At 39.6% G+C, this 72,089-nt stretch overlaps 1 protein-coding gene across 1 annotated transcript; it reads right to left on the minus strand.

The window, feature by feature from the left end:
* Positions 1-2,993: 2,993 nt before the first annotated feature.
* Positions 2,994-45,830, minus strand: HNRNPLL (heterogeneous nuclear ribonucleoprotein L like; the record flags this gene model as incomplete). The annotated part of the gene is made up of 13 exons (XM_080711816.1): positions 2,994-3,049; positions 5,315-5,413; positions 5,538-5,595; positions 6,452-6,653; positions 8,243-8,364; positions 14,807-15,024; positions 20,625-20,696; positions 24,916-24,988; positions 25,075-25,176; positions 27,042-27,122; positions 31,290-31,527; positions 35,496-35,614; positions 45,648-45,830. The coding sequence occupies 13 exons, from the start codon at positions 45,828-45,830 to the stop codon at positions 2,994-2,996; spliced, it is 1,623 nt and encodes a 540-aa protein (XP_080567942.1).
* Positions 45,831-72,089: the final 26,259 nt, after the last annotated feature.

Here is a 72,089-nt window from a genome sequence, read left to right on the forward strand (position 1 = left end):
TGACAAAGGGGATATTATCAAAGTAAACTCAATTCACAGCAGGGATGCCAGCGTAAACTGTGGAAACATTAGGGAAACATTAGGGAAACACAGCAGCAGTACAGGGCTTACACATCGGCTCATCCATCAAGAGCAAGGTCGATCCTATCAACTAGTTTACTATGGGAAAATTCACTTGTCAACCAGGCAGGATGGTATACATCTGTAATCCCAGTTCTTGGAAGGCTAGGAGGCTCAAAAGTTCACAGCTGGCATGGGAACCTAGTGAGACTCTATATCAAAATAAAAAATTAAAAAGAGCTGGGATGGGAGGAATGGGGGGGTTGTAACTCAGAAGTAAAGTATCCATGAATGCTATTTATTTTTATGGTACTGAGGACTGAACCCAGGAGCATTTTACCTAAAGCCACACACCCCCACCCCTTTTTTTAGTCTTTTCATCTTTTGAAACAGGGTCTCACTGAGTTGTGAAGGGACTAAGTAGCTGAGGCTGTCTAAAAACCGTGATCCTCTGGTCTCTGCCTCCTGAATACTGGGATTACAAGCATGCTCCACCACACCCAACCTTTATTCTTTATTTTGAAACAGGGTCTAAGTTGCAGAGGAACTCCCTAAGCAGCTGAGACTGGCCAAATACCTACAATCCTTCTGTTTCAGTTTCCCAAGTACTGGGATAACAAGTGTGCACCACCATGCCTGGCAGAGAACCCATGGATTCAATCCCTGGTGTTTCTGTCTCTGTCTGTCACACACACACAACTTACTTATCATTCTGGTAGGGAGAGAGTATTATAGAGATCATATCTAAAAGTCAAAGCCGGGTGTGGTGGTGCACACTTGTAATCCTAGCATTCCGGAAGCTTAGTACGGTGGATTGAGGTTCGCCGACAGCCTCAACTACTTAGTGAGACCCTGTATCAAAATAAAGAATAAAAAATAGGGCAGGGGGTGTAGCTCGGAGGTTGAATGCTTCTGGGTTCCATCCCCAGACCCACAAAAAAAAAAAAAAAAAAAAAAATCAATACCAAGCAAAGCAAATCTAAGTTAAATTATCCCTGCCAATCTCCACAGTTTTAGTTCCTAAAATCTTAGGGGCGCGCGCGCACACACACACACAATCTGTAACACGGACAATCCCTATTAGTTTTCAAAAAGAGACTACTATTCTATAAGCTTACATATTACCTTTTAAAATTAAGGTGGGCAATGACAGCACATGCTTGTAATCCCAGTACTTGGGAAGTTGAGACAGGAGGATTACAGGTTCAAAGCCAATCTCAGCAACTTAGCGAGGCTCTCAACAACTCAATGAAACCCTTTTCCCAAATAAGAAATAAAAATGATGCTGGTGGGGGGGGGGTATATCTTGGGTTAGAATGTCTCTGGGACCAATTCATAATATCAAAGAAAAATTAAGACATTTCAATTTTACAACAAAAGCAAATAGTATTTAAGGAGGAAAAAATGATTTATTAGAATATTAGATAAACTTAGGTATTAAATTAGCAATGAAAGAGGAATTCTTGGCCTAATTTACTGGGTTCCATGATAAGGGTCTAAAATACTTCTAGGCTGAATTTATATTTTTGAGATCTTTAGAGGGCTAAAGACACCAATCCACTGCCATCAAACTTTAAGGAAAAATAAATGTGAATGTGTAGTTTCCATCTAAATTTTCTATTCCAAGCCTTTTAAGTTTTTTAAACCTCTTCCTCATTTCTAAAGGATTAATTATATATATATAATTTTTTTTGGTGGTACTGGGGTTCCTGGAATCCCTTCTACCTACGGGCCTATTTTATATTTTATTTGGAAACAGGGTCTCTTAAGCCAGCGCGTGTGGCTGGCTTCGAACCTGTGTGATCCTCCTGTCTCTGCCTCCCAAGTGCGGGGATTACAAGCGTGTGCCACCACGCCCGGCAGGATTAGTGATATTTTAAGTTAAAATTTAGTACTTTAATCTTCCTTGCCTATGTATAAGATTTGGGGAAAAATAAAAAAAGAAACAGATCCAGTGGGAGAATGTTTAATAAATGGTGTTGAGACAAATAGCTGTTTTGATTAAAAATAAAATTAGATCCTTAAATCTTGCACAATATAGAAAAATACATATATTATGATGAATCAAAGAGTAAAAAATAAAAATGCAAATACCCAAAATTCTACAGACAGTTTTAGGGGGCTCAGAGGCTCTCTAAAGCCTAGCCAGGATCCCAGATTATTATACAGAAGAGGAATTGTAACTTCTATTAAAATCTCAATGCCAAATATTAGATGCATTTTCAAGATTAAGTCACATGCAACAAATAAGGTTTAACACAATAACTAATCATTATAACTTTATAAAATCTCCAAACTGGAACTAGAAACAGAAGCATGTCAATACAAATGGACAATGGCTTAAAAAAAAAAAGACACCAATTTAAATAAGTTTGAGTGCATACTGTACAAGTGTATCCATTGTCTGTTAGCCTTTCAGAAATATAAAATCAGCTAAATCTGTAGTACTTAAAAGTCAACATGTGCAATGTTATTTTCAAACTTGATTAAAATAAATACAAGTTATGTTTAATATGAGTAACTGCAACATACTTAAACATCTAAACATTTCATATGAATTCTATAATATTAAAATGCAATACTTTCACCTGCAATAATTTCATACACAATGGAAAAATACTTGCAGATAATTAGCACTACGAATGCAAATATATTTTTACTGTGGAAGAAAAATTATAGTAATAAGGTTAAAATAATAAATTTGCATAATCTACAATGAAGCTGTAGATAGTCTATATTATGATAGTCTATCTTGAAATGAAAACAATACTTAAGTTTACAATAAACTTACTCAAGGCAAAATGTTTATTACATAACAGGATCTTAACATAAGCAAGGCAACATTAGATAAACCATTATAGATTATTTTTAATTAAGTGTAGCTTTAAAACTATAATAAAGATGAACAGAAAGTTTAACATGCTCTTCTCTTCTTATAAATGAGATGATGTAGAAAAGCAAAGCTTCAAAGTATAGGGGTTGGAGCCATCTGTAAAAATTAAAACAAAGTTAATAGTCCACTTTAACTTTCAAGATCACTTTGAATTACAGAGCAAATTATTTCACTACTTCATAGCATCAGAAGTAGAAATATACAGAAGAAAAAATTATATGTAAGGTAAGGGGAAGATTACTTTGCTTATATTTTCTAGAAGGTAAGCTAAACAGAGATAGGCAGGTACCCCTGGATGTAATCTCTAGTGTCACACACACACAAAAAAAGTGCTTTAATGTATGTTGTGACACCATCCGTACATTCTTGTGTGTATGTGTGCTTTCTTTCTGTTCTTGCTTTTGTTTTGTTTTTGTTTTAACAGAGTCTCACTATATTGCCTGAGCTGGTCTCAAACTCATGAGCTCAAGTGATCTTGCTTCATACGTTGTCAGGAATAAAGATGTGTGCTACTATGCACAGCAATGTATTTATTTTTTAACTACCATTCATTACTACACCTGATACTAATTTTCAATTATTTCTAAAACGGAGAAAATTTAATACTTTTAGATTCAGGATCAAAATAAATTATACTGAACACAGTTCTAAAAAGTTAAACTTGAATATTCTTTGTATGATACAATATGGAGACAATAAAGAGGGTGACAATTTCACTTTATTTGAAACAGGATCTCACTGAGTAGCAAAGGGCCTCACTAATTAGCTAAGACTGTCCACCAACCACCATTCTCCTGTCTCAGCCTCCCAAATGATGGGATTACAAGCGTGCGCCACTACACTCGGCTTCTGAATATGCTTTTAAAAACTTTAAAAAGCAGCTTTGCACATGCCTATATAGAAATAGCTCCAAGATACATTAAGTGAAAATAGCAAAGCAAAGTATGTACAGAAGAACTATTCTCCTTAAGTTTTAAAAAGGTAGACATGTGCTGGGGAAGTAGAAAAGGTGATAAAAAAAAAGGAGGCAAGTTGTAAAAAGCTTTAGCTTTTTAGATTATTGTACCTTTGTGTACTGACTTCTCTAATCATGTTTTCTTCCCCCTTAAAATCAGCCTCCATGATGGTCCTGAGCACCACGTCTTAGTATTCACACCCTTGCATAGTCTCCTCCTAAACTGCACTATGTCAGTGTGACTGAAAGAATAGAATGCTAAGTGATTGAAGGTCATTCCCAATGTTAGATTATAAGAAACACTGTTGCTGTTGCTCCTATCTCTCTTGAACTATTCACTCTTACAGAGCCAATGTGGCTTCACTGGACTTGCAAACAACCATGAGAAAACTTGGAGGAATATATATATATATATATATATATATATATATATATATATATATATATTTTTTTTTTTTTTTTTTTTTTTTGGCGGGTCTGGGGATGGAACTCAGGGCATTTGACCTCCAAGCCTCCAAGCTACACCCCCTGCCCTATTTTTTATTCTTTACTTTGAAACCGGGTCTCATTGAGTTGCAGAGAGCCTCACTAAGTAGCTGAGGCTAGCTTTGAACCCGTGCGATCCTCCTGTCTCAGCCTCCCAAGCGTGAGGATTACAAGCGTGCGCCACCACGCCCAGCTGAGGTGCTGAACTTTGTTATGCAGCAATAGGTAACTAATATGGGGATTATTTGAGTTGTGGAATTCTATCCCTTTTTTCCCTCTGTATTAAAAAAACAAGTAGCCGGGCGTGGTGGTGCATGCTTGTAATCCCTGTGCTTGGGAGGCTGAGACAGGAGGATCGCGCAGGTTCGAAGCCAGTCACGCATTCTGGCTTAGGAGACTGTTTCCAAATAAAAATATAAAAAAAAAAAAATAGGTCTGGGAATGTAGCCCGGAGGTAGAAGGGCTTCCAGGAACCCCAGTACCACCAAACAAACAAACAAACAAACAAACAAAAAAATACAAATAGCCAGCCATGGTGGTGCATGCCTAATACTTGGGAGGCTGAGAGGAGGATTGCATGTTCAAGGTGAGCCTCAGCAAATTAGTGGGGCCCTCAGTAACTTGGTGAAACCCTATTTCAAAATGGAAAACAAAATAGGGCTAGGGGTGTAACATAGAGGTAAAACACTCCCTAGTAACACAATCCCTAGTTCAATCCCTAGTAACACACCCAACCACAACAACAAAAAACACCGGGGACAGGGTTGGAGAAAGTACCACTCAGTGGTAGAATGTGTTACAGGGTATGGATAAAATCTGCAGCAGAAACCAAAAAATATGAAACAAATATTTCTAAAGATAATCCTTACTGAATAATCACAACACACATATAGACACACAACGCACATAATTTGACTTACTTGGGACTCTTATCTGGTAGTGATTAAGTGCAGTCAGAGCTTCTACTGCATCAGTTTTACATTCCCATTCTAATAGCCCAGAAAGTGTTTTGGCAGAAGCTAAAGAAAAAAAAAAAAAAAAAAAAAAAGAAAGAAAGAAAGAAAGAAAAAACACAAATCTAGTTGTTATTTGCTTGTCATCAATTTATCCAGAAAACTTCAAAAGAGGAAATATTTTACTTACGTTTTGCATCAAACACTTTGTATTTGATGAATGTAAGAACTTCATGGTCATTACATAACTGCCAAAGAAAGGCAAAACTTCATTAAAAATATGGCAAGAATATTATTCCTATTTTTTTTGTAAAAGTAAACTTGATAACAGTGTTGAAGCCTTAAATACAGCACAAATGAATTTATATTTTAGGTCAATTTCAAGTTCTATGAGAAAAAAAATTTAAATATTAAAATTCTATAAATTATGTAACTTCATGCTATATACTACTATTTGTTAATTTAAAAAAATAATCTTGGCTGGGCATGGTGGTGCACATTTGTAATCCCAATACTTGGGAAGCTGAGACAGGAGGATCTAAGGTTCATGACCAGGCTCAGCTACTTAGTGAGGCCCTCGGCAACTAAGTGAGACTGTTTCAAAAATAAAGAATAAAAAATATGGCCGGGGGTGAAGCTCTGAGGTAAAACATCCCAGAATACAATCCTCAGTACTGGGAGAAAAAAAAAATCTCAAAGTTGACTAGGATTTATATAGTATAAAAGTAAAGTTCCTAAAAATCAATTATTTTCTGAAGCATTGCTACAGTTAGGGGAAAAGGCAGGGAAGGATACATAAAATTTTGTTATGGATGAGATTTAAGGTCATGGTAAAATAATATTCTCAATGCAGAAATAAGGGTATCTCTTTCTAATTTCAACTCTCAAAAGGACTGAGCCACAAACCCACAAAATACCAATAAAGAACAGAAACCAGAAATGTATAATGGCCAAAGAATGAACTATAAAGTGCCAAATAAATAGTAAAATATCAATAATACCAAAAGTAGGACAAAAGATGCTAAAATAAGGCTAAAATACAATATAAATCTAAGACTAAGAAATCGGCAACATTCTGCACACATTTGTGTTTCAAATGCTTACCTTTGTGAATGTCTCTTCTGTGACACACAATGGAACATTATAATAATGCAGGACACACGAGGGTGGTTGGATTATATTCTTAGATGCTTGGCCAGCACTTGTAAAGCGATTATTTTTGCTCATTGCAAAATCTTTGTAGCTACTTGTGCCATCCTCCAGCTCAAATATTTGACTTGGGACAACTGAATGTTGTTTAGACACACTAAAGATTAGAAAGGAAAAGTATACATAATGTACCTTGTTAGATAAAGAGCAATAGGTAGTCAGTTTCAAAATGCTTGCATGAATCTAAACAAAAGAGGCATGAGTGGCCATTTAAATACAGTATAGTCATCCCTTGGTATTCCTGGGGATTGGGTCCAGGACTCCCTTGGTTAACAACCCAAGTCCTTGGTTTGAAGCCAGCCTCCACTACTTAGTGAGATTCTCAGCAACTTAGTGAGGCCCTGTTTCCAAAGAAAATATAAAAAATAAATCTGGGAGTATAACCAGGAGGTAGAAAAGCCCCTAGGTTCCACTCCCAGGACCACCAAAAAAAAAAAAAAAAGGTTTGGAGTGGGTGTAGTGGCACACAATTATGACCCAGCATTTGGGAGGTTGAGACAGGAGGATCGCAGTTCAAAGACAGCCTCAGTTACTTAGTGAGGCCCTTTGCAACTCAGGGAGACCCAGTTTCAAAATAAAGAATAAGCTGGGTGTGGTGGTGCCCACTTGTAATCCCAGCATTCAGGAGACTGAGAAAGGAGGATCCCAGTTCACAGACAACCTCAGCTACTACTTAGTGAGGCCTTTGCAACTCAGTGAGACAGTTTCAAAATAAAAAATAAAATATAGGGTCTGGGGGTATAGCTCAGAGGTACAATGCCCCTGGTTTCCATTCCTAGTACCATAAAAATAAATAAACAAACAAACAAACAAACAAATACATAAATGTTTAAAAATTGGACTGGAATGTAGCTTGGGAGTATAATGCCCCTGGGTTCCATCCCCAGTACCGCAGGGGGGGAAAAAAAGGTGTAGTATTAGCATATAACCTATGCATATCCTTTCATGTATTTAAAACCATTTCTAGGTTACTTATCATATTCAATACACTATAATGCTAAGTATTGTATTGTTTATAATATTTAATACAGTATAAATGATCATTTATTGTATTGTTTAGAGAATAATAAGATGATAAATCAATATACACAAATTTTTTTCCCCAGACTTTTTTTTTGTGTGCAGGACTGGGGATTCAACCCAGGGGCATTCTACCTCTGAGCTACATCCCCAGCAATATTTTTATTCTTTATTTTGAAAGAGGGTCTCACTAAGTAGCTGAGGCTGGCTGTGAACCTGCAATCCTCCTGTCTCAGCCTCCCAAGTACTAGGATTACCGCTCCTGGCTTTCCCAGACATTTCTGACTGTGGTTAATTAAATTTACACACACAGAATCTGCATGTGTAAAGGGCTCACTGTATTTAGTTTAGGTTATAATCAATCACTCTTACACTTAGGACATCAATTTGAAAGAAAAATCTATGAATATATTGTTATGACTAGAAAACTTTTAACATAAAAACTTGCCTATTTTAACATTTTTTTATGATCATAAAACTAAAAACCAGGTATAGGTAAGCAAAATATTAATTAATATAACCCTAAAATTTGTCTAAAATAGCTCTACTGATGCTAGTTTCAGATATGCTCTCAGTTACTTTAGAATATTCTAAAGTTGAAATTAATACTCTAATAAAAGGACAAGAATTTTTAGTTTTTAAATTTATTGAGTAATAAATAATTACCAAACATTAAGTCTTTTCCCAAATAATTTGACATTATTAAGGTGTGTGACAGCTCTTTCTACAGCATATTCATCACCCATTTCTACCAGTGCCGTGCCAGGAATGGTCTTCATAAATTTTACCTGTAAATACAAAATCACAAGAGTGACCATTTAGTTTCCTTCTATAGTAACAGAATTTAACAAAGACATTAAGTATGATTTTTTTTTTTCTTCAGTAGAATGAGGTAGAATGGAACCCGGGGGATTTTATCTCCAAGTGACACCACCAGCCCCATCTTCCCTCCCTCCCTCCCTTCCATCTTCCTACAATACTGGGGATGGACCCAGAGGCATTCTACCTCTGAGCAACACCTCCAGCCCTATTTTTTATTCTTTATTTTGAAACAGGGTCTCACTGAGTTGCAAAGAGCCTCACTAAGTAGCTAAGGCTGTCCATTAACCACGATCCTCCTGTCTCAGCCTCTCAAATGCAGGGATTACAAACATGAGTTCACCATGCCTGGCTTAGTATGATTTAAGTGATTAAAATCATCAAATACAGAAAATCATCTAGAACCTTAACTTTATTCTACCATGTGTGAGAAACACCCTTAAATTTTATCAAAATGTATGCTATAAGGGTTGGATGGGATAAAGTGTAACAAAGAAAATTAAAAAGGAAAAACTGTAATTCTATTGTACAGCACACTGAAGACCACCACCAGTTATTCTAGCTCCTATTCATTAATTCTGTGATTTGGGGACAATTTACTTAACTTCTCTGAACCTCAGACTATTCTTGTAAAATGGAAATAACAACACTTATTGTTAGAACAATCTAGGATTCACCCTATACTCATCAATATTTATTCATTCAACAAATACTTACGTATCTTATATGTTTTGATAACTATAATACTAGGTACTTGGGATTTAATGGTGAACACAATCTTATTTATTTCTGTGTATATAGTACTGGGGAATGAACCCAAGGGCATGCTATCTCTGAGCTATACTCCCAGTCTACTTTATTTTTTATTTTGAAATAGGGTCTAAGTTACTGTGAACTAGCCTCAAACCTGTGATTCTCTTCAGCTTCTCACGAACTGGGGAATACAGGTGTATGCTACTGTGCCTGGCAAATACAATCTTCTTGAACCATATATCCTAGTAGGCTAGATCCGAAATTTAAAAATAAATAATTACAAGCTATGCAGAGCTCTGTTAATAAATAAAATGCTATAACATAAAACAAAATGGCCAGAGATCATATGGCCAGTAAGAAGTAAAATTTAGGGAAGGTTTTAAAAAATAATACTTTGCAGCTGGGTGTGGTGGCGCATGTTGTAATCCCAGCGCTTGGGAGGCTGAGATGGGAGGATTCCACAGGTTCGAAGCCAGCCTCAGCTACTTAGTGAGGCTCTCAGCAACTTAGTGAGACCCTTTTTCCAATAAAATAAAGAATAAAAAATAGGGCTAGGGGTGCCACTCAGAGGTTGAATGCTCCTGGGTTCCATCCCCAGTACCGCAATAAATAAATAAATAAATAAAACTTTACTGAATTTTCATAACGCCTTGGACAAAGACCACATACATCCTCTCATACTTTTCCAATTTTAGTATAATGCTGTAAGGGCTGGATGGGATTAAGTGTGATAAATCATTCAACATAGAGCCTACCCCACACAAAGTCCCTAAGTAACTATTAAGTACTACTAAACTACATAACAACTTGAACACTTCCTTCTTACCTGTCTACTTCAAGGGAATACTGAGAACATACTGGCAGGACAAATTCAAGACGTATTTATTTCTACTATTTTCATCTTTTTTTTCCTCCTTTGTAGTACTGAGGATTGAACCTAGGGGCATCCTACTTCCAAGTTACACCCCCAGCCCTATTTTATTTTGAAATAGTGTCTCACTACATTGCAGAAGGCCTCACTAAGTTGTTGCGGCTGGCCGAAAACCTGCAATCCTCCTCTCAGCCTCCCAAGTACTGGGGTTATAGGCATGTGCCACTGTGCCCGGCCATTTCCATCATTAATCTTAGTGTGATATACTAGCATTTTTACATTATATGTGTACTTGAACTCAGTAGTAGCAGGATTTCTTTCTTTGCCCAAATCACTTATCTCTGGGCAAAAATTTCTCTTGATTTAATACAGTAACATTCTAAAAATTAAGTAGTAACTAAATATATATATATGTTAGATAGCAGCACCAGGCTCCAGAGAGGAAGGGAACTCATAACAGAGCTCAGAAACCAGAGAGGAGATACGCCGGCCTCACACCCGAGAACGCAGCAGCAGCGCCTTGCTGCTGGCGGCAGCAGCGAATTCACCGGACGGCACCAGACCAACACACTCAACAGCCTACCAAGCTCCAGAGAGGAGCGGCGGACAGCGAGCCGAGGTGAGCCGCTGCAGAACAGCCGGGTGGGATTCGGCAATTTCTCGGCGCAGGAAGCATCTAAAGGTCCCAGGGGCTGGACTCAGCGCACCCTGCAGGGACCCAGAGTGGAGTTCAAAAACAGAAAAGAAATACGCCAGCCTCACGGCCGAGGGCGCGGCAGCACCACCATATTGCTACCGCCATATTCACGGAGTCCACGACAGCTCCATCTGCGCACTCAACAGTGAGTCAAATTGGGGCCACTAGAGGCGAAGTTCCAGTACTGTACTCCCAGGGACTTGACCCTGTGGGGGAGTGTTGGTGGCAGAGATATTACACCAAAGGAGAACGCCCAACCTGGCACCCCCCATGGTTTAAAGCAGCCTCGATTGACTCCCAGGGTCTGAGAATCTGCGATACAACCCAGTAAAGGAGTAGTGGTGACTGAGATACCACAGACTCGAGATCCAGAGCACCTTAAGTGAAGTCGTAGTGACCCAGGGAAGAACTCAAAGAAGGCACAAACTTCCAAAATCATGGGAAAGAGGAATAACAATGGAGCAATGAATGCCCACAATACCACAACATCAGAACCTGATAAAACAGAAATTCAGAGATTTATAGAAGATCAAATCAGGAAAATAACTAGAAATAATAGAGTTGTTTCGAAAAGAATTCAGAGAGACAGAAAAAGAGATAAAGGATGCAATTAATGAAGTAAAGGCCTCAATTCAAAGTACAAACAACCGATTAGACCACATGGAGAATAGAATCTCGCTCCTAGAAGATGATCATTCCAAAAATGAATGCATAGTTTCTAATTTAGAAAAAAAAATCCGACAGCAGGAATCTGACATTGAAGAAATATGGGCCCATTTTAAGAGAGCTAACCTAAGAATAATTGGAATAGAGGGAAAAGGTGAAACCAAAGGGATTAACAATCTTTTCAAGGAAATAATAGCAGAAAAATTTTCAAACATAGAGCAAGAGGTTGATACACAGGTCCAGGAAACTTATAGAACTCCCGTTAGAGAGGATCAGAGAAGAGGATCTCCACGCCACATAATTGTCAAAATGACCACTGTGGAAGCCAAGCAGAGAATCTTAAAGGCAACAAAAACAAAGGGCCAAGGGACACTCAGAGGCAAACCAATAAGAATCACTCCAGACTTCCCAAACCAAGTCATGAAAGCCAGAAGGGCTTGGAGTAACATATTCCAAACCCTGAAAGAAAACAACTTCCAGCCAAAAATTTCCTACCCAGAAAAACTTTCTATCAAATTAGATGTGGAAATAAGAAGCTTCCACGACAAACAGAAACTGAAGGAATTTATGTCTTCAAAACCAGCGCTAGAGAAAATACTCAAAGAGATTAACTACAAAGAAGAAATAGGTAACACACACCGGAACCAGAGAAACAAGATTTTCCATCCAACAGACAACTAAGATTGGTTATCTGTGGAGATTCATTATTTATGTTAGTCTTTTACCTATCTCTAAATTGTATTGTTTGCTTTTATTGTTGCTAATTTTTAGGATTTCTAGTTGGAATATTAATATACCTTCAGATATAACATTTGGAAATATTTTATCCCATTCTATCAGTAACTTTTAACTCTGTTTACATTGTTTTTGGATATACAATATTTTTTTATTTTTTAGGGAGTTTATTTACCCTTTTGTTGCCTGCGCCATTGAAATCATATCCAAGAAATCACTGCCAATTTCAATGTTGTGAGGTTTTATGACCCAGATTTTCTTCTAAAAGTTTTTAGTATTAAGATATATACTTAGGTCTTTTATCTATTTTGAGTTAATATTTGTAAATATGTTAGGTAAGGGTCCAATTTTATTATTTTTCATGTAATTATTATTTTTCAACAATATATATGTTATATAGAGTTCTCACACTGGCAAATCTCCCCCCAAAAGTTAGGAAAAATTAACTATGATGGCGTGAGTTTAACGTGTCATCACATATCATTTTAAATGCTTAAAAATGTTTGAGAGCAGATTAAGTAAAAAACTGGAATTAGTCAAGCAAGAAAACTTTAATTTTAAAAAAGCATTTTGGTTTCTAAATCATGAGACATTAGTTTATAACACAAAGACAAAGATCCACTAAAGGTAGATACCTAACTGCCTTTGTCTAGTTGTCACCATATGTGAAAAAGCACAAACAGAAAATTAATACTATGCAATATAAGGTAAATTATAAATAAATCATATTTATTTATGAAACTGCAGCTCTTAGAATTTAAGTAGTTTACCCATCTATAAGACAAGTGTCTCTGACGAAAAATCTGATCTCCTTTCCCCAATGTTTAACCCATATATTCTTAGCCAGTTATAACTGGCAAGCAGAAATATTCCATATGTTACCTCTCAGGCCAAATATGCAGCTTCTTTTCGATTTTTTTTCTTTTATTTTTTAGTATAATTAAATAATAGAGAAAATCCTTGTTTCAGAATTCAGAAGAGTTGCTTACAGATCAAGGATACTTAATAAATGGACTAAGAACTAAGAGTACCAACATTTTTTAAAGCCACGCTCCCCTCTCAAACACAAGTAACTCATGTTTGTACTTATTTTAAATCATTGTGAAAAGAACACTAACATTACTTAAAAAAGAAAAAAAAACATTACTACAGTATTGAAATGTTCTACCAAGGTAGGTCAGCAGGTCAGTTTCAAATATTACTGAGCGAAAATAAGAGCACACTGTTCTTTCAGAAGATACCCATACCATGGCATTTAGGAAGCAAGCATATAATTCTTAGATTGCTCCCAAAATTAAGACTTCCAAGACAAGCTCTGAGAGATGTTTATGTATACCTAGAGCCATCAAAGTAAGTGTTCTTTCAAATTTACAGTTTAACAAGTTAAATGCTAAAGTCTCTTTGAGGTGATTAAAACATGAAAGCTACTTGACTTAGGACACATCTGATATACAGCTGGAATTGTCATAAGTTGAAAATGCACTTACGATAGCTAACCTGCCTTACATCACAGCTTAGCAACACACTACACTGTGGAGCATCAGTTGTCTAACTTCATGATTACATGGCTAACTGGGAGCTGTGACTTGCTACTTCTTCCCAGCATTATAGGAAGAGTTTTGTAGCATATATCATTATCACAGGAAGAGATCAAAATTTAAACTATGATTTCTACTAAATGCATATCACTTTGAAAAATGCACTTGAAAAATCCTAGTCAAATACCATAAATTGAAAGATATTTTTAGTGCCCACAACCTATACTGATAACTTACCAAAAAATGAAAGTGACAGTGTTTCTTGGAGTAATATAATATACAGTAAAATTTAGGACACCCTATAACAGACAGGAGGATCATGGTTCATGGACAGCCTCAGCTACATTTAGTGAGGCCCTCTGCAACTCAGTGGGACCCTGTTTCAAAATAAAGAATAAAAAATAGGGCTGGGGAGCCGGGTGTGGTGGCGCACGCTTATAATCCCCACTTGGGAGGTGGAGACAGGAGGATCCTGCAGGTTCAAAACCAGCCTTGCTGGCTTAAGAGACCCTGTTTCCAAATAAAATATAAAACAGGTCTTGGAGTATAGCCCAGAGGTAGAAGGCCCCTGGGTTCCATCCCTAGTACTGCAAAAAAAAAAAAAGTTGTCTTCGTGTGTGTGTGGGTGGGTGGAGGGTACTAGGGGTGAAACCTAGAGGCCTTCTACCTCCAGGCTACACTCAGACCTATTTTTATATTTTATTTGGAAACAGGTCTCATTAAGTTGCTGAGAGCCTCACTAAGTAGTTGAGGCTGGCTTCGAACCTGCGTGATCCTCCTGTCTTAGCCTCCCAAGTGCAGGGATTACAAGTGTGCACCCCCACGACCAGCTAAGTTGTCTTCTTGTGGGCACTGTTCTATAGTGTACATTCAGGTTAACATTTCGTACTCCTAATCCTAATTCAGAAAACTAAAACCTAAGTTAATTAATACCTCATTCACACATAGGTCATTATTCTGCAACCTTCATTTTTCATTTTTTTAGAAAAAAAGATAATTTCTGAAATTCACTCATAATAGTCTTTTTTAGCTTATGTGGGTCACTACTGAAAAACATGCATTTTCCTTAATACCAAGAGATGATATATATTTGGTGCCTTTTCAGAATGACTATTAGGTATTCTAGCAAAATAAATTAATATAAAACTCACCTTTTCAATATTTCCATATAAACAAAATAGGTTGAAGACTCTTGAACAATTCATCTTTAGTTGATGTAATCCACTAACCATTACAACCGAACCAGAGGGATTTCCTCCATGCATATAAGAGGAAGAAGCTTGTGGTAATGGATATGCAACAAGTTCAGGTGTATCTCGAGAGCCCATTCTGTAACGACTTGGTAAAGGCAACAGTGGACCATGGGATCCTACAAAAATGACCAAAGCAAATATATAAATAAAACACATTCACAACAGATCCACTTGCAAATACTTTAGTAAATGCAGTTCCCATAAAAAATAAACTTTTTTTGTGTGTGGTGCTAGAGATCAAATCCAAGGCCTCACTCATGCTGGGCAAGTGCTCTACAACTATTTACTCTCAGCTCCCAAATAAACCTTTAATATCAGCTAGTTTGCTATATATATATAAAAAAAAAACCCCACATGTATGAATATTTATACATAAACTGCAGAAAATTAATAAAATCTATATTTAATTTGTATCAGATTCAACACATATTGACACGTATCTACATATATCAGTCTATACTTTTATATTTAAAAAAATAGCAGTTTAGCAAGAGTAGAGGATTGGACTGTAGGGTGGTAGGGGACACCCAATGTAAAACTCTGGGCCCCTGTATTTAAAGGGGGTCTTTTTTTTTTTTTTTTTTTTGTCTTTTTGGACTGGGAATTGAACGCAGGGCGGTGCACTTGCCAGGCAAGCGCTTTGCCACTGAGCTACATCCCAGCCCATGGGCCCCTGTATTTAAAATTATATCTCAAAGTTTTAAAAGAGGTAGGCTTGGTGGCTCACACCTGTAAACCAGTATGTGGTAGCCTGAGACAGGAGGATCACAGGTTCCAGCCTCAGCTACTTCGTGAGGCCTTAGGCAATTTAGTGAGACCCTGTTTCAAAATAAAGAATAAAAACATGGGCTGGGGGTGTAGCTTGGAGGTAGAATGTCCCTGGGTTCAATCTCTAGTACCACTAAATAAATAAATACATAAATAAATACATAAATAAATAATAAATAAATAAGCAAGCCAGCCAGCCAGTGTCTCTTGGGAGTAATAAAATATACAGTAAAATCTAGAACACTATCTCCATAACAAAACAAAAAAGAAGTCCATAAAAAGTTGTCTTCTTGCAGGCATTATTCTATAGGGTACTTTCAGGTTAATATTTCATTCTCCTAATTCTAATTCAGGAAACTAAAACCTAGGTTAATTAATACCTCATTCACACATAGATATATTATTCTGCAACCTCCATTTTTGGGAAACAAGACCATCAAGAATATAGTAGAAATTAGTGCTTGAATATCTAAAACTATTATTATATACACACGCACACACATCTACACTTTTTTGTTTCTGTAGTACTTGAAACAAAATGGAATGAGTGTGGCAAAACTGGGATAATAAAAGTAGCCAAGAGGCTGAGACTGGAGGATCGGAGTTCACAGAAAGCCTCAGCTATTTAGTGAAGCCCTCTGCAACTTAGTGAGACCCTGTTTCAAAATAAATAAAAAATAGGGTAGAGGATGTAGTTCGGAGGTGGAATGCCCTTGGGTTCCACCCCCAGACCCGCAAAAAAAAAAGCAGTTTGGGATGTAGGCAAAAGTCTTCCTGAGGTATTAACAATCCCCAAACCCAAGCCCTTTCCTTGTTTCTCAAGAAGAGAATGTAATGCCATTGATCTTCATTTTTATGTAGGACTAAGGGATACTTATTATCTACTAAGTGAGTTTCTAAGAACTATTAAATTTTGGCATTCATAACATAAATTATGAATTAGAGATCATGGTGGACTTCAATTTTCAGTATTCTAAATACAAATGCCACTTACAGCAGCATCACCAACACTACCACTGAGCATATACAAATACAATATGAACTTCTGTAATTTTAGAGAGGAATACTTATCAATATATAATTTTTCTGGGGGGGGGTTTGGTGGTACTGGGGGGTGGAACCCAGAGGCTTTCTACCTCCAGGCTATACTCTCAGACCTATTTTATATTTTTTTATTTGGAAACAGGGTCTCACTAAGTTGCTGAGAACCTCACTAAGTAGCTGAGGCTGGCTTTGAACTTGTGCAATCCTCCTGTCTCAGCCTCCCAAGCGCAGGAATTACAAGCGTGCGCCACCACGCACGGCTATCAATATATAATTGTCACCTTAAATTGTTTATGTTTTTTAACTACCCTTCTTACTGTCAACTGGTAGTTTTACACATATTTTGGCTTCTAAATTATTTATCTATTTTTTATTTTTTGGTACTGGAGATGGAACCCAGGGATTCTACCTCCAAGCTATATCCTAACCCCTTTTATTCATTTATTTTTACTTTGAAACAGGGTTTTGCTAGGTTGCTAAGGGCCTTGCTAAGTTGTTAAAGCTGGCCTAGAATCTGCAATCCTCTCTCAGCCTTTCAAGTACTGATATTACACGATGTGCCACCACTCCTGCCTGGCCTAATTTAGACACACACACACACACACACACACATACACACACACAAGGTTCAAATATCAATCATTCTTATTGCACACGTTCATATTATGCTATCTATACACCACTACCAATTGCTTATACAGTAATGTACTTAACTATAATCACTAAACTTTCTTTTCCATGGGAACTAGAAAGACCTTCAATAGATGGATAATGAAAACTTTTATTCTGCTTAAGTTGGTTAAGGTCTAAAAGCTTTGAGATCCACTGCCCTAGGTTAACAATCAAAATCGGAGCAAGAGAATAAATTATGTTTGTAATAATGATCTTGATCCATCAAGACTAAATTATGTTTGTTATCTACACTTTAAATTATAAACCAGGGTAGGCGTGGTAGCTCACACTTGTAATCCCAGCATTTGGGAAGCTAAGACAGGAGGATCTGGGTTCGCAAACAGCCTCAGCTACTTAGTAAGGCCCTTTGCTTGCAACTCAGTAAGACTCTGTTTCAAAAAACAGTATAGAGAAATAGGGCTGGAGCATAACTCAGAGGGAGAATGCCCCAGGGTTCCATCCCTAGTAGAAAGAAAGAAAGAAAGAAAGAAAGAAAGAAAGAAAGAAAGAAAGACCGACCAGAAGCCTTTAACAAAGCTTTCTGTACTAAATAGTTGATGCAAAGTCTTGGTACTTAAAGTACTAATGTTTCAGGTATTTTAAAAATTCATTTATGTGGGGAAATGCTAAGTAAATAACATTTTTAAGGCATTTCCCATCTTTCAAAACTTTAAAATTTTTGGTCCAGAAACCACACACTAGCAATTAATACACAAATTAGAGCACAGCATTGTAGGGTATGCCTGTAATTGCAGTACATAGGAGTACACAAGTTTGGTTTGGGGTCAGTAATTTAGGAAGACGCTCAGCAACTTAATGAGACCCTGTTTCTAAATAAAATGAGCTGGGATATAGCTCCTGGGGTTCAATCCCCAGTACACACACACACACACACACACACACACACGCTCCTGGGTTCAATCCCCAGTACACACACACACACACACACACACACACACACACACCAGAAACTTTTCGAGTTCAGAAGTAAATCTATATTCATTTTTGTCACTGTTCAAGTTATAAACTTTTACCCATTCTTGAAATGTCTGGCCTTTCCAAATTAAAAGATTTAAAGAACTGTAATGACTAGAACAGATTTTATACTGATAAAATAAGCAGATAAATTAATGAAATCTATGGTTCTTGATTCATAATTCACCTTTTCTATTTCCTATGTGTGTGTAGGAGGGGTATGAAACCCAGGGGCATTCTACCTCTGAGCTACACATCCAGCCCTATTTTATTTTTTGTTTTGAAACAGAGTCTCGCTAAGTTACCAACTGCTAGCCTTGAATCTTTGATCCTCTTGTCTCAGGCTCTGAAGTACTGGGACTATAGGTATGTGCCACCATGTCCAGCTATTTTCCCTTTTAGACCATCGCATGGAAAAAGCTACTCATGATGGGGCTCTAAAATGCTAATAAAGCCATTTTGCTTAACTGCTGCTCTAAGAGATAGGTATGATCTTCAAATTTTATAAAAAGGTTCACTATCACTAATGCATATCCATTATCTTCTCACTTCCTGATCTTCTTGTCTCTACCTCTTTTTATTCAGATTCTCTCTCCTCTTATACTCCAGTCTGCTTACTCTAAGAAAGTAAAATAAATTAACTTCAGCATTCCATGTCTCAATGGACATAGCTCAGAATGGATCCCCCTATACACCACTCTCCCTCAGCACGACTTTATATAAGCTCTATGATCCCTGATTAACAAGCATCACTTTAAAGAATTTTGCACTTCTCTTTATAGCTTACATTTTAAAATTTGTTCCCATATACAATAAGACACGTTAAACTATCAGAGAATTTCATAATCATTTTTAAAATAAAAAGTTCTTGTAGGGCATATAACATTGTTAATACAATTTTCAGTAAAAGGAATACAAATTTGAAAACCTATACTAAGAAAATAATCAGTTTTACTACAATGGAGTTCTTTGTCCATTTATTCTTTCATAGATTTTTCTAGTCCCCCTTTGCAAAATATTTAACCAAATTTTAGCCTTCAGCAGACTACCATTAACTACAATTTAACCCCACAACTACACTACAAACTAGTAATCAACAATTTTCTTTTGTAACTCTCCATTATAAAAAGCACAACAGGCTCCCAGTAAGTGTTTCTTTAGGACAAAAATGACTTAGACATGCATATTTAATATTTACTGGTATAGGAACAACTAAGAAAAATGATTAAGGAGCACACACGCTAAAAAGACTAGTTAAGATTTTCATTGCATGCCACACCTAATTTTTTGACATAATAGCAATCATTTGAACCTTCTCTGCCATGTAGACTATTACTACTGGAGGCTTCAGACCAAAATATAAATACACAAGAATCAAATTTCTGAAGTTCAAAAGCTAAAATGAGAAGACACTAAGGAATAAGTTAAAACAGCTAAGAATGATCATTAAATAGATATGCAATTTGAAAACATTTGGGACAATAGGCACATTAGGAGTTCTTCTGATGATAAATTCTAAAAATAAAATATAGAAATTTCTATTTCCTCTCACTTCTAGTTGTCTTTCAACTTTAAAGCACAGAACAAGTCAAGAACTACCAGTAAAAATTTAAAAATACTTTAAAAAAAGCTCTAGCCCTTTAAAAGTCTTATCAATAACAATTCCCAACATCTACATAGAAAAATGATCTGAGGCATAACTTTTTCACAGCAAAGATTCTAGCTGTCATAATATTGATTTATCAACATTGCAAACAGTAAAAACTGAACATTTTAAAAGGGGAATTAAATGCAAATTTAAGCAAAGCCAAAATAACACCTGAAGTCTAAATAGAAGCATACTTCCTTTTTGAGAAATATCCCATCCTTTCTGCCTATACTACTCAAAATTCCTCTTTGCTCATAACTGCTTAATGAAAATAAACTTACTGAACAATACGTGTCCTTTTTGATCCTCTTACAGACCAGTACCATTACAAATCAAAACCAAACCAAGCAAAATATAATGGCAGAAAATTTTTTCGATCCCCAACCAATAGCTCTCAGTTTATCTAAAGGCTATTTGATAAATCAATATCCTAAGAAAACAAGGGATTTTGGACAACTTCTAGGGACATTAAAAAGGAGCAATCCCCTATAAACCACATCAGATGAACAGAAAAAAATACAAACACAAGAAATGTGCCATTCTTCATCAGAAATGCAAAAATTCTAATAGTTCATCTATACTACCTTCCTTCTGCCTTGACAAACTTACCATAGCCATCATGTCTAAACGAAGAAGGGTGTTCTCCCAAAATGGCTTGTCTCTGGCGACCCTTTCCTCTATCTGACACAAAAGTAGAAACATGGTTTTAACAATTTTGACCCAAGTACTTAATAGAGTACACATGGGAAACACCCATTCAAAACATCCATTATACTTCATAAGAGAAATATGACTCCTGGTTAACTTTAAACATCAATTCATATCCAATTTAAATACAAACACCAAATGTTTAAGAAAATAATTCTATCTAACAAATTCCACTTAACTTGAAAATATCTTTTTTGGTAAATGCCAAATACAATCACACTTCAAATTTAAAGATAGATACTTTGCTGAAAGTGAATATACACAATGCTAGAGTTTGACACTGTACAGAAGTTTTTACCAATACATGTTTTTAAAACAAGTGTTAAGTGCAGTACTTTTGAAAGACAGTACCTGAATCATACTATTAGCTTCAACAGCAACACATTTTCAAAGTGGGCTTCTTTCAAGAAGTTTCGGCATAAGCCAACAACAACCTGTATTACATGGTTTCACAATCAGTAAACACAAGAGTATTTTATATGTATATACACATATTTACAAACACCTACTGACTTGAGAGCTGAAATTGTGCAAATTACTGGCTCATGATTGTATCATAAATAGGTCATTGCCTATAGACCTTAACATCAGGCAGAACTATAAGCAACCCCAAACCTTAAATATGCCAAGATAAAGCTAACCAAGGGGGCTACATTATTGGATGAAAATACTACAATACTCTATAAAAGAATAATTTTTATTCTAGCTGCATTTTCAGGAAAGGCATGCCAATTTTCCCAAATCTTATTATTTGAGACCATCAATTAAAAAAGTATTTTTCCAAGTTTCTAAAAGAACACTTCCTATGTTGTTAGTAGATTTCAAAAAACATTGTACAATACTTTTAGAAAGTTTGCTGATCACATTACGGTGCCTGACAAGATTTTTTTGTATATGTATCTTAAGATTTTGATCATTTTATTCCTTGAAAATTCAGAGGAAGGCTTTCCATATATCCTTAGTGATAACAAATGAGGCTTATGGGAGATGAGAAATACATTAATTTTCACTTCAGTCTAGAGAAGTATAGTTTTATACCTATTCCAAGCTATTCTAACATTTAAAGGAGGTCATCTAATTCAACTTTTATTCAACATAAAAATTCTCATCATCCCTGTTAATGAGGGCTATTTACCTCTTTATCTGATACCAGTAAACAAGGCACTTACTATCTTCCCTTTTTCACATATCCTATATGTGATAAAAATTTTATATTATATAGAAAAATGACCTTCCACCCCCATTCTAATACATTTGAAGCCTGTCTTTGATAATTCTTCCAAATGCTTAAAAGTTATTTGTCCTTTCCATAACTTTCTCAGTCATTAACTCGCCAATGTAAATATTTAGTTCCTTTAGTTTGTGACTTCTAGCATCTTTCATCATTCAAGCTTCAATCTTCTTGAATCAATCCAGTCTTCTAATCCCTTCTCTGTCACTGTTCCTCTCCTTAATGCACATACCACCAAACACTAAATACAATTCCTATCTATTCTAGGAATATTAAAACTCAAGCCACTGTGTTTTTATGGTCCATTTTTATTAATATAGTTAATAGTGTTCAATAAAGGAAAGAAAACTAGGTTGGAAATCCGAACTACTAATTTGATGTATAATCACAGAAACTCACAATCTTCATTCATAAAATGGAGTTTAAGAGTAGGTAATTTCCAAGGTATTTTTCAGCCATACATTCTTTTCATAATTTCTCATGTGAAGCATTCATTATCTAATATAAGGCTACATAAAACAGAAGTGAGGAGGAAAGTTAAACACTGAATCAGTCTATTAATTGTGATAAGATTTCATGAATTAAACTGAAATCTGAGGAAAGCTGTGCATTTTCTTCCCCAAAAGATGCACACACACTACATGTTTTATTTAACCTATCTGGAGGGGTTCCCTGGAATTGAGGCTAAGGATTCTTGGCACTAAAATGTAGTAAGACTCAATAGCACTTTTTAAAATAAAATTGTTTGGAAAGGGTTCTTTTTTTCTTTTTTGTTACAAGAAAAAGATATATGAAAGTATTTGGGTACAACAGGTGAACAGCTTTAATTATCTATCAAGTTGAGCGCAAGCTAAGATCCCTACAGTAATGAAAACATAAACTACTTATAGTATTGCCAGAAAATTAGCTCTAAGAAATTAGAAAATTAAGTACACTTTCCCTTGAAAGCATAAAAAACTAAACCTTTTACTTCCTTTAATTGCATTCAGCTAATAAATAATCTACCGTACACATTTCTAAACAGATTATCTGACTAGAATTGTGTGAAAAACTGAACTAGCCTTGTTTTGTGTAAACCTTAGATCTTTTTAAACAATACATGGAATGTTGTTAAAATCTATGTTTAAAACACATTAAGAAAAATGCAACCAAAACTATTTCAAATGACTAAACAAAAACCAAAAATGATTATTCAATAACTGCTCACAGAAGTTGACAGAAGTGAGATTTCTCATCAACCACTTGCCCTATTTGAGTACTAAGGCTTTGATTTCCAATATTGGATTCAGCTGCACCAAGCCTAAGCCAAGCAGATTCCCATTATGTAATGAAAAATTTGGAGTCTAGTCAAAACTTCATTATACAAGACAAACCTATTTATAACCCCATGCAGAAGGCAAAATGATTTCTTGGAAATTGAGAATTAAAGAAGCCAATCATCCAAAAGGCCCAAATATTTGAACATGCAAAGGATTATCACATTGTATTTTCCTTTTTGTTTTACTGGAGTACATGCACTATAGGGTACCCACTGCTCAAGATATTTTGGATGTCATAAAATTTTGTCTAGCTGGCTTTTATAGACATACTTCATCTTGAGTTTTTCCAATACATGGTTCAAACACTGATATTGTAGTTGAGATGTAGCCAATACTGCAGCCCCCTTGTTTTTACAAGATCCACATTTTAATTTGTATATTCCAGAATTGCCACACAGTTAGTTGAACAATTTTATCATTCGAATGAAATTTAGCATTTAGCTCATGAAATTTAGCAATGAAATGCTATTTTTCAGATTTATCAAGTTTAAATATATTCTACCTTGAACAGACATGTTACTTTCACCTATATTTGAAATGCCAAATTTTCTAGTTACACAAATTAACATAAGTGATAATCTGAAATTGTTACAAAAACTGACAACTTATAAACAGCCACTTTACAAAAATCAAACCACACAGAAAAACATCTTTTACATATAATATACCTTTTCATCATATCCATAATTTTGGAGGAAAAAAAAGTAAACTTAAATGCAGCAAGTGTGCACCTTTTTCTTTCTTTTTTTTGTGCTGGGGATCAAACACAGAGCCTTGCACATACTAAGCATGTGCTCTACCCCCAGCCAAGTGTGCACCTTTCTAATCCACGTACATTTAATATCTGTGTGGATTGGTTGAGCATTATCGATTCCCATGACCTGTAGATAAACTGGCCCTGGTTGCCAATTAACAATTTGAATCTAAGCTGCAAACAATTACAATAACTGCATTAAGATTTACAACATTGTAAATAAAGTCTAGTTTCTGTTAGTGAAAGTCTTAAATTCTACAACTGAAACCTTAAGGGAAATCAGACGGATATATACATACAACTTGAATAAATGGGCACAGTCTATTAATGGTGTTCATCCCATGCAAGTCTGAAGTACTGTTAAGTGTCCTCCTTTAAAAACTTGGGGTGATGGTGCATGCAGTATGCAGTCAAGGTGAATTGCAAGTCTGAGTTTTTCAGAGGGCTTTTTTCTGATGCCGATGTTGTGCATGATGAAGTGTAGAGTCAGCCTGCTGGAGTCCTCTATCCTTCTTAATGCCTCGTCCAGCTTGGGGGAAAAGTCCTTTCCATAGAGAAGCAGTGTGCAAGTTTGCAGTTTGTAAGGAATATTCTGAATCAGTTTCCTCTCCTCCAAAGAGAGAGAGCTGCTTGGAGAAATGCAAGTCCTTGAACTGCGGGCGTGCCTGTATGTGTGGGCTCCTTGTTGAACTAAATATAAATAGCTCAGTACATACCAGTAGGGGGCACTAATGTTCAAGGTTATTTTCCGGCTTTACATGGCCTTTTGCAACCAAAGCATCACCAAAATTCATTTGAATTAACTAGCTCATCTCAAGAAAAGGAATCTAATGCAGATAAAATTTGTCAGCAGATCTAAGTACATTCTAAAATGCATAAAATACCTACCTCGTCTTCCCAAATATGGTTTAGTGTAGTCCCAACTGTCATTGTCATTCCTAATAACATTTAGACGAGTTGGCTGTTAAGATTGAAAATAAAGTCAGTTTAAAAATTGTATTACCAAAGCATAAATATTTTTTTGTCAAGTGTTAAAAAAATATTTACCCTTGCATATTCAATTTTTAGCGTGCAACATCCAGCATATATATCTGCTCCATTGAGTGCTGCCTTAGCTTTCTGGGCACAGAGGACTGATTCAAACATAAGCTCTATTAAGGAAATTTGGTTAAAGGTATCTGATACTTAATCATTCTTCATTATCAAAGGACTAAAAGTAATCAGAAATAACTTTTTACTTCTAGAAATGTTTTATCAAATAAACTTTCTAGACAGATTGATAGAATTTATTTTTAAAATTGAGACACCAAAGAAAATATTAATAAAACCAAGCTATTTGTATTAATCCTTCTAAGTCATCAGAAATACTTTATAATTTGGGGAATAATCAGGAAAACTAAGCATAGGACAAATTGCAACCCTGAAGCAGGAAATACTTTACTTTTAAGGCAGAAGAACATTACCAAAAAAAAAAAACCCAACATAATACAAAACAAATATTTGATTTTTATCTATTTCTGGGAAGCAAAGGCAAATGTTTCATAATGACTTAACAATTTTACTGTTCTTTTAAAAAGTACTAAAGTCCATTTGTGTGTGTGTGTGTGTGTGTGTGTGTGTGTGTGTGTGTGTGTGTATCACTGGGGATTGAACCCAGGGGCATTCTACCTCTGAGCTATACCCCCAATTCTTTCTTTTATTATTTTGAAACAGGGTCTCATTAAGCTGCGCAGGGCCTCGCTAAGTTGCTGATGTTGGCCACGAACGAATCTGCGATCCTCTCTCTCAACCTCCCAAGTACTGGGATTACAAGCCTGTACTACCACACTAATGTATTAAAAAACTAAAAGCAAAAATAGTGAGAAGTAAGCACTGTTAAAGAGTTTGCTCTATATTCCTACATTTTTCTATGCATGCCCATGCACACTTAAGTTGGGTTTTATTTTGTTTTGTTGATTATTATATAACAAATGTATTGTATTTACTTTTTTTTCCCCCTCAGTACTGGAGATAGAACCTAGAGGCATTCTACCTCGGAGATACATCCCCAGTCCTATTTTTTATTCTTTATTTTGAAACAGGGTCTCACTTACAGAGGGCCTAAGTAGTTGAGGCCCTGCAAATCGCAATCCTCCAGCCTCAGCCTCCTGAATGCTGGGATTACAAGAGTGTGCCACCATGGACTTTTTTTTTTTTGGTAGTACTAGGTAAGGGTGGAACCCAGGAGCTTTCTACCTCCCGGCTATACTCCCAGACCTATTTTATATTTTATTTGGAAACAGGGTCTCACTAAGTTGCTGAGAGCCTAAGTAGCTGAGGCTGGCTTTGAACCTGTGCGGTCCTCCTGTCTCAGCCTCCCAAGTGCAGGGATTACAAGCGTGCGCCACCACGCCCGGCAGCAAGAAAGATTCTGACTCTAAAATTTTGTTGTTCCAAACTATTTTAAGGAATAGTCAAAGTAGTTCAACTGCAATAAACTTCAAAAAGAGTCAAGTGTACATATTACCAAATAGTGTTATTTCACAACACAGGATTGTGAAATAATCTTTTAAAGTACCAAGTTATTTTATATTGCTATTTATTAATTTAAAGCATCAAGTTATTCTTATGAAAAAAGTAAAATTCTGTATGGGCACTACAGTTTCTTTCTTTCTTTTTTTTTTTTTTTTTGGTGGTACTGGGGTTCCTGGAAACCCTTCTACCTCCGGGCTACACTCCCAGACCTATTTTATACTTTGTGTTTGGAAACAGGGTCTCTTAAGCCAGCACGGCTTGGCTTCGAACCTGTGCAATCCTCCTGTCTCCGCCTCCCAAGCGCCAGGATTACAAGTGAGTGCATGCCACCACACCCGACCAGTTTCATTTCTTTAAGTCTAAGTCAAATACATCATTGTGGGAAGAAAAAGTAAATACCACTTGTCTAGAAACATTTAAGCAGAAAACAATAAGGTCCATATGAATCACACAGCATCCATACATAGCAATAATAAATTTATAAATAAAGGATATTCAACCATTGCTTGTATTCCATTTCTCTTAAATATAACAATGCGTTGTACTTTGCCAACAGGATTGCATACGGTATACAAAACATCCTAAGAAGGAAAAAAAAGATGTTTGTATCTCATTCAGAAAAACATTAAAACTATACTCCATTTTGTTTTATATAAAAACCAACAACTTTCAAGATGTCATTCTTATTAATTACTAAATTTTTTTTTTTGGTGGTGGTATGGGGGGGTAGAACCCAGAGGCTTTTCTACCTCCAGGCTATACTCCCAAAACTATTTTATATTTTATTTGGAAACAGGGTCTCACTAAGTTCCTGAGAGCCTCACAAAGTAGCTGAGGCTGGCTTTGAACTTTCGCGATCCTTCTGTATCAGCCTCCTACGTACTGGGATTATTACAAGCATGAGCCACCACAAACCTGGCTTTAAGTTAGTTTTAAAAACTTTTAAAATTTTCTTATTTTTATGTGAAACATAATGAAAATGGCATACAGTCAAACTATGCTTGGTACCCTCACCCCCTCTTCTCCTTCCCACCTCCCAACAATGAGTGTCCATTTATTTATATATTTATATTTTCACACAAATTCGGATATAGCACCTTCATTAATCAACCTGAGTCTTCTTCCTCTCCTATGCTTCCATTTTAGCTTTGGTGAGGTTTCTCCTCCATTGTATGGAGTCCCTCTGGTATCGCTTCTCTAAAAACTTTAATAAATCTAAAGTATTTCCTACAACAGGCCTGATGGCACACGCTTGTAATCCCAGCATTTGGGAGGCTGAGACAGGAAGATCTGGGCTCACAGACAGCCTCAGCTACTTAGGCCCTTTACAACTCAGTGAGATCCTGTTTTAAAATAAAGAATAAAAATAGGGCTGGGGGTATAGCTCAAAGGTACAATGATTCTGGGTTCCATCCCCAGGACCGCAAAAAAAAAAAAAAAATAGTAATAATTTCCCCACCTATACATCAACTTAAAGAAGTTCCAATGAAACATGTGAGAAGCACTATTAACTATTTTAACTTCTAAGTGAATCCTATTTTCTTAATGGGTGATTAAAATAACTTCTTAGCACAGCTGGGCGTGGTGGCGCATGCTTGTAATCCCAGCATTTGGGAGGCTGAGACAGGAGGATTGTGGTTCCTGGACAGCCTCAGCTACTTAGTGAGGCCCTTTGCAACTTAGTGAGACCCTGTTTCAAAATAAAGAATACAAAATAGAACTGGAGGTGTAGCTCGGAGGTAGAATGTCCCTGGGTTCCATCCCCAATACTGCAAAAAAAAAAAAAAAAACCCCAAACAAAACAAAACAAAACCCCTCTAGTAATATATAGCTAATAAACCAAAACTAATTCTGGTTTTCTTTCAAATATGACTAATTTAATATTATCATCTTATTTATAGTAATGAATATTAATTAAGGCAATATTAGAATCTCATATTTATTTTTCAAGGGACAATAACTATAGCAAAAGAACCCAAGAAGAGCCGGGCGTGGTGGCGCACGCTTGTAATCCCAGCATTTGGGAGGCTGAGACCTGGAGGATCACGGTTCGCGGACAGCCTCAGCTACTTAGTGAGGCCCTCTGCAACTCAGTGAGACCCGGTTTCAAAATAAAGAATAAAAAATAGGGCAGGGGGTGTGGCTCAGAGGTCAAATGCCCCTGGGTTCCATCCCCAGACCCGCAGAAGGATCACTGATAGTATTATATGTCATCTAATAAGATGGGAATAATTATTGAATATTTTTTGTGGTGGTACTGGGGTTGGGACCCAGGGGCATTCTACCTTTATTTTTTATTCTTTATTTTTAAACAGGTTCTCACTGAGTTGCAAAGGGCCTCACTAAGTAGCTGAGGCTGTCCGTGAACCCGGATAACTCCTGTCTCAGCCTCTCAAATGCTGGGATTACAGTGTGCGTCACCACGCCAAGCTAATTATTGAATTTTTAAATTTCTTGAGCACCTATAATTATACAACAGCATTGTTAGGCACTAGGAATTTAACAAAAAAAAAAAAAAAAAAAACTTAAGTAACTGCACTAGATTATTCTTTTTCCTGAAGCACCAAATATTACAAATATATTAATACTCTATTAATATGTAGGTATAATGTCTACTAATATATAATACAAAGGTAAATACACAATGGCTAATAAAATGTAAAGAGTATCTTATGCTTAAGCTTGGCAAGGTGGCATACACCTGTAATTCCAGTACTTGGGAGGCTGAGACAGGATTTCAGGTTCATGACCAGCCTCAGCAATATAGGCAGACACTCAGCTATCAAGCAAGACCATGTTTCCAAACAAAATAAAAAGAGCTGGAAGTGTAGCTTGGAAGTAGAATGTCCCTGCATTGAACACCCAGTATCACCACCATAAAAAAAGTATCTAAGGCTTAGCTTTAAGTTTATGTCCCCCATACCACATGCCCATACTAGAAATATTGCCAATTAAAGCTTCCCTTCCTGTAAGTCTAGTCATTACATAAATCAAATGTCTCTGTCACTAGTTTATTATAAAATAGAATGTGATTATGAAAATTCAGTGGATCAAGAAAAATCTATTTTTGGTACTGGAGACTGAATCCAAGGTCATTCTATTCCAAGCTATACCCCCAGCCCTTTTTATTCTTTTTTTTTTTTTTTTTTTTTTTTGCGGGTCTGGGGACGGAACCCAGGGGCATTCGACCTCCAAGCTACGCCCTATTTTTATTCTTTATTTTGAAACCGGGTCTCACTGACTTGCAGAGAGCCTCACTAAATAGGTGAGGCTGTCCATGAACCATGATCCTCCAGTCTCAGCCTCCTGAATATTGGGATTACAAGCGTGCACCACCACACCCGGCCCTTTTTATTATTCATTTTTAAACAGCATCTTGCTAAGATACTAAGGCTGGCTTTGAACCTACAACCTTTCTGTGTCAGTCTCCCAAGTAGTGAAATCACAGGTATGAGCCACTGAATCTCTTTCAAAAATTCTACTAAATCACTCTGTGTGTGTGTGTGTGTGTGTGTGTGTGTGTGTGTGTGTGTGTGTGTGTGTGTGTCCCCCCTTTACCAGTGTTTTACTGAAGACTGAACCAGGGGCATTTAACCTCCAAGCTACATCCCCATTCCTTTTTATGTTTTTGTTTTGAAGCATAGTCTCACTATACTACAGAGGCTACCCTCAAACCTGTGATCCTCCTGTGCATGGGATTTTGTTTTTGTTTGTTTGTTTTTGTTTTGCGGTACTGGGGATAGAACCCAGGGAATTCTACCTTTGAGCTACACCCCTGACCTATTTTTTATTCTTTATTTTGAAACAGGGTCTCACTAAGTAGCTAAGGCTGGTGGCGAACCTGAAATCCTTCTGTCTCAGCTTCCTAAGTACTGGGATTACAAGCACACACCATGATGCCTGGCTTAGGTTTATGGGTTTTAACAAGCTATCTCAAAATAACTTATATTCTTACTATCCTATAGAGAGCATGTCATTGCCTAGTAAATGTTCTCATGCATTCTCATGCAAATATTCTGGCATTTCCTGGACCCTTTTCTTTTCTTTCCTTTTCTTTTCTCTTGTGGTACTAGGGATGGAATCCAGAGGGATTCTACTTCAGAGCTACACCTCTAGCCCTATATTATTCTTTTATTTTGAAACAGGGTCTCACTAAGTTGCAGATGACCTCACTAAGTTGCTGAGGCTGGCCGTGAACCTGTGATCTTATCTCAGCCTCCCAAGTACTGGGATTACAAGTATGGGCCATCAAACCTGGCTTCTTAGACAATTTTCAACAAGTCTGACTATAACCCTTAGTATCAAAAACAAAACTAGCATTGATGGTAATAATTTTTTTTTTTTGGTGGTGGTACTGGGGGTAGAACCCAAGGGCTTTTCTACTTCCAGGCTACACTCCCGGACCTATTTTATATTTTATTTAGAAACAGGGTCTCACTAAGTTGCTGAGAGCCTCTCAGTAGCTGAGGCTGGCTTCGAACCTGTATGATCCTCCCGTCTCAGCCTCCCAAATGCTGGGATTACAAGCGCGTGCCACCACGCCTAGCTATAATAAAAAATTTAATGTGCCGTTAAGATAACTTGTATTTCTTTTCTGATCCAGTTCTTATGATTTTTCTTTCTTCACTTAAACTTGATAAACAAAATTATGATTAATTTCAATAATTAAAAATATTTAGAATATTTAGTTTGCAAAAAAAATTATATGTTAGTAACTTTAGAGGCAACTGTCATTCTAAAATACATACCACTGTTATCGGATAAAGAGGATTTTGAATTGATAGCAAAAGAACTTTGTTGCCTCCTGATGGGTCATCAGTATTTCCCGGTCGAGTGATCCTCTTACTTGTAGAATAGTTGAAAAAAGCTTGTTGACCAGCAATATACACAGGTTCATCTGCAGCAAATGTCACGCATTCTTTGGCACTATCTATGTTTTCAAATTCCACCAGAGCCTGTCGTTTAAATGGCATCATCATCACATAGCTGAAAAGAGATTGGGAAAGAATATCTATATAAAACAAGTTCAATTAACATTATTCATTTATTCTCAATTAAGTAAAAGCAGACTTCAACAAAAATATGTCAAAAGCCAGGCATGGTGGCACATACCTGTAATCCTACTACTTGGGAGGCTGAGATAGGAGGATCATAGGCTTGAGGATAGCCTCAGTAAGTAGTGAGACTCTCATCAACCTAATGACACCCTATTACAAAGTAAAAATAAAATATGGCTGGCAGTGTAGTTCCGAAGTAGAATGCCCTACCATACACACAAAAAAGAAAAAACAATGTGTCAAAGCATACAAATTACTATTTTTTACTACCCATATCCACTGCAAGTCAACCCCAAATGATCCAAATAAATTGTGGTATGCCAGGTAGATATTAAACATTTGAAGCTTATTGCCTCATATTGAAAGCTCCATTTCATGCCCTCCTCAAGCACAATAACTAAGGGCACCACCCAGTTAATTCTACAGCCTGATATTCCTAAGCAATATTAGAAAATATCAAGATATAGAATACAACAGAGATAAAACTCAACAGAAAGTTAGCAGATAGAACCCCTTCTTAGCCAGGCGTGGTGGCGCACGCTTGTAATCCCCGCGCTTGGGAGGCAGAGACAGGAGGATCGCGCAGGTTCAAAGCCAGCCGCGCACGCTGGCTTAGGAGACCCTGTTTCCAAATAAAAATGTAAAAATAGGTCTGGGAGTGTAGCCCAGAGGTAGAAGGGCTTCCAGGAACCCCTTCTTAGCCAGGCGTGGTGGCACACACTTGTAATCCAGCATTTGGGAGGCTGAGACAGGAGGATCCGGGTTCACGGACAGCCTCAGCTACTTAGTGAGGCCCTTTGCAACTCAGTGAGACTCTGTTTCTAAATAAAGAATATAAAGCCAGGTGTGGTGAGCACGCTTATAATCCCAGCATTTGGGAGGCTGAGACCGGAGGATCGTGGTTCTCAGACAGCCTCTGCTACTTAGTGAGGCCCTTTGCAACTCAGTGAGACCCTGTTTCAAAATTAAGAATAAAAAATAGGGCACAGGGTGTAGCTCAGAGGTTGAATGCCCCTGGGTTGAACCACACACGCGCGCGTGTGTATAAATAGGGCTAGGAGTGTTGCTCAGAGGTAGAATGCCTCTGGGTTCCAGCCCCAGTGACCGGAAAAAAAAATTTTTCTTAAATAGCAGAAATTACTACCACCTCTCTTGAATTTTCCAAATAAATGCTCACAATAGTAGTAAATAAGAGCTGACTTTACTTTTGTCTTATTAAAGAAAAATAGAAGCAAACACAGACTGACCAAAGTTTATGTTCTTTGGAGGGGAATAATATAAACCTATGCATACATCACTTGGTGTATTTCCCTCACCCCCCCTGCCTATTTTTTATTCTTTATTTTGAAACAGGGTCTCACTGAGTTGCAAAGAGCCTCACTAAGTAGCTGAGGCTTGTCTGTGAACCACGATCCTCCGGGTCTCAGCCTCCCGAATGCTGGGATTACAAGCGTGCACCACCACGCATGGCTTGAAATATGTTTTAATACATGAATAATAAAAAAAATTAATGAAGGGAGAAAAATAAACTATAACACAGAGCTCAAAACAGGGAACACTGCATGTGCTTTATTCACAGGAACAAGAACTTTAAAGGCCCAATAAATCACATCAGGTCAGATACTCAATGGCATCGATGCTCCTCAACCAGGCATTCAGAACCCACCACCTCACTTCATTGACTCATTCATTCCATTTACATGTGTGGCACTGGGGATTGGACCCAGGGCATTCTCCTCTAAGCTACACCCACCCCCCCAGCCCTATTTTATTTTTTTATGTTTTTGAAACAGGATCTCACTAAGTTGTAGAGGGTCTCTCTAAGTTGCTGAGGCTGGCCAGGAACCTGGGATCCTCCTGTCTCAGCCTCCCAAGTGGTAGGACTGCAGTTGTAGGCCATGACACCCAGCTACCACTTCACTTTAGAAACTGCCAAGTGGCTCAGTATTAGTAAGAAAAAGACCACCTTGTAGGCCAGGAAATTACGCTTATAGATCAGCTTCCTCATTTATAAAACTTGGAGAAATGCTACTAAGAAAATTAGAATTAGTACACACAAACTGCTTAGTGGGGTGCCTGCTACACTGTAGACCCTTAATAAAAGGTATTACTGTATTTCCTACAAACCTTGCCTCATTCACCTTTATATCCTTAGAAGCTTGAAACAGAACCTGGCACACAGCAGATACTCAATCTTTGTTGGTCTAGGAGGCTTGTTAACTATCCCCACCCACATCATTCAAACTTAAAGTAAATACTGAAACACTAATGACTTGGATCTAAAGGTTTATAGACTCTATGTCCAGGATATAAATCCTAGAAGAAAAACATTCCTTTTAGAAACAGGCTCCTCATTTTTAGGTCTGAAGTCTTTCATATGGGAAACAGAAAAACCCTGGAATTAGGCTATGCTGGATAAAGGGGGAAAAAATAAATGTTCTTTCACAAAATGAAAAACATGGTCTAACATGTAAATTATATTACCAAGTAAATATATTAATTAATGCCCTTTAGAAACACAGAAAAATTAAAAAGATACAAAAATAAATTATTTATTGGTAGCTGGACATGGTAGCACACGCTTACAATCCCAGTACTTGGGAGGCTGAGACAGGAGGATCAGAGGAAAAATGTTCCTGGGCTCAATCCCAGTACCCCCCCCCCACACACACACACAAAATTGGCCTATTTTAGATTTGATCATAATAAAATTACTCTATAACTAAATAATCCAATGAAAAAATGGGCAATTGAACTGAATAAATACTTCTCAAAATATATATATAATCAGCTAAAAAAATATAAAAAAAGGCCAACATCATTAGCAATTAGAGAAATGAAAATCAAAACTACCCTGAGATTCCAACTAACATTTGTAAGAATGTTAATCATCAAGAATACCAAAGTAAATGCTGTTGAAGATGTGGGGAAATAAGAACATTTATGTAGTATTGGTATAATTTTTAAGTTATTTATTTTTTATTTTTTATTTTTTGCGGGTCTGGGGATGGAACCCAGGGGCATTCTACCTCCAAGATACACTCTCAGCCTTATTTTTTTATTCTTTATTTTGAAACAGGGTCTCACTGAGTTGCAAAGGGCCTCACTAGGTAGCTGAGGCTATCCATGAACCACAATCCTTCATTCTATGCCTCCCTAATGCTGGGATTACAAGCGTGCACCACCATGCCTGGCTCTCTTTAAGCTTTTATAAAATATTTTATAAGTTTTTATAGCTGAAACAGTAGTGTCACACCTGCAGTCTCAGCTACTCAGGAGGCTGAGGGGAAAATATTGCAAATTCAAGGGGAGTTGTAAAACAGCCAGACATACACCAAAAATAATCAGAGCTGGGTGTGATGGCACACACCTAATAATCCCAGTATTTGGGAGGCTGATACAAGAGTTCATGTTTGAGGCCAGTCATAGCTATTTAGTAAGAACCTGTTTCAAAATGAAAAATAAAACAGGGCTGGGGTATAACTCAGAAGTAGACCACCACTGGGTTCAATTCCCAGTACTACACACACAAACAAGTTAGAATTATTTGGGTGTCTACTTTTGGCAACAGATTCACTTTTCATTTAAAATTTTACTGCAACCTTCTCAGAGATTAAAAGGTGATCAAGGACCTACAAAAATCACCCCAGGAAGGTAAAAAAAAGGAACAAACTCAAGGCTAGAAGATGAAGCTCAGTGGCAAAGCATTTAACTAGCATATGCAAGGCCTTGGTTTCATTTCTCAACACTGGGAGGGGAAAAAAAGCTTAAAAACTTCCAAAGAAATATAGTCACAGGCAAACTTAATCTATACAATACTAAACATCAAAATTTGTTGCAAGGAAGGCTTATTCTACATACTGTCTTCAATTTGCACTAAGTCCCTATTATCCTTACCATATTGTCCCAAATTTTTCCAGAGCTTCCACAAGGTCTGCTTCCACCACAGATTCACAGAGCCCTCGAACATGGACAACAGGTGAAACTGAAACTTTATGATGACTTCCACCTGTCTCCTAACAAGAAAAAATAATTTCTAGTTAATCACTTTTAAAGTTTAAATTACATCTAGTAAATTCAATTTTGCATTAAAAGTAAACTTTAAAAATGTCATATCAAACTGCACTTCAAATTTTAGCAAAACAACCTGATATTAAATCATCAAATGAATGTTTGGCTTAATAATTTCATTCTTAAAAAGCAACATTTTACCTTGATAAAAAGTACAAAATATTGTAATCCCATTACTTGGAGATTGGAGGATTGCACAGGTTTGAAGGCAGCCTCAGCTACTTAGTGAGGCTTTCAGCAACTTAGTGAGACCCTGTTTCCAAACAATATATAAAATATGTCTGGGAGTGTAGTCGAGGTAGAAGGCCCCTGGGTTCCATCCCCAGTACCACACAAAAAAAATACAAAGAATATTTAATAACAACTTATTCCAATTTCAAAGAAATCTCAGAAAAAATTTCAATAAGTACACTGGGCATGCTACAAGTAAAATTAAGACTCAGACAGCAGTGGTGGCGCGTGCTTGTAATCCCAGCATCCAAGTGGCTAAGACAGGCTGTTTGCGGTTCGTAGACAGCCTCAGCTAATTAGTAAGACCCTTTGCAACTCAGTGAGACCCTGTTTTTTGTTTGTTTTTTTGGTGGTACTGGGGTTCTGGGGTTCCTGGAAGCCCTTCTACCTCCAGGCTACACTCCCAGACCTATTTTTACATTTTTATTTGGAAACAGGGTCTCCTAAGCCAGCATGCGTGGCTGGCTTCGAACCTGCACGATCCTCCTGTCTCTACCACCCAAGCGCGGGGATTACAAGCATGCGCCACCACGCCTGGCTAGACCCTGTTTCAAAATAAAGAAAAAAAAAATAGGACTGGGTGTGTAGCTCGGAGGTAGAATGCCCCTGGGTTCCATCCCTAGTACCACAAAAAAAAAAAGAAATTAAGACTCATAATTTTATATTTTACCTTGATAAAATCAGAAATTCAGTCCAAAATACCATAGTTAAAAATTTTCCTTAATTATATACCTATCTTTTCTGTAATGTAGTTTATATCACTTTTTATTCTTGCTTAACTGGTTATCTAGTTGTACTATAAACTAATTTGAAGTTATTCACCTAGCAGTCCACACAAGAACTTAACAAAGTACCATCTTTGCTAGTGAACAAGTAGTACTCAAATGTGTAAGGTCTCCTGGACTTTTAATGTATTATGTATAGATTAGTATGTGTAGTAGAAATTCTCAAAATATTAAGTATACAATCACAGGAAGGGGTATTAGGGGACTGAACCCTGGGGTCTACCTTAGATCTACATCCCCAACTCTTTTTTAAATTTTCTGCCCTTTGCAACTCAGTGAGACCTTGTTTCAAAATAAAGAATAAAAAATAGGCTGGGGTATAGCTTGGATGCCCCTGGGTTCTATCCCCAGTACTGAAAAAAAAAAAATTGAAACAGGGTGCTAGGGGGTCCTCACCAAGTTGATGAGGCTAGCCTCGAACCTACAATCTTCCTGTCTCCACCTCCCAAGTACTGGGATTACAGGTGTGTTGCACCACGTCTCAGTTTTCTCTCGCTCGCTCGCTCTTTTTTTTTTTTTTTTTGGTGGTACTGGGGTTCCTGGAAACCCTTCTACCTCCGGGCTACACTCCCAGACCTATTTTTACATATTTATTTGGAAACATTTTTATTAGGGTCTCCTAAGCCAGTGCGTGCAGCTGGCTTCGAACCTGAGTTCTCAGCTCTTTTAAGGTTAAAGACTCATCAATTTTACTTCACTATAAAAACTTGTAGGGAAATATAACAAATGGCATGTCTTGACAATAAAAAAGATCAGAGTGTGATGAAAGATAGTTATTTAAATATATAAAGTTATCACAGGACTTATTTTTAGGCTATTGTTAAATCCAATAAATAAATCCAGTCTTTGCATATACTAATTCAATATCTGAATTTCATTCAAATTTCTATGCCATCTTTTCTACGGTTAAACAAGTCATTAAATGCCTGTAAGTTTGAAATTAATTATTCTGATAGTGTCCTATGTACACCAACACCCTTAAGCAACATTAATAAATAGGACTCTGCCCTAGGTAAACCTCAACATCAAACCTGCTTTATTATCTTTAAATTCTTAAATATAACTAGTAAGAGAGTAGTAAATAATACTAAATACCTAATTTAGGGCATACACATAAAATATAAACAAAAATTTTACTCTCAAAATAGATAACTATGAGCCGGGCGTGGTGGGGCACGCTTGTAATCCCAGCATTTAGGAAACTGAGACAGGAGGATTGCAGTTTGCAGACAGCCTCAGCTACTTAGTGAGGCCCTTTGCAACTCAGTGAGACCTGGTTTCAAAATAAAGAATAAAATATAAGACAGGGGGTGTAGCTCAGAGGTTGAATGCCCCTGGGTTCCACCCCCAGACCACAAAAAACAAAACAAAAACAAAACAAACAAAAACTATGTTATAATTAAGAGTCATTTCAAATAATTATTAGAAGTCACCTGACAAAGGCAAAATAAAAGGGAAACAAAAAGTTGTTTTGGTGTGTACTCTTCTAAAGAAACACAATCACCAAATGTAATAAGGACACTTTTTTGGGGGGAGGGATTATAAGCATGCGCCACCATGCCTGGCTTGGAAACTTTCATAATAGACAAAAATTGCTATAGAAGACATATTAGGAGCAACTTAAGAATTCTGAACAGATAGAATGTTAAATTTACCTAAACTAATTATTGTCTTATGTATGAAAATGGTAATGGTAATATAAAAGAATATTTCATAGAAATACAGTGCTAAAAAATGTGACTATTTCTCAAATTGTCTTACAAAGAAATGCATCACAAGACTAATTTAAAAATTCCTCAAAAGAACTAATCTTAATATACCAAAGTCAGAGATGGGGGCATAGCTCAGTGGTAGCGTGTATGCATAACATGCACAGGGCCCTGGGCTCAATCCCCAGCAACAAAAATAAGACAATAGTTAGTATACCAAAGTCAATCCCTAAACACTAGAAGACATGGAAATGCTGATTACTTTGATATGATCAATATACTGTATATGTGCTTCAAATGATCACGCTGTACTCCATAAATATGTATGGTTATGTCAATTTAAAACATTTTAACAGCATTTACAAAGGATGACAACTGAGATGGCACACACATGTATCTCCAGGGATTGAAGAAGCTGAGGCAGAAGGATAGCAAGTTTGAGGTCAGCCTGGGCAACTGGAGGAGATCCTTGCTCAAAGAAAAAAAAAGGGCTGAGGATTTGGCTCAGTGGTAGAATGCCTCTGGGTTCAATCCCCAGTACAAAAAAAAAAAATTTACAAAATTAAAAAAACTGAAAAGATATTAAATATAATCAATATGGTACTTAGGGGAAGAAGTGCTTTTTTCACCCTCAAGGCAGAAAACATATCCTTAGCTGGGCATGGTGGTGCACACTTGGAATCCCAGTACTTGGGAGGATGAGACAGGAGGATCGCACAGGTTCAAAGCCAGCCTCAGTTACTGAGTGACACTCTCAGCAACTTAGTGAGGCCCCGTTTCCAAATAAAGTATAAAAATAAAACCAGGAGTGGTGGCACACACTTGTAATCCCAGCATTCGGGAGGCTGAGACCGGAGGATCATGGTTTGCGGACAACCTCAGCTATTTAGTGAGGCTCTGAAACTCAGTGAGACCCGGTTTCAAAATAAAGAATAAAAAATAGGGCAGGGAGTGTAGTAGCTGGGAGGTTGAATGCCCCTGGGTAACATCCCCAGACCCGCAAAAAAAAAAAAAAAAAAAAAAAAAGGTATAAAATAGGTCTGGGTATAGCCCAGAGGTAGAAAAGCCCCTGGGTTCCACCCCCAGTACCATAAAAAAAGAAAAAAATATCCTTACATTCCTGTATTTATTTTCCTTTTTCCCAATGAATCTGCCATTTATGAATTTTATGAGTTTATCTACCTACCTGCCTGCCTGCCTGCCTGCGTGTGTGCGTGCGTGCGTGCGTGTGTGTGTGTGTGTGTGTGTGTGTGTGTTACCAGGGATTGAACCCAAGGGCATTCTACCTCCATACCATACCTTCAGCCCTATATTTTATTTTGAAATAATTTCCCTAAGTTGTAGAGGGTTTGGCTAAGTAGCTGAGGCTAGCCTTAAACCTGTAATCCTCCCGTCTCAGCCTCCCAAATACTGGATTACAGGCATGTACCACCACACCTGGCTACCTACTTTAAATGATGTTCCCTTTTAACATAAAAGTTTTCTCATCCATTCTGTAGTTTGTTTAAAAAAATTTTTTTAAACCCTAGGGTTGCTCTAAATATAAAACAGATATATTTATCTATACTTTTTTTTAAGTACTAGGGATTGAAACCAGGGGCATTCTACCTCCATGCCACACCCCCAGCAGTATTTTTTATTCTTTATTTTTAAAACAGTCTCAGTAGTTGCAGAGGTCCTCACTAAGTAGCTGGGGTTGGCAGCGAACCTGAGATCCTCCTGTCTCAGCTTCCCATGCATTGGATTACAAGCATACACCACCATGCCCAGCTCTAATCTAGCCTTTTTTTAAACACCTCCAAATGACAGGAAATATACTAACTCATAAGACAATCCATTATATTTTTAGAAAATTCTTCATAATCTACAACCAAGTCTTCTGTCATTTCCCATCCAAAATGGCTTTTGGAGTCAGACCAGTGTTTGAATCTTAGGACAATTACCAGGTCAATGATATTACAATAGTTACTTTTCTGCAACTCTGCTAAAAACAAAAATCCCTCAAATTCTTTATCATGAAAAACTACAATAAATGAGACAACATATATCAAATGTTAAGCACAGTGCTAGATAGTTATTAAACAAGGGCTCGATAAATGTTAGTTGGCACCCTACCTTCATCTACCTAATCTTATTTAAAAAGATTTTTTAAATCACACACAAGTTTGCCCTTTAGGCTAAAGACCCTCCAGATTCTTCTGTCATTCTTACCATGCAATTTCAAGTGCCTTCTCCATTCTGGTAATCTTTCTCTGGTCACATTAAAATTTAATCAGTATAGAATTAAGAAATGAATATATGGTGGTTCATGCCTACAATCCCAGTGCTTCAGAAGCTAAGACAATAGGATTGCAGATTCAAGACCATCCTCAGCTACTTAGCCAGGCCCTCAGCAACTTAGCAAACATGTTTCAAAATGAAAAATAAAATAGGTCTGGGGTATATAGCTCAGAGGTAGAATACCCCTGGGTTCAATCCAAAGGATGGGAAAGAGGGAAGGAGGAAGAGAGAATGAAAAGTCAAAAGAGGAAGAGAATTTTCACATATGTAAGATTAGCACCTTTCTTAACTTTGGACATTTATTTGGATCAAGGATAAAGTTTTTAGGGGGGGGTAACTAAAAATATTATTTTAGCTCACACTACAGTTAAATTGACCTACAAGCCGGGCATGGTGGTGCACACTTATAATCCCTGCATTTGGGAGGCCAAGCCAGGAGGATCCTGGTTCACGGACAGCCTCAACTATTTAGTGAGGCCCTTTGCAACTCAGTGAGACACTGTTTCAAAATAAAGAATAAAATATAGGGCTGGGGGTGTAACTCAAAGGTAGAATGCCCCTGGCTTTCATCCCCAGTACTGCAGAAAAAAATTAAAAAATAAAAAAAATAAAAAATCAGACTGGGGGTATAGCTTTGAAGTAAAATGACCCTGAGTTCAATCCCTAATACCACACACAAAAAAAAAGAATTATTTTTTTTTTAAAGCTTTCTGGTAGCCGGGCATGGTGGCGCATGCTTGTAATCCCTGGGCTTGAGAGGCTGAGACAGGAGGATCTCATGGGTTCGAAGCCAGCCTCAGCTACTTAGTGAGGCTCTCAGCAACTCAGTGAGACCCTGTTTCCAAATAAAAAATAAAAAAAGGTCTGGGAGTATACCCCAGAGGTAGAAAGCCTTTGGGTTCCACCTCAAGTACCACCAAAAAAAAAAAAAGCTTTCTGGTGAGCCGGGCGTGGTGGCACACACTTGTAATCCCAGCATTCAGGAGGCTGAGATGGGAGGATTGTGATTCATGGATAGCCTCAGCTACTTAGTGAAGCCCTCTGCAACTCAGTGGACCCGGTTTCAAAACAGAGAATAAAAAATACAGCAGGGGGTGTAGCTCAGAGGTTGAATGCCCCTGGGTTCCATCCCCAGACACACACACACACACACACACACACACACACACACACACACACACAATAAAAAATAAGGCAAGAACTGGATGTGGCGACACATGCTTGTAATCCCAGCATTTGGAGGCTAAGACTGGAGAATCGGCGTTCTCGAACAGCCTCAGCTACTTAGTGAGGCCCTCTGCAACTCAGTGAGACCCTGTTTCAAAATAAAGAATAAAAAATTGGGCAGGGGTGTAACTCAGAAGTCAAATGCCCCTGGGTTCCATCCCCAATATGGTTAAAAAAATAATAATAAAATAAGGAAACTTAAATTTTTCACCTCCTCAGCAAACAATCTTTGATTTGCCTATTTACTCACTAGCAGAACAGAGTAATTAACTGAAAAGCTTACTCTCCAAAATAACAGTGCTCTAGCATCTCTATTTCTCAACAAGTTTTGCCAAATAAAGACCCAAATTATTTGGAGGTCAAGCTGCTTTCTTAAAGAAGAGCAGGGTTTGGTGACGCAGGCTTGTAATCCCCACATTTGGGAGGCTGAGACAGGAGGATGGTGGTTCGTGGCCAGCCTCAGCTACTTTGTGAGGCGCTTTGCAACTCAGTGAGACCCTGTTTCAAAATAAAGAATAAAAAATAGGGCAGGGGGTACAGCTCAGAGGTAGAATGCCCCTGGGTTCCATTCTACCACACACATAAATAAATAGTAAATAAATAAATATAAATTAAAAAATAAGAAGATACAGCCGGGTGTGGTGGCGCATGCTTGTAATCCCCACACTTGGGAGGCGGAGACAGGAGGATGGAGGATCGCGCAGGTTCGAAGCCAGCATTGCTGGCTTAAGAGACCCTGTTTCCAAATAAAAATATAAAATAGGTCTAGGAGTGTAGCCTGGAGAACAGTTCCATCCCCATTACCACAAAAAAAAAAAAAAAAGAAGATACAAACTTACTATTAATATGATCTTGAAGGTCACCCTGCTTTTTTTTTTTTTTTTTTTTGGTGGTACTGGGGAATGAACCCAAGGGCATTCTACCTCTGATCTACATCCCAGCCCTATTTTTTATTCTTTATTTTGAAACAGGGTCTCACTAAGTTGCTGAGGCTGGACGTGAACCTATGATCCTCCTGGCTCAGCCTCCCCAGTACTGGGATTATAAGCGTGCGCTACCACGCTTGGCTCATATCTTCTAAACTGAAGAACACTATTTACTCCAAAATTACGTAACTGTAGTAAGTGGCTTGAACTTCCAAAATTAAGCTAACTTCAATGTGTGGCACAGTAAATCTAAAACTCTGGGAGTTTTTGCTGTGTAAAGAAGTACCAGAAGACACAAATTTGAAAGATATCTAAAATACTAAGTCATTTCTCTTCACATCTTCAACTCTTTAACTATTTTTCTTATATACTCACTTTGTTCTTTAAATCTAATACATAAACTTAATTATGAAAAGCCAAACAAAGCAAGTCTTAAAGTCTTACTTTGCACTTTAGCACCTTCCAACTAGTTGAAAAGACTGCCCATCACTGAGACAGGAGGATCAATGTCCAGCCTCAGCAATTTAGTGAGGCTCTTAGCAACTTAGTGAGACCCTGGTTCAAAATAAAGAATTAAAAAATAGGGCTGGGGGTGTAGATCAGAGGTAGAATGCCCTTGGAGTCATTCCCGAGTACTGGAGAAAAAAAAATCGGCATTTACCCTTACAGTTTAGCAAAGGTATTTCTTCTTTGGGCTAAAGGACCACCAAGGCTGGGACAAACTCTTTTTACATACATGAATTACCATATTTCTACATAATGAAGCACTAGACTGTAAACTTCTATCCAGGGAATAGCTACCCTATTAATAGAATTTATTATAAGTTTCCATCATTGCAATCATTTCAAAATAGTACCAAAAACCGCAGGGACAAAAAGATGTTTAAAGCCAGGAAAAATAAACCTTCATTATATTTCTCAGTACCTTATCAGTTCTTTAGTAAAATGAAAGTAATTCACCCTTTCCTAAGAAATATAACAGTGAGATAAACAAAAACTAGAATTTATAAATTAATTTAAAAGCTGCATTACACTAATTAACTACAGCATTCATTAAGTACGGCTTATAGTTCAACTTTCATACTTTATAAACTAAGAGTTAAATGATTCCCTCAATGTCACATACTATACACTAGACTAGATAGACTGACCCTCCTCAAGTCCTAAAAAGATATTTCACATGGTGCATAAAAACTCAACCAAGACTTCACAAAAGAGGAATACTAATAAATATCAGTTACAACATTCCTATTTTCAACTTTTGTAATTAAGTTGGTTTTGAACTGAAACTTCCCATGAAGAAAAGCATTTCCTTTATTCATATTGCCAAATTATATTCTGAATATTTCAAATAGGCACAAAAATGGGAAGTAGGAGCAGTGTATGGAAACCATTTTACTTAAGGAAAGAAAAAATTCTTTTGGAAAATGTAGCCCAATCACATTTGGAGCTGACTGACCAGAATTTGTGTGTGGAGGGGGGTTGGGAATTGAACCCAGGGCATTCTACAGCTGAACTACACCCCTAGCCCTATGAGGAGGAGGAGGAGGAGGAGGAGGAGGAGGGGGAGGAGGGGGAGGAGGAGGGGGAGGAGGAGGAGGAGGAGGAGGAGGAGGAAGAGGAGGGGGGAGGGGGGAGGGGGAGGAGGAGGAGGAGGACTCACTAAATTGCTCAGGGCCCAAGCTGCCGAGGCTGGCAGCGAACCTGTGATCCTATCTCAGACTCTCAATTACTAAGATTACAGGTGCTTGCCACCAGGCCTGGCTAACCAAAATTTTTTACAAAAAAATTCCAACAAAAGCTTTAAAAGGCTCCAAATGTGCCTCTTATAAAAGTTAAGGGAGTTAACAGTTTAATCTAATAAACGTGTACAATTTGGCAAATTTCAGTTAAGGTTTGCTGAATAAATCACAATTTTAATGTATTAAGTGTTTAAAGACCATCTAAGCCATTAAGACAGTTTAAGTGCATCGAAAAAAGGGCAGAAACGTTTGCTTCGTTTTGTTTAACGTCTCCATCCAACGGAATTTGAGTACTTGCTATGGATAATAGTTTGCACATTCCTTCTGTCTCCAGCTAACAATTCTGATTAAAGCCAAGGCTATAGGAAATGGTTTCATACAGCCTTGAGTTCAGCTCCTCCTTTTGCGGGGCAAATTTGGAGTAAATTACCCATGAAGACCTGATATAATTTTAGGACTTGTCTTACTTGAAAGTAAAGGTATAGAAAAGGAATGTTAGCTCAGTGATAAGAGAACTTGCTTAGCATGCGTGTGGCCTTGGGCTTCATCCCCAGCACCACAAAAAAAGTAAAAGAAAAAAAAAAGTACGAGTATACTAACACCTGCCAACATATTTTGTAACCAAAGTTTAAAAAAAAAAACTGTATTGAGCCATCATCACAAAACTGAGTATCTAGGGATGTACGCCATGCCTGCAACGATTTTTTTTTTTTTAAGAATTAAATCTTCAGGAGAAGTAGGGCGTGAGCGCCGGGGCGGAATAATCACTGAGTTGCGGCTGCTTCAGCACCGCGGTGACGCGAGCCCGGGAGATGGAGCCCGCGCAGGGATGCTGCGGGCAGAGGCTGGGTGATGGCCGGGCGGGTGATGCCCGCGCCGACCCGCGCCCGAGTTGTCCAACAAAGAGCCGCCCGCGGCCCGCGGCCCCGGCGGAAGCGGCGCCTCCAGCCTCCCGGGCCCGCGACCCTGCCGGGTTCAGGGCCCCGGGTCGCCGGCGCCACCGCGCAGCAGGAGAGGCGGGCGCCGGCCGGCCCGCCATGGCCCGCTCCCGGGAGCGCGGCTCGGGGCGCTTTGTTACCGGCTGGGAGAAGCTCCGGCCGCCGCCGCCGTCGCCGCCGCGGGGCGCCGCTTCCCGGCGGGTCTCTCCCTCCTCGGCCGAGTAGTCGATCTCCCCCTCCTCGGTCTTGAGGCGCTTGGCCTGGCTCTCGTACTCCCGGTCCTCCTCGTACGTCTCCCTGGGGGAGGAGGAGGACGAGGACATGGCGGCGGCCCGAGGACCCGCGGCGGCGTGGGGGAGGCGCGAGGCCGCCGGCCAGTCCCCGCCGCGGGCAGCCTCCTCGGCCGGGCGCGCCCGGAGCCGGCGGGCGAGGAGAGCGCGCGGGCGGAGGCTGCGGGGCGGCCGCTCCCGTCACCGCCGGCCCGCGCTCAGCGCCGCCTCTCGCCGTCTCCGCTCCCGGCCCCCGGAGCGAAGCTGAGGCTGGGGCCGCGGCCGCGGCTTCCGGTCTTCCCTCCTCCCGAATCCGCTCCCCGCCGCCCAGCCGAGCCTCCGCCCCGCCCCCGCCGCCGCCGCCGCGCAGGACCGAATCCCGCCGCAGCCCGCGGGAGCGCCCCCCGCCGGCGCCCGCTCCCATTGGCCGGGGGTGTCGAGCGGCCTTCCCATTGGCTGGAAGGCCTGTCCGTCAAGCCGGACTCCGGCCCGGCCTCGCCGCGCTCCCCGCGCCCTCGCTGGCCGCGGGCCCGCGGGCCTCGGTCGCACAACGCCCGCCGCGCGCCGCCCCGAGCCGTTGCGGCCGGCTGCCGTTGGCGCGGTTAGGCTCGTCCCCGCGGGAGCCGGGCCGGGCGGGGAGGCGTGCAGGGCCCGGGCTGCGGTTGTTAACCGCCCTCCCGCTAATTTAAATGTTTTTCTTACTTCCCCTCTTCAGAGGAGAAGGAGGAAAGCCGCCCAAATCCCTGCAGACCTACCCCGCGCGGCCCTGAAACTCCAGGGGATGAAGGGACCCGAGGGCCGGGAGCCAAGAATTTAGCCTTTTCCCCCAGGTCGTGTGGGAAACCTGATAAAAAGTGGGCGAACTCTCGGCCCCGCCGAGTAGACATCAGAGAAGAGCTGTCAGCCCGGAGCAGGCGAGGCGCAAGCCCAGGGGGAACAGTTATTTGTAATCTGAAGCCTTTACTGGCAGAGTGAATGTCTCGAGCCCCTACTCCATGTCAGTGTTCTCAGCCTTCCACGTTAAAAATCCCACCCTTCACCCCAATTTCTCTTCTGGACGGTCTAGTTCACTTCAGCGTCGCTTTCCGAGCGATCGTGAAACCCTGTGGAAACTGTGTTTGTCCTTTGGCCCAAAGCTCCCTTCCTCTGTGGAACCCCTAAACACTCTTGTCAGCTTTTAGTTCCTTGTTTCTCTTTTCCCTGTCCACCTCTTATGATATTCTGTTTTAAAACTAGCAGCGCTTAAGGACAGGAATTGTGCTCTTTCCATCTTTGTAAACCCAGTTTACAGAGTGTCCAGCACAATTCAGACAATGCTGAATGAGCGATCCTTGGTAAACAAAGGCCCAACGTATCTTTCGGGAGAGAAACTGGCAACTGCCCCTTGGAGGACACCCTGAGATCAGAAGCCTCTGCTGTTAACGGTTGTCCTTGATCCTCAGTCCTCAGTGTCCCTATCCTTTTCCCAAAAGTGGATTGTACCTCCTCCAGCCCATTTCTTTGTGTGTGTGTGGGGGGGGGGGGCGGCTAAGGATTGAGCCCTAGTCCAAGCTACACCCCCAGCCCTATTTGTTATTCTTTATTTTAAAACAGGGTCTCGCTAAGTTTCAGAGGCCTCATTAAGTAGCTGAGGCTGGCTGCGAACCCGAATCCTCCTGTCTCAGCCTCCCAAGTACTGGGATTATAAATGTGCGCTGCCACATCCAGCTCAGCCTAGTTCTTTTTAAGTGATTTTCTCCTTCCCCCACCAAACTGTTTTTATTTATTGCTGACAGTACCTTAACATACTTTATAGTTTACAATTGCTTGTCATTTATTTATTTTGTAGTACTGAGGATGGAACCCAGGGGCATTCTACCTCCGAGCTACAACCCAACCCTATTTTTTATTCTTTATTTTGAAACAGGGTTTCACTGAGTTGCAAAGGGCTTTACTAAGTAGCTGAGGCTGTCTGCGAACCTCGATCCTCTGGTCTCAGCCTCCTGAGTGCTGGGATTACAAGTGTGTGCCACCACGCCAGGCTTCAGCTATAATCAAATTTGTGAGAGGCTGCCAGCATATATTTACAAAATAGAACTGAAAAACAAAGCAAATTTGCAAAAATTGTAATTTTATTTTTAAATTAAGATAAAATGGAAGTGGACAGAAGTATCAGAGAGCTGCAGCGCTGGCTACAGATAAGGAGATGTCACGGGCAAAAGTGCTGTAATGGTCTGGGACAGTAATAGCAACAAGGGATACAGTTCTGCTTAAAACCTGTTTTGTTTGATTCAAATGTCCCTTGACATACTCAGAATGTGAAGACACTGACCAGCTATAAAAAAGTTGAAAATAGCAAGTGTCAAAAAACCTAAGGTCTAAAAACCTAGGTTATGTGTTATCTTTAGCATCCTTTGTCCTTTTTCTAGTAATCTCAGCATCAAAAAGGGGATGAATAAATTAGTAACTTGCTTACCAAGGAAACTTCCTTGATGGAGTAAGTGGGCTATTACCAAGATTATTTTTATTAAAAACGAGGAGCCAGGCGTGGTAGCGCACACTTGTAATCCCAACGTTTGGGAGGCTGAGACAGGAGGATCGCACAGGTTTGAAGCCAGCCTCAGCTACTGAGTGAGGCTCTCAGCAATTTAGTGAGACCCTGTTCCCAAATAAAGTATAAAATAGGTCTGGGAGTATAGCACAGAGGTAGAAAGCCTCAGGGATCCACCCCCAGTACCACACACACACACACAAAAAAAAGAGGGATGAGAGTGTAGCGCAGTAATAGAGTGTATACTTTGCATGCTTGAGGCTGTGGGTTCAATCCCCAGCACCAGAATTAGAGAAAAATGGAAAGCTTAAACTTATTTTCTAGGAGAAACAAATAATAAGCTGTTTTGTTAAAAAGTTGGGAATGAGCTGAGCATGATGGCGCATGCTTTTAATATTGGGGAGTTTGAGACAGGAGGATTGCAGTTCGAGGACAGCCTCAGCTACCTAATGAGGCCCTCTGCAACTCAGACCCTGTTTCAAAATAAAGAATAAAAAATAGAGCTGGAGGTGTAGCTCGGAGGTGCAGTGCCCCTGGGTTCTATCCACAGTACCACACAAAAAAATGATAATATCTTTTTGTTAGTAAGTATGGGCTTCTACTTGTTAATTTTGTTTTATCTACATTTTCATATGCAAGGTAAACTTAATTTGATAGATTCTGTTCACTCCCAACTATGGGTTTATTAGGCCTTATACAAACTTTTCAAATATTTATGTGATGGCAAAAAATAAATGAGCAGGACATGGTGGCGGGCACTTCACGCCTGTAACCCCAGTACTTGGGAGACTGAGACAAGAGGATCACAGGTTTGCAGCCAGCCTCAGCTACTTAGTGAGCCTCTGCAACTTAGTGAGACCCTGTTTCAAAATAAAGAATAAAAAATAGGGCTGGGGGTGTAGCTGGGAGGTAGAATGTCCTTGGGTTCAATTTTCAGAACAAAAAAAAATCTTAAATTCTCAATACTCTGCATTTTGCATTGTAAGTTAAAATGCAGCTTTTATGCGTAAGGAAATCCAGTCTTGCCAAACATAGGCTGTTGCACGCAGCAGCCTCACTTCACCAACAGAGGGTCAAAGTCATTGTGTACTAGTATTAAACTTTATGATTCTCTTCATTAGCTTAAATCAAACTGTTGAGTAAAAAATATACTGATGTGAATTCTTGTGTGTGTGTGTGTGTGTGTGTGTGTGTGTGGTGCTGCGGATTGCACACAGGCATTCTACCTATGAGCTACACCAGTAGCCTTTGTTATATTTTTGTTTTTGAAAGAGGATTTTGCTAGATTGCCGAGAGTCTTACTACATCGCTGAGGCTACCCTTGAACCTGTGATCTCCTGTCTCACCTCACAGGTACTGAGATTACAGGTGTGCACCACCAAGCTCAGTCTGATGTGGAACTTTTATTTTTATAGGGCATTAGTTCATTGACTCAATGGTAACAGTGCATCTCATTTAAGATAAGTTGTTTAGACAGTGACAGTAGATTCTTTGATAAGGAAAACGTTAACTAGCTTATCAGTATACCCTGAAAAGAGCTGAGGAAGAAGATCATAATTTATATTCTACATGTTTCAACTTGGATGAGATAAAGAAATTACACACTGTCTAGTAACCAGAAATGTCTAAAGAAATCAGAAACAAATACATGACTACCTGGAACTTCTTGTGGGTTGCAGCCTCAGACAGACCTCTGTCCAATTTCTGAGTGCTTAGTTGGATAGGCTGCTCTTGAGGAGGGTAGGCAGCAACCAAGAACTCCCATTGCCACAACTCAGAGGACTCAGATTATATTACGCTGGGAGATAGACCTAGGTCAGACCTGGGGAAACTGATGGTCAAGATCCTTCATAATCAGTTGGGCATAGTGGTACATGCCTATATTCCCTGTATTTAAAAGGCTGAGACAGGAGGATCGCAGATTCAAGGACATCCTCGGCAACTTAGTGAGGCTCCCAACAACTTAGTGAGACCCTATTTCAAAATAAAAAAGGCCAGGGGTATAGCACAACACACACACACACACACACCTCATAATCTAGCCCCATATTGTGCTTTTAACTTTATATCTCATTGCTGACCCATCTAAACTAATTTATAAGACATTATGCTAGGCAGGGAGGCAACTAGAAAACTATATGAGCTGGTCCCTGACTTCAGAAATCTGCAATGAAGTTGAAGAAACAAGGCACACCCCCCAAGAGATAGGCTACAAGGCATATACATGCAATAAAACACATGCAATGATCTTATCAACCTCTTTTAATGAGCTAATCATTGAAAGGTTCATGTCAATAAATTATGACACAATTCCTCTACCAGAGGTTTCACTATTGCTCTGTTCATTATACAATGAAGACACAGTCTAGAGGTTCTTGAGAAACCTGCCCTAGAGTGGCAATTAGTAAACCGGAGAACCAGAATTGTAACCCAAGCAATCTGTTTCTAGAATGATATTTAATTATTGTGTTTGTTACTACCATGGGCATATGATCCTAATTTATAGTCACTAACTGTAATACTAATTCATTAGTCATTTTTACCAGCAGTTGTAATTCTGGGAAGTGGTGACTGGATTACAGTTTCCACCATTTTCATTTGTATAAGGAAATTTAATTCACTTCCATAGGATATTAAAACTATAACACACTGGTTTAGTATTCTAAGATTTAATTTCTGTAAAAAAGGCTCAAATTATGTGAAAAGTGTCATCACTCTGATGCATACATAATTTGAACTAGAGATGCAAACTCTGAATTTTTCATATCTAAGCTCAATTCCCAATATTGCTGCTATTTCATGAAATATACAGTACTTTTGTTTTCAGCCTCAACTCCTATAAAAGTCAAAGAAAAACTTCATAGCCGAGCATGTACCTAGGTGGTACACACCAGTACTTGGGAGGCTGAGACAAGAGAATCGCATGTTCAAAGTCAGCCTTAGCAACTTAGTAAGGCCCTGTTTCCAAATAAAAAGGGCTGAGGGTATAAGGTCAGAGGTAGAATGACCCTTTATTTAATCCCCAGAGATTGTCATGATCAAGACCACGTGTACAAAGAAATCCAGCTACTCAGAGACAAGCCAATTGTTCTCACAAAATTTTGTTAAATTCAGAGCACACTATGTCTGACAATACCATTTTCATTGTTAGACAGAAATCACCAAGAGCAGAGTAGCTCTGCTTCTGAAAAAGTACTGTGGCTCTGTTGCCCCTTTAAGTCACCCCACCTTTGGTTGGTTATGGTGAAAAGCCACAGTTCCAGGAGGATGACCCTGCAGGAAGTGCCTCTAGCACTATTAGCTCACAGTGCAGTCAAGGGTAACCACAGCTGGGCACCCCTGCAAGAGCTGTCAGGCACATCTTGTCTGAGGGCTCAGTTGCCTCTTTTAAAATTTGTGATATATTTGCAAAAATAAAATAGATTAACCTTAGAAGTGCTTGCTCTTATACCAAATAATGACACATAAAACTCAAATTCTTGTTCTCTGTTGTAGCCACTTACCCTTAGTATTAGAAATAATACTTAATTTTTCACCTTTTTATTTGTGGGTTTGGGGATGGAACCCAGGGGCATTCTACATCCGAGCCCTATTTTATTCTTTATTTTGAAACAAGGTCTCACTAAGTTGCAGAGGGCCTCACTAAGTAGCTGAGGCTGCCTGCGAACCACGATCCTCTGGTCTCAGCCTCCCGAATGCTGGGATTATAGGATTACAAGTGTGCGCGCTAGCTACCATGCCCGGCTAATTTTTCACTTTTCTGACTCATGTGAATTGACAATGATCTTTACTCTGTGTGTGTGTGTGTGTGTGTGTGTGTGTGTGTGTGTGTGTGTGTCTGTCTGTCTGTCTGTCTGGGTGTGTTACTGGGGATGGAACCCAGAGACATTCTATCTCTAATCTACACCCCCATCCCTATTTTATTTTTTTATTTTGAAACAGGGTCTTGCTAGACTGATGAGAGTCTTACTACTTGCTGAGATTGTCCTCGAACCTATGATGCTCCAGTCTCAGCCTCCAAGGACTAGGATTACAGATGCCCCACCTGACAACACTTTTGATTTTTTTTGTGTGTGGGGGTCTGGAGATGGAATCCAGGGACATTTGACCTCCAAGCTATATCCCCTGCCCTATTTTATTATTCTTTATTTTGAAACAGGGTCTCACTAAGTTGCAGAGGGCCTCACTAAGTAGCTGAGGCTGTCGGCGAACCAAGATCCTCTGGTCTCAGCCTCCCGAATGCTGGGATTATGAGCGTGTGCCACCATGCCTGGCCGCTTTTGATTTTTAAGAGATAATATGAGCCAGGGATGGTGGTACATACTTGTAATCTCAGTACTTGGAAGACTGAAAAGGAGGATCTCAGGTTTGAGGACAGCAATTTAATGAGGCCATGTTTCAAATTAAAAAATAAATAAGCTGAGCATGGTGGCACACGCTTGTAGTCCCTGCATTTGGCAGGCTAAGACAGGAGGATCATGGTTCAAAGCCAGCCTCAGCTACTTATGCCCTTTACAACTCAGTAAGACCTTGTTTGAAAATAAAGAATAAAAAAATAGGGCTGGAGGTGTAGCTAGGAAGTAGAATGCCCCTAGGTTCTATACCCAGTACCGGAAAAAAAAAAAAAAACCTGAAAAAATAATAAGGCTGTTCATGTAGCTCATAGGTAGAATGCCCTGGGGTGGGGGGGGGTCGTCACTCCCCACACACAAAAAAGGGAAAGGTAATAATTATGTGCATACAGAAGGTAACACTACAAATCTCACATGTGAGGGAGGGAGAAAAGGGGAGTGGGAGGGGATACACAGGGAAACACACCTAGCAATACATCTCATTCTGATGAGTAATTACAATACACCAATAAAACTATTTAAAACAAGCCAGGTGTGAGCCGGGCATGGTGGTGCACACTTGTAATCCCAGCACTTGGGAGGCTGAGACAGGAGAATCGCACAGATTCAAAGCCAGCCTCAGCTACTTAGTGAGGCTCTCAAGAACTTAGTGAGACCCTGTTTCTAAATAAAGTATAAAATAGGTTTAGGCATATAACCTGGATATAGAAAAGCCCCTGGGTTCTACTCACAGTGCCACACACGCGCGCACACACACACACACACACACACACACACACACACAGTCAGGCATGTTGATGCACGTTTGTAATCCTAGTACTTGGATGAGACAGGAGGATCGCAGGTTGGTGGCCAGCCTCAGCTATTTAATGAGGCCCTCTGCAACTTAGTGAGACCCTGTTTCAAAAGAATCAAAAATCGGGCTGGGGGTGTAGCTGGGAAGTTCAATCCCTAGTAACACACACACACACACACACACACACACACACACAGTATTTAAAACAACATTGTAAGGCCGAGCGTGGTGGCGCACGCTTGTAATCCCAGTATTCAGGAGGCAGAGACTGGAGGATCGCTGTTTGGCAAGCGTGGTGGTGTATGTTTGTAATTCCAGCATTTGGGAGGCTGAGACAGGAGGATCATGGTTCCCGGATGGCTCAGCTACTTAGTGAGGCCCTTTGCAACTCAGTGAGACCCTGTTTCAAAATAAAGAATATTGCCGGAAGTAGTGGTGCACGCTTGTAATCCCCATGCTTGGGAGGCTGAGACAGGAGGATTGCACAGGATCGAAGCCAGCCTTAGCTACTTAGTGAGGCTCTCAGCAGCTTAGTGAGACCCTGTTCCTCACTAAAGTAGCTGAAGCTGACTTCGAACCTGTGCGATCCTCCTGTCTCAGTCTCCCAAGTGCAGGGATTACAAGTGTGGGCTACCATGCCCGGCTTGGAAAATAAAGTATAAAATAGGTCTGGGAGTATAGCCTGGAGGTAGAAAACCCCTGGGTTCCACCCCCAGTACCACAAAAGAAAGAAAGAAAGAAAGAAAGAAAGAAAGAAAGAAAGAAAGAAAGAAAGAAAGAAAGAGCGGGCTGGGGTTTTACTCAGAGGTAGAATGCCCCTGGGTTCCATCCCCAGTACCACAAAAATAAAACAACACTGTAAACCAGATGTGGAGGCACATGCTTGTAATCCCAGCATTCGGGAGGCTGAGACAGGAGGATTGCGGTTCGCGGACAGCCTTAGCTACTTAGGCCCTTTGCAACTCAGAACCTGTTTCAAAATAAAGAATAAAAAATAGGGCTAGGGGTGTATTTTGGAAGTAGAATGCAAGAAAGAAAAGAAAGAAAAGAAAGAAAGAAAGAAAGAAAGAGAGAAAGAAAGAAAGGGAGAGAAAGAAGGAAGAAAGGTCTAGAAGCACATGAAACAAAGAATGTAAACTCTACAAATTATGTCTATGCAAGTGTCTCAAAGACTGTTTTATAGTATTTACTCTTTGACCATATTTCAAATAACTAGAGTACATGGGAGGCTGACATAGGAGGATCTCAGGTTTGAGACCAGCCTCAGCAATTCTTCATTTCCAAATTAAAAAAAATAAAAAGGTCTAGAAAGTCCCTGGATTTAATCCCCAGTACCAATAAATAAAAACAAAAACAAAATGATAAGTAGATAGGGCTTCTTTTGTGTACTGGATATATCAAAATGCATGTGAATTAAACTGTAAGTTAACTAATGGTAGGGAATAGAAGTAGATTTTAATGAAAGAATTCCTACTATGAATTTTCTTTTTCTTTTTTTCTTTTTCTTTTTCTTTTTTTTTTTTTTTTTTTTTTTTTGAGGTACTGAAGATTGAACCCAGGGCATATTACCTCTGAGCTACATCCCCAGCCTGATTTTATTCTTTATTTTGAAACAGGGTCTCACTAAGCTGTGGAGGGCCTCGCTAAGTAACTGAGGCTGGCCGCGAACCCGGATACTCCTGTCTCAGCCTCCCAAGCACTGGAATTATAAGCGTGCACCACCACACCCGACTCCTACTATGAATTTTTTTGTGTGTGTGTGGTACTGGGGATTGAACCCAGGGGCATTCTATCTCTGAGCTATACTTCCAGCCCTATTTTTTGTTCTTTTATTTTGAAACAAGGTCTCACTAAGTTGCAGAGGGTTTCACTAAGTAGCTGTGGCTGTCTGAGAACCTATATCCTCTTTTTCTCAACCTCTCAAGTACTAGGATTAGAAGCATGCGCCACCATGCCCAGCTCCTACTATGAATATTATCAGAAGTGAAAAATCCTTTACAAAGCAGGTACTCCTTGATATAACTTTAAGCACTGCCAATACATGGAAATCAGAATTTGCAGTGAATTGAGAAATTAGGCAAACAAACAAACAACTATATATATATATATATATATATATATATATATATATATATATATATATATTTTTTTTTTTTTTTTTTTTTTTTTTTTTTTTTGCGGTACTGGGAATGGAACCCGGGGATATTCTACCTCCGAGCTACATCCCCAGTCCTATTTTTTTTTTTTTTTCATTTGAAACAGGGTCTCACTGAGTTGCAAAGGGCCTCATTAAGTCGTAGCTGAAACTGTCTGTGAACCTCAATCCTCCTGTCTTAACCTCCCAAATGCTGGGATTACAAGCATGCACCACTATGCCCAGCTACCATACCCATCTTATGTTGAAATTTGTGTAGGATAAAGTTACTATTATTATTCCTTATAAATAACAGCACTAGCTGGGCGTGGTGGGACACGCTTGTAATTCCAGCAATCGGGAGGCTAAGACAGGAGGATTGCGGTTCACAGACAGCTTCAGCTACGACTTAGTGACGCCCTTTGCAACTCAGTGAGACCCTGTTTCAAAATAAAGAAAAAAATAGGTCAGGGGGTATAGCTCAGAGGTCGATGCCCCTGGGTTCCATCCCCAGACCCGCAATAAATAAATAAATAAATAAATAAATAAATAAATAACCAGCACTATGTAACACTTGTTTATTTAAGTACAAAAGAGTAATGCATTTATTACCTTATTTATTTCTCACAGAAACCTTATAGGGTAGACAATATAGGTCCTTACTATCTCCATTGGTAGAAAAAATTTAGAAAGACTAATCTTTTGTCTCTAAATTCTCATCTCCTTTTCACTCTGCTAGAACATAGGAACTGCCTATGATGACTACATGGGAATTGGAACTCTTAATTTTTCTGCCCTATTTGAATGAAACTACTTTTAACCAGGCTATAATTTGTGTGAACTAAAACCACTATTTTATACCTCTGGGAAAATATATACCTCATAACCTGTTACAAGTAGGCCTATGATCAATAAATGAATACATGAGTGATCCTGAAGACAGAGCGGACTACATTAGTCAAAATTCAGTTGCAGCCGGGTGTGGTGGCGCACACTTGTAGTCCAGTACTTGGGAGGCTGAGACAGGAGGATCACAGGTTCGTAGCCAGCCTCAGCTACTTGGTGAGGCTCTCTGCAACTTAGTGAGACCCTGTCACTAAGTTGTAAAGAATAAAGAATTTTTAAAAATCACTAAAATAAAGAATAAAAAATCAGGCTGGGGGTGTAGCTCAGAGGTAGAATGCCCCTGGGTTCCATCCCCAGCACCACAAAAGAAGAAGGAAAAGGAGAAGGAGAAGGGGAAGGACAGAGAAGGAGGAGGAGGAGGAGGAGGAGGAGGAGGAGGAGGAGGAGGAGGAGGAAGAAGAAGTAATTCAGTTGCAGAGAACAGAAATCTCTCCAGATGACGGGCGTGGTGGCGCATGCTTGTAATCCCTGCGCTTGGGAGGTGGAGACAGGAGGATCACGCAGGTCCAAAGCCAGCTTTGCTGGCTTAAGAGACCCTATTTCCAAATAAAATATAAAATAGGTCTGGGAGTATAGCCCAGAGGTAGAAAGCATCTGGGTTCCATCCCAGTACCACCAAAAAAGAAAAAAATATATAGGGCTGGAAGTATAGCTCAGAAGTAGTATGCCCTTGGGTTCCATTCCCAGTACCAGCAAAGGAAAAATAAATCACGTAAAGAAGAATTGAGAATGCTGATGGAGTAACTCTCAAAACCACACTTCACAACTGGAAGCAAAAGAGCTGAGCTCTTTCTCATTGAGAAGCAACAGCTGCAGCACCGTCACACCATAGCAACAGCCTAGAAGCCACCGAGGTCAGGAAGCTGCCACTTCCACGGTCGGCCCCAGCATCCCACCATATCAACTGCACAGGCAAGACAGGCGCACCACCCATGCTCCCTGGTATTCAGGAGGAAACTAATAATCGCACACCAGGACCACAGAGGAAAAATAGCCTTCACAACCATGTCTATCAGCAGAAATTGCCTTCTGCGTCCTACAGAGGCATTGGCTGTTGGACCCTAAGTATTTATGCAGTAACTTCAAGAGTCTGCAGGATGTGATTTTGGCTTATCCATCTCTCTCATACAGGAAAGCATACTTGAAAAAGGATGAAACGGCTGTTGAGTGGCTCCTCCTCATCCTCTACACGCACCTAAAGAAACCGATGTTTGGTTTAAGGAGACCATGCATTCTGTGCTGCACATTTGTAGAATACTGAAAGATCTTATAGATATAGATGAGAGAACTTTGTGATGTTAGGAAAGTTGACAAACCTCAGATCCCAGGCCAGGCAGTGCCAGTTTTGTACAACTTCCACCAGGGAAAAGGGTTTTGCAATGATTTGCTTTTGTGTCAATGTCCAGTAAATCCAACATCTCATCTAGTTACACGGCCCACTGTTGTCTAAGTCAGTGCTTTGGTACTTTGTGTACCTACATAGTCTGGGAATCCCATGAAAATGCAGATCCGGTTTCTTAGCTTATGATTCTTCGTTTTGAACATTACTCCCAGGTGTTGCTGATACTGTTGTTGTGAAGGCTTTTTTTTTTTTTTTTTTTTTTTTTTTTAGTTTTGAGATGGGGTCTTGTTATGTTGCTCCAGGTGGTTTTGAACTCCTGGGCTCATGTGATCCTCCTGCCTCAGCCTCCCAGGGAGCTTAGACTACAGATCTCCACCACAGCACCAGACAAGAAGACACTATGTTGTACGTGTATGTACGATGGTACTGGGGATTGAACCCAGAGACATTCTACCTCTGAGATAACACCCCAGGCCCTATTTTCTTTCATTTTCTTTTATTTTTTTGGTGGTACTGGTGTTCCTGGAAACCCTTCCACCTCTGGGCTACACTCCCAGACACCTATTTTTTATATTTTTATTTGAAAACAGGGTCTCTTAAACCAGCGTGGCTGGCTTCGAACCTGCGCGATCCTCCTGTTTCCACCTCCCAAGCGCGGGGATTACAAGCGTGCGCCACCACGCCCAGTCCCAAATCAGCTTTTATAATAATTACAACAAGAAAAAGAAAGCACTAGGCCATCATTTCACCCCGATCTGAAAGCAAAGTCTTGGAGATGGCTTCAGCCAATGATGCTGGAAGGACCACAGGAAGGGAAAAGAAAGTCTGCTTGATGTTTCCATAGTGCAATGTGTTTTGCAGAAAAGAAAGGAAAATTTACAAAAGTGACTCTTGCAAATGTTCCTGCCTGAGTACTGTGTGCATTTCAAATTCAGATGTGCATATTTGCAATTAAGATACCAAATTTTGTTGTTGTCCCTGCAGATAGTAAGACAAACTATTTTCTACTAGATAAGAAAACAGTTTTGCCTATTCCAGATGAGTTCTTTTCACACATAGTAATGTGTGAACCACCCTTAAACCCCTTTTTCTGCCTCCCACTTCCCAGCCCCATCCGCCAGCTAGAGGGGGGCACTAAGTGAGAACAGATAATTTTTTACCACATATTTTATTTTATTTGCAGTACTGGGGAGGCATTCTGCCTCTGAACTACACCCCAGCCCTATATTTATTTATTTATTTATTTATTTATTTATTTATTCATTTTGCAGTACTGGGGATGGAACGCAAGGGCATTGTACCTTCGAGCTACACCCCCAGTCATATTTGTTTATTCTTTATTTTGAAACAGGATCTCACTGAGTTGCAAAGGGCCTCACTAAATAGCTGAGGCTGTCCACAAACCATGATCCTCCGGGCTCAGCCTCCCAAATGCTTGGATTACAAATGTGCACCACCACGCCCAGGCTTGCCACATCTTTACCCGAGGGAAAAGTCCTATCTGTACTTCAGAGTGGGGTTCTAAAGGGCAAAGGCGCCACAGGGGAACCATATGCTCAGAGAAAGAAGCCATGGGAAGAGGAAATAGGGTGGAGAAAGCTGAGGTCTCCAAACACAAATTTCGCCTATTTTGCAACCTTAAACTGTTAGCTCTGCCCACTATTCTATTGAAGAAGGAAGACTGCACAGTGACCTCTAGATTATCAAGCCTTGATCGTAAAGATTCAAGGTATAAAAGAGAAGAGAATGAGTTAAAGAAGACAAATGATCTAGAAACTAAATGAATTGAGTCAAGCACGGTAGCTTGACGAGTAGCAATCCCAGCTAATCAGAAGGCGGAGACAGGAGGACCTCAAGTTCAAGACCAACCTCAGCAATTTGGTGAGATCCTCTCTTGAAATAAAAATTAGAATAGCTGAGGATGTAGCTCCATGATAAAGCACCCCCGGTTTCTATCCCCAGTACTACATTAAAAAACAAAAAGGGCTTGAAGCACCAGGTTTCTATATTTTAAAATAGAAAGTCATATATTTTATCATTGTTAGATACATGTTCTTTTTTTTTTTTTTTTTCAGTACTGGGGATGGAACCCAAGAGCATTGTACCTCCTAGCTACACCCCCAGCCCTATTTTTTCAGTCTTTTTAATTTTGAAACAGGGTCTCACTGAGTTACAAATGGCCTCACTAAGTAACTGAGGCTGTCCGCAAACAGTGATCCTCCTTGTCTCAGTCTCCCAAGTGCTAGGATTACAAGTGTGTGTCACCATGCCATATAATTTTTAAAACTAGCTGGTTCTCAGGGAAGGGAATATATATTTGCATACATACAGTTTTATCATGAATTTTACTCCTATCGCCAGGCGTGGTGGTGCATGCTTGTAATCCCAGAGCTTGGGAGGCTGAGACAGGAGGATCGCACAGGTTCGAAGCCAGCCTCAGCTACTGAGTGAGGCTCTCAGCAACTTAGTGAGACCCTGTTTCCAAATAAAGTATAAAATAAGTCTGGGAGTGTGGCCCAGAGGTAGAAAAGCCCCTGGATTCCACCTCCAGTACCACAAAAAATAAAAAATTTTTTACTCATATCAAGAACAGGTATCTAACCAGGCATGGTGGCACACTTGTAATCCCAGCATTCGGGAGGTGAGACTGAAGGATTGGGGTTCGTGGACAGCCTCAGCTAATTATCGAGGCCTACTTAGACTCAGCTAGCCTGAGACTAGCTGTTACAGTTAGATATAAAATGTCCTCTAATGTTTGGAGCTGATGTAATCGAGTCATAAGGGCTGTAATCTCAGAAGTGGATAAACCTATTGTAATGGATTCAGCTGGGCAGTAGCTGCCAGGCCTGCAGAGTGTGGCTAGAGGTGGGTCCCGGGGGTGAAGCCTTGGGAATTATATAAAGGTTTCCTCCTCCCCGCTTGCTTTCTCTTGCTTCCAGCCTCTGTGATGTGAACAGCCCATGTGCTTTCTCTCTGCCACGTCCTGGGATCCTCAGTCCCCAGCTTCACATGGACGGAGCCATAAGAAAGTAAACCTCCTTCAGATCTTCAGATAATGACTACAAGAATGCTGATGGATTCACAGCTAGACATTATCTGTCCCAACCTCACTTGCAGCTGTGTGTGGCCATGTGACAAAGTTCTTGCCAATGGAATATGAACCAAAAAGATGGCACATCTGCATAATTTGCTTGAAAAAAAAATTGCTTGCATTTCACATCCTCTCTTTCTCCTTCCTACATGCTAAAGTATAAATGTGCAGTGAGTTAGCGTCTACCATGCACAACACTGTAAGGGATGGCAGAAAAGCAAGACTGAAAGTACCAGGTTGCCGGGCGTGGTGGCGAACGCTGGTAATCCCCACGCCTGGGAGGCTGAGACAGGAGGATCGCGCAGGTTCGAAGAAAAAAAAAAGAAAAAAAAAGAAAGTATTAGGTACCTGGATGATTTTTATAGAGTGCAGCCACACCTCGCCTGGACCACATACTCCCATACTGACACATGAGATAGACAAACTTCTATTTTGTTTGTGTACTTATTTTGGAATCTCTTGGTGATGACAGTTTGTAGCCTGTTCCTAACACTATGGTAAGCTACCAGGGCAGGGAACACGACTGCTGGGAACCACAGCTTGGCTCCTTTATCTTCTTTTATACTTTTTGATTTTTGTATGATGTACATGTAATCTCTAGTTATTGAAAATTCATTGGCCAATCTGTTATTTGTTAATGCCTTAGATTCCCTGATAAACAAAAATCAATGTTAAGCTGGGCATGGCATGTGCTTGTAATCCCAGTACTTGGGAGGCTGAGACAGGAGGATCCAGGTTCAAAGCCAGCTTCAGCTTAGTGAGGCCCCCTGCAACTTAGTGTGACCCTGTTTCAAAATAAAGAATAAATAATAAGACCAAGGTGTAGCTCAGAGGTAGAATGCCCCTGGGTTCCATCCCTAGTGCAGAAACAACAAAACACAGTATATACTCCATGACCACAGCTATGTAAAATATATGCACATATGGGCAAAGCTGGAAGGAAATTTGGGGAAATTAAACATGTTAAATAAAATGATGGAATTGTTAAATTTTTTCATCAGTCTCCTTAATATTTTTCAATAAAATAAGGGAACTAAAATAAAAACTGAGCACTGTTATGATGCACCAACTATTCTAAAGAGTTTTAATCTTTAAAGACTATTAAAGCTGGGTAATAATATTTACAGGCTCATGCCTGTAATTTTCCTACTTAGGAGGCTGAGACAGGAGTATCACAAGTTCAAGGCTAGCCTCAGAAACTTAGTGAGACCTTCAGCAATTTAGCAAGACCTTGCTTCAAAATAAAAAATAAAATAGAACTGAGGATGTAGTTTGGAGGTAGAATGTCCTGGGTTCAATCCCCAGAACCCCCTCAAGAAAAAGATTATTGCATACTTTCATTATTGGAGATATTTTTATCTTTCCAGTATAATAACATCAAAAGAAATTTTATTTGGATTATTGCAAAATCATTTTTAAGAACCCATGAAATCAAAACTGATTTGCGATTCAGATGGAGAACAGAATGACTCATTAATATTGGACATGTTCCTCACTCTGGAGAATGCATCTTGGATCTTGCACAGACTCAGAACTGCCACCAATTATAAAGTAAATTTTACACAAAAAAATAAATTCAGAATTTATTTCATCACTGATAACCAATATCAAATTTAAGAAATTAATGTATGTCGGGCACCAATGGGAAAGTTACTTAAAACATTTTGACAAGTCCCAATTTTATTTTAAAAAAGTATTAAGGATTACAGCATGTAATATTTGTAGAACACAATGTTCATATTTTATTTTAATTTAATGGATGTGAGTACAAGAAATAGAACTTCAATTAAGAACATGTGCTGAGCAGTACAAGTATAGAATATAGGAAAAAGTGTAGGAATGGGAAAGTATAAAACTAATAAATTTATGTTCCTTATTCCTCTCAAACAGATGAATAGCAACTTGTTTTTTTTTTCTTTTTTTTTTCTCAGTACTGGGAATGGAACCCAGGGGCATTCTATTTCCAAGCTACACCCCCATCCCTATTTTTTATTCTTTATTTTGAAACAGGGTCTTACAGAGTTGCAAAGGCCTCACTAAGTATCAGCTGAGGCTGTCCACTAACAGTGATCCCCTCTGTCTCGGCCTCCCAAATGCTGGGATTACAAGCTCCTACTAACTTGTTTTGAAAGTCTCAATAACATTGTTCTGAGAAGCAGGTGACCCAGGGGGCCGAAACCTTGGCAGAGACACAGTTGTGAATAGTTGACACATACTTTCTCCTGTTCTGGAGCACATATTCAAATCAAAGAAGCACAGGAGTATTTGGTGTTTGACTTCAAGTCATACCTAGAGGCTTGGGAAATTTAGAGGCTGATAAGGAAAAGGGAGAGGACTATGAACAAGAATCTGGAGGGGAAGACATGGCCTCGCACCCCTCCACCACCAGTCACTGTTTTGGTCCTCTGGACTCAGCAGATTTTTTTGAAAAATAGAATCAGAAGTTGAAGAAACCCTCTAAGCCGGGCTTGGTGGTGCTTTCTGTCATCCCAGTATTTAGGAGGCTGAGACAGGAGGATCATAGGTTCGAAGCCAGCCTCATCAACTTAGGGAGGTACTGAGCAACTTAGTAAGACCCTGTGTTAAAAAAAAAAAAATCGGGTTGGGGAAATAGCTCAGTATACCCCCTCTAACAGAAAAAAAGAAAGAAAGAAAAGAATAAAAGTAAGGTTATAATAGCAATATTTTTGCAGATACCATAATCATGATCCAAAATAAGATTTATTTCAAACAAACTGTCCTGTGTTCATGGCTCTACATAGAACAAATGGTTCAGAATGTTTGGCATTGAATGATATATTCTTTTGCTGGAGACCATGCTGGCTAGCAGATAAGGGCAAGATTCTAGTCCATTCCTGGTAAGTGAACCTATAATAGCTCTCACTTTTTTTTTTTTTTAACAGTCTGCCTCGACTCCTATAATAGAACTCTTCTTTTCCCGTGAGGAGCCTCACTTGAGCTGAACTCTCTGCCAGAGCCATGGCAATCATTACAAGAGTGGGCATGTGCCCTTCCAAAACCAGCAGGAGTGCCCTCTTCCCTGGCCTCAGTGATTGCACTGGAGATACATGTGACCAGGCGGAACGCATCAGGATCACCCCAGGTGTTTCCTGCAAGAGCTAATGGGAAAGGCTGTATTTTTTCCTTTCTCTCTTTCTTTCTTTCTTCCTCTCTTTCTCTTTCTTTCTTTCTTTCTTTCTTTCTTTCTTTCTTTCTTTCTTTCTTTCTTTCTTTCTTTTCTTTCTTCTTCTCTTGTCTCTCTTCTACCATCCACCAGGAGCAGCATAGGCTTCATTGCTCCAATCTATACCAGTCCACACAGCTCGTCAGGAATAAAATCTTCCACTCTTCCCCATTTTGGGTTCCCGGGGTTTTGTGCAGGCAGTTGTACCACTGAAACAACTGGCAAAACAAGAATCTGCATCATTATCTCTTTGACCAAAGTTACTGGAGAGAGACCACAGGTAGGAAGTACCTACAATTATTCTCAAGCCCACAGGACCTAAATAATCTTTTTCTATAACAGGAATTCTTTTCCCAGTGATATTACTCTTTTTCTGTGGTACCAATCACTTCTGAAACTCATCTCCAAGATCATCCCCCAAGGTTCACTTAGCTAGACCACCTAGTGGTTTGCCACTAGCTGTTATTGACTTAATTTGCATATATTTTTGTCATTATTAGAAAAAGTGTTCTGTTGCCAGAACTACTGAAAGAGCAAACCAGCACGCCACAGCTTGGCCAAAATTTAAAGCACACCAGGTTAAATTCCCACTGAACACTTGGCCACCTTTGCTTTTTTGTAACAGCTACAGAGACATTCTGTACTTCCTGCCCATTTCTCTCCTTGTTTTGTCTCTCTTTCCAAAACTTCTGATGACACGTTCATTTTGTAGTGAATCTGTGAATTTGACCTATTTTATTTGTGTTTTTAAAATTTTTATTGGTGTATTGTAGTCATTCATCTTAATTGAGTACAAGATGGTAGAGGCATACATGCACACATCACCCAAATAGCCCTTACCCAATTCCCACCCCTTGCCCTCCCCTGACCCATTTTATTTCAACAAGCTAAGATTTTTTTTTTTTTTTTTTTTTTTGCGATACCGGGGATTAAACACAGGGGGCATTCTACCTCCAAGCTATACCCCCAGCCCTATTTTTTTATTGTGTGTATTTGTGGTACTGGGGATGGAACCCAGGGGCCTTCTACCTCCAGGCTACACTGCCAGACCTATTGTATATCTTATTTGAAAACAGGGTCTTACTAAATTGCTGAGAGCCTCACTAAGTAGCTGGGGCTGGCTTCAAACCTGTGTGATCCTCCTGTCTCAGCCTCCCAAGTGCGAGGATTACAAGCATGCACAACCATGCCCGGCTTCTTGGATAGATTTTCTTCCTCCTGCTAAATAGATTCCCTTTCTGAATTTCTTCTTTAGATCAAAATTGACCAACTCCTAGCCGGGCGTGGTGGCACACGCTTGTAATCCCCGCGCTTGGGAGGCAGAGACAGGAGGATCGCGCAGGTTCGAAGCCAGCCGCGCGTGCTGGCTTAGGAGACCCTGTTTCCAAATAAAAATGTAAAAATAGGTCTGGGAGTGTAGCCCGGAGGTAGAAGGGCTTCCAGGAACCCCAGTACCACCAAAAAAAATTTTTTTTGACCAACTCCTGAACCTCCCTGCCTCATGGTTAAGTCTGTTTGGAGAAGTTTCCTTTCACTAAGAAGTTATTTGAGCTCCGGCCACAATCTGCTGCATAAACCAACCTTTCCCAGGAGTTTTCATTCCCACAACCAATAAGTGGGATGTTCACTACCATAAAGCCTAGGATTCAACATCAAGTAAAGTATAAGAATGAAGGAAAACATGGTAGGGTGACCAAACTCCTGTATCTCCTCCCTACATACCAGTAAAATAATAACGTGCAGTAAAAATGGATTAAGCTGAGTGTATTCTCACACACCTGTGATCCCAGTACTCAGGAGGTTGAGACAGGAGGATCACAGGTTTAAGGCCAGCCTCAGCTACTTGGTGAGACTCTCAGTAACCTAGTGGGACCCTGTTTCAAAACCAAAAATCAAAAAAGGATTGGGAATGTAGCTCAGAGGTAGAATGCCTCTAGGTTCAATCTCTGGTACCAATAAATAAATGCTAATATGGCTCTTGGGTTCAATCCCCAGTACCACCCAAATAAACACACAGAAAGTAAATTAGCTCCTAACAACATGTTGAAGAGGACTCAGGAACAAAGAATATTCAAAAAAACCCATGAAGATAGAAAATAAATGTAGAAGTCATGACTAAAGTAACAAAGGAAGCTGAGATCTAAGCATCTCAGATGGAGATCTCAATGAGTAATGAGCTAGAAACTCCCCGTGCTTGCAAGAAGTCCCGGTTATTGCAAGAAGCAAGAACCACAAAAGTTAGAAGTTAAGGTGTAACTCTAAAATTAACAGGACTGGTAGACTGTGTGATGTATATGTGTGGAAAACTGTTGGCTCTCCAGTCCCAAGCCCTCTCATTAACTATTTATTTATTTATTTATTTATTTATTTATTTATTTATTTATTCCATCCTAGGGATTGAGCCTAGGGGCATTCTACCTCTGAGCTACGCTTCTAGCCCCATTTTGTTTTTTATTTTGAAACAAAATCTCACTGAGTTGTATATGGCCTTACTAAGTTTCTGAGGCTGGCTGCAAACCTACGATCCTTCTGTATGTAGCTTCAAGCATGTACCACAGTGCCCGGCTTCTCACCAACGCTTAAGCAGCCAGACAGATGTTCCCTTCTCTGCTCACCACGCGACAAGAGAACAGGGACTCACACTTGGAGGAAATTAACCCAAGTGTCTCTGGACTTGGATACTAGGCCGTAGGTCAGGCAAGGACAAGTCATAGAGCTGAAAACTGGAGTCTATGTAATAGGCTACATGCAGCTTTATATGGTTTGAAATCAGAAAATATATATCTTCTAGCTTTGTTCTTTTTCAAGATCGATGTGGGTACCTAGAGTCCATATTCCATATTAGGATAGATTTTTTTTCTGAAAAATAAATATATAAATATATGATAGTTTCACCTAAAAAATAGAAAAAAAATAGATTCTCTGGTAAGAAAGAAAGCAAAAAGAAATATTGAAATGTTATCTTTAAGTCATCAAAAGCTTGGTATCAGACAAATGAAACTGTTATGTGAGATTATCATTTTTAATTTTGGATAAATTGCTATAATACTAGATGTCAACCACTAAGCCAAGCATAGGAGGGGGGGATAGGGAGAGAACGGGGTGGGGATCGGGTGGGGGCTGACTGGGCAATGTGTGCATGTATGTATACAAAAGTTTGTATCCCACTATGATGTATGAATACAGTGCACCAATTAAAAATAAATATGAAAAAAAAAAAGAGGCTACATGCTGGACCATGTGGTAAGGCCTGTCCTTTTTCTGCTCCCAAAATGCCAACCAAGCATATACCAACTCCCTCCCCACCCAACCAATTAGAGATTCTCCTCTGAAGAACCTGGGCCATTCGAAGAAACAGCCCCAGAGAAAAGACCTGGCATCACAGGTCCCCAATAGCTAGGTGGTTAGCCATCCATTAATCTTACAAAAAGCTCGTTTGGTGACACTCCTGGTCAAGGCATCAGACACTTCAAAGAGCTTTCGCAGGAATCCATCTTAAAAATTAATGGCCAGCCAAGGATCCCAGACATTTGAAAAGAAGTCTGCAACAGGAAAATTAGATCCCAAAACAGAAAAATAGAATTCATGTCTCAGAATCTTAGATAATTCATGTCCTGGAGAATTCATGTCCAGGATCCTGGAAAGAATAACCTCTAGTTATGATCACTGCTTAAGAAGCTGTGTGATCCAATTTGAGCCCTACTATGCTCACAGTCTCATGTTGGGATTATTTTCAGCTGCAAGTAAAAAAAAGCCAGACTACAATGGTTCTAATAAATATCATTTTTGTCACGTGACAGGAAGTAGGAAGTAGTAGATGCAGGAATTAGTTCAATGTTTCAATTATGGCAAAGGTGACATCTCTATGAGTTCCTTGTTCATTCCCTCCTGATCCAATATTGCAGTTTCAGGAATCCTCTCTCTCTCTCTCTCTCTCTCTCTCTCTCTCTCTCTCTCTCTCTCTCTCTTTCTTGACACTGGGGATTAAACCCAGTGGGGGGTCTACCTCTGAGCTGCAACCCTAGCCCTTTCTATTTTTTTTTTGAAACAGGATCTCACTGAGTTACTGAAGCTGGATCAAACTTTGATCCTCCTGTTTTAGCCTCCTGAGCACTGGGATTGCAGGTGTGTGCCACCACACCTTGCAAGGAATCACATCTTTACTTTTTTTCTTTTTGGTACTATGGCTTGAACTCAGGGGCTGTCTCCCTCTGAAGTACACTTCTAACCCTATTTTCTTTTTACTTTGAAGAGTCTTCACAGGTAATGAGAGTCACTGTATGAGGCTATTCTCAAACCTGGGATCCTCCTGTCTCAGTCTCCCAAGTACTGGGATAAGGAATCACATCTTATTCGAGGCTGCAGAGGGGAAAATGGAGTCAAAGTTGGTGCTAACTATATCTTTCTCCACTGTATTATCTTACTGGCCAGAACCATGAAACATGAGTTCCTCATTTAGCTGGGAAATCTATGCCTGATTAGGCCATTGCTACCCTAACAGAATTACAGTTACCCAGAAAGAAAGAAGGAAACGGTTACTAAATATCTATCATAGTCTTCAAACCAAACTGTATTTCTCTGGAATCTCTTATATGTAGCTTGCTATCTAGCACCTCATTATGTCATAGATGACTTTTAGGTTTAGGTGGTAATATATTTATAAGAAGAAAGTCCTAGCCTAGCGTGGTGGTGCACACTTGTAATCCCAGCATTCGGGAGGCAGGAGGATCGTGGTTCAGGGACAGCTTCAGCTACTTAGTGAGGCCCTTGCAACCTAGTGAGACTTAGTTTCAAAACAAAGAATAAAAAATAGGGCAGGAGGTGTAGCTCGGAGATAGAATGCCCCTGGGTTCCATCCCCAGACCTGCCAAAAAAAAAAAAAAAAAGAAGAGAAGAAAGTCTTGAAAAATGTTCATGAACCAAACAGTGGAAATACTATTGCCTTTATTCTCCAAACTACACGCTACAAGAATTTACTTTCTTTCTCTCTTTCCTTCTTTCTTTCCTTCTTCCTTTCTTTCTCCTTTCTTTCTATTGTTCATTCATTCTCATGTGATGCTTGGAATTGAACCTAGGGGCATTCTGCCTTTGCGCTACACCCGCAGCCCTGTTTTGTTGTTTATTTTGAAACAGGGTCTCACTAAGTTGCTGAGGCTGGCTGCGAACCTGTGATCCTCCTATCTTAGCCTCCCAAGTATTGTAATTACAGGCATGCACCACCATGCCTGGCTAAGAATTTCGTCTTCCTATGGCTGACATTGCTCAACTATTTTTCCTATTACAACACCCAGGAAGAATCCACAGCACCAAAGAATGACAGGAAAACAATACACTCATATAACTTTCCAGCCTTATTTTCCACTTCTGATTCAGTTTTGAGTTCCTGGCACTTTCTTGCACATGAGGCGTGCTGGCTCACCAGTGGCATCAGGAGCACCACCACCACAATCGTCATGTGGCCTCTCAGCTACCTGTGGTTAATGCCTACAACGCCAAGTCCCAGTCTGGCTTTGAAAGCATGCCGCATGCTCAGAAGAGAGCAGTGTCCATCAACAGCTCCCATACTCACATTCAGCAAACACCCTGTTATGAAACTTTCTTCAGCTCTATCCTGCTGGAACTCAAATGCAGAGATCTTTATTTTTCTATTAACATCCACTGCAATAGTGCCTGAGACATAAATAGAGCTCATAAATATTTGTTAATTGAGTGACTGAATCTCTCAACTCTTGTTCTCTTTATTTTCCTTTTCCACCTCCCATCTCTTTTACAAAAGAAAATCACAAAATATCAGGCACATGAGGGACCTTGCCGTAAGGTAGAATTGCCCCCAGCTCACATTCTGTGCTACAGTATTTCCACATTTTCTACCTAGCAAAAGGGCATTATCATATTCAGGTAGTTGAATGCCTAGGAGTTCAAAATTATACCTAAAAGGTACAATAAAGAAAAGGAAAAGCTGGGAAGGGTGGCACATGCCTGTAATCCCAGTACTTGGGAGGCCAAGGCAGGAGGATCATGGGTCCATGGTCTCTGCTCCTACTACAAGTAAAAAGCATGTTGTCATGGTTGTTTGTACACAGGTCCTTCCTGACCTCTACCATAGGCAAACACTCCTCTGTTCTTTAGGCTGAACTTCTAGGGAGTAGAGAGTGAGTTGTGAGGACACACCATGTTTAGAAAACCAAATAAGCCAGCGTGGTGGGCACGCTTATAATCCCAGTACTCAGGAGCCTGAGACCGGAGGATCGCGGTTTGTGGCCAGCCTCAGCTATTAGTGAGGTCCTCTGCAACTCAGTGAGACCCTGTTTTAAAATAAGGAATAAAAAATAGGGCTGGGGGTGTAGCTTGGAGGGAATGCCCCTGGGTTAAATCCTCAGTACTGAAAAAAAAATGATGGTCTTTTTGGGGAGTAGCTGAGAATAATGGACCTTGTTTGGTATGTGCGTGTGTGCGTGTGCGTGTGCGTGCGCATGTGTGTGTTTCCAACCCTAATCAAAGTCTAAAGTGTACCAGATCAAGGACATGTAATCAGTGCCACAGAAAGCAGATATTCATCCCCTAGAAGAGTGTTTCTTAACATTAAATAAACAACCCTTTCTCCTTTCACTAAGTACGAGTCTCAGCTCCTGTAGAAGTTTGCTTTCCCACTGCGCTAGAGATCTCATCAAGCCTTACTTCCTTTAGTTATACCATGAGCTGATTAACTAACCAAAGGAGTCTCTCAGTTTTGACTTCTGTAACTTGTTTGGAAACAGGATCTCACTAGAGTGACAAGAGTCTCAGTACTTGCTGAGGCTGGCCTTGAGCCTGAAATCCTCCTGTCTCACCACACCCGGCTGAAGAGTTTTAAAGACAATGAATCAATGCTCTTATGTGGTCCTATCCCCCAAATGCTATGTAAGCATCTTTCATATCCCCAGAGCAACTTGCATTAGGATTGGTCATTTGTCATTTAAAGGGATATGTCAATTACCATTAAAGATATATAGACCAGTCAGGCGTGGTGGCATACACTTGTAATCCCAGCATTTGAGAGGCTGAGACAGGAGTATCACTGTTCACAGCCTCAGCTATTTAGTGAGGTGCATTGCAACTCAGTGAGACCCTGTTTCAAAATAAAGAATAAAAACTAGGGCTAGGAGTGTAGCTTGGAGGTAGAAATATAGACCAGCCAAGCATGGTGGTGCACACCTGTAATCCCAGTACTTGGGAGGCTGAAACAGGAAGATTATAGGTTTGAAACCAGTCTCAGCAATTTAGCTGAACACTGTTTCCAAATAAAACTAAAATAGAACTGGGAGTATAGCTCGGAGGTAGAATGCCCCTGGATTCAGTCCTCCAGCATCACCAAAAAAAGAAAAAAATATATATAGACCAAAAAGATATATAGACCAAATATGGAAAAATGAAAATGGTTCATAAGAATGGTGGAATTATGGGGCTGGGCGTGGTGATGCATGTTTGTAATCCCAGCATTCGGGAGGCTGAGACTGGAGGATCGCAGTTCACAGACAACCTCTGCTACTTAGCGAGGCCCTCTGCAACTTAGTGAGACCTTGTCTCAAAATAAAGAATAAAAAATAGGGCAGGGGGTATAGCTTATAGCTTGGAGGTCAAATGCCCCTGGGTTCAATCCCCAGACCCACAAAAGAAAAAAAAGAATGGTGGAATTATGAGAATTATTATTTTCATGACAGGTTTTAATTTATATTCCGTTATATAATGCACCTGAATTTTTTTCATGTTTAAGAAAGAAGGCTAAATTTGTCATATACAACCTAACTCTAGGGACTGATTACCAAGTTACCTGGCTCACCTCTGAATTAATCTCCTGAGGATCAAACAACTCTGGAGACTTCCACAGAATGTGAACTGTACCGTACTCATAGCAACATATTTTTAAACCATTTGAGTTTTTTTTTATTTATCCTGTATAACATGAAAGAAAGTTTTAAAGTGCTGAGTGTCAAACCTT

Source organism: Muscardinus avellanarius (genome assembly GCF_963383645.1).
Source record: "Muscardinus avellanarius genome assembly, chromosome: 15".
Lineage (NCBI taxonomy): Eukaryota > Metazoa > Chordata > Mammalia > Rodentia > Gliridae > Muscardinus > Muscardinus avellanarius.